The 72089-nt window shown below is 41.2% G+C and overlaps 2 protein-coding genes across 2 annotated transcripts; both read right to left on the bottom strand.

Annotated features, from left to right (window-relative positions):
* Positions 1–26328: 26328 nt before the first annotated feature.
* LOC112666925 (olfactory receptor 24) lies at positions 26329–27270 on the bottom strand. Its single transcript, XM_025458398.1, has one exon. It carries the CDS (start codon positions 27268–27270, stop codon positions 26329–26331), a length of 942 nt encoding a protein of 313 aa, XP_025314183.1.
* A 23644-nt stretch (positions 27271–50914) lies between these two features.
* On the bottom strand, positions 50915–51856 carry LOC112666926 (olfactory receptor 24-like). The gene has a single exon (XM_025458399.3). It carries the CDS (start codon positions 51854–51856, stop codon positions 50915–50917), a length of 942 nt encoding a protein of 313 aa, XP_025314184.3.
* Between the last annotated feature and the right edge of the window lie 20233 nt (positions 51857–72089).

The following is a 72089-nucleotide window of genomic DNA, read 5'->3' as shown; positions in this document are numbered from 1 at the left end:
CCACTCTCCCTGCTCATGCTCTCTCTCTTCTTCTCTCTCTTTGTGTGTCAAATAAATAAAATCCTTAAGAAAAAAAAAAAGTTTTATGTCACAGCCTCTTCATTACCTAAAGAACCAAAATGAGGGTAGGTCTTGTTAACCTCTGCCAGATATAGTAACACCTTTGATCCTCAAAGAACCCCCTGAGGGCTTCTCCTGGTAATGTCCAGGAAGAGAATGAGGAAGAGGAGGAGGAGGGAGGCAGGGGAGGAACAGGAGGGGCCCTCCCTCTGGGGGAGGGACCAGTGCACATAGGGCCAAGGTCTGACTCTGGGGATGCCACATACCTCTGGAAGCTCTTAGAGGCCAAAGGCACCTCAACATCCATGTTGTGCAAATGCTTCTAGAGGAAACTGTACCGCTGGCACCAGAATTTGCCACCCACTGTAAGTTCTGCCCCACGCCTGTCTTCCTGAGCTGACAGATTGAGCAGCTCCCTGGCACAGCCTTGCCACAGTGAGGCCAGGAAGAAGGCATTGAGCTGCAATCTGCTTCCACCACTGGCCAGTCGTGTGGGCTTCTCTGAGCCTGTTTCCTCATCTCTAAAGTGGGAATGACAGTAACAAAACCTTCCTCCAAAGGTTCCTGTAAGGAGTCCAAGAGAAGGACCATGGGCAATGGTCCCCCCATATAGTCTGTGCTCAGTAGATGTGGGCTGCTGTCCTCACTGCCATAAGCTAAAGGGCAGGATATCTCAGATCAGATACTTTTTAGTGTGCTCCCTTGTTCCCTAAAGACCCCACCCACCCTTCTAACTTTATTCCCCTCTGCACCTCTCCCTTCCATATACTCTGTGTCCCATCAAAATTGGCCTACACATCATACACCTGGTGATATCTACCCCAGGACCTTTGTGCTTCCACCTGAAGCGAGCTTATGATAGAGTGGACAGGCATGAGCATCAGAATCTAATAACTTTAAACTGGATCCCAGTTTCACCTCCTGAATGCTACTGATCTTTAGCAAATGGCAAAACCCCTCTGAGTTTCAGTTTCTCCATATATAGCAGAGTGGAAAATGTGTACCTTTTAAATAATGACTGAGGATTAAGAGGGGATGAGAGGCTCATCTGGATCAGGGAGGTATACTAATAAGTATTATTAATAGAGTAAAATAAATAACAATATTAATGTTAATAGTAGCTGTTAATTAATGTTATTATATTATATATTATATATAATTATATAATAGATTATTACACATATAATTATATACTTATAAGAAATAGTATTATAGATAATAATATGTAATATAATTATTACAGTAAAAGATTAATAATGTTAACAATAGATGTTCATTTATATTATACTATATTATAGGTTATTATATGTAATATATATATATAAAAGATTTTATATATTTATTCATGAGAGACACAGAGAAAGAGGCAGAGACACAAGCAGACGGAGAAGCAGGCTCCCCACGGGGAGCCCAATACGGGACTCAAACCCAGGACCCCAGTATTACAACCTGAGCCAATGGCAAATGCTCAGCCGTGCCCCAATATATATTTTAAATGATATATAATAATTATATAACTATAAAATAACATTAACATTAATAGTAGATGTCAATTAATGTTATTACTTTATATTACATATTACAGTTATACATAATACTTATATATTAACTAATATATTACATTTCCTATATATTTATTATGACTATATAATCTAATTTTTAAACATACAATAAATTTTGTTATATAAACATATGCTAATATTGATAATATAAATATGAAATGCTGTTACCATGTTTATAAGCATTTACCATGTACCCAGCACTCTTCCAAAATTTCTAAGATATTAAGTCACAGAATTCTCACACCAACCCTTGCATGTCAGTGTCGTTGTTAAATAAACCCATTTTACAGATGAGCAAACCGAGGTGAGGAGAGGCAGAGTGACTTGCCAAGGTCACGCAATCTGGAAGCGTCAGACCTAGGTTTTGAAGCCTGGTGGTCTCCCCCTAAAGCATTGCTGCCTGATGGACCCCTGCATGTTTCTGTAGCAATGGACAAGTTTTGTACCATCCAACATGGTAGCCAGCCATCCTGCACCACTACCCGGGGCTAGAAACATGTCTACTGTGGCTGAGGGACTTAACTTTTTAAAATTTAATTTAATTCTTAAAAAAAATTATTTATTTATTCATGAGAGACACACAGAGAGAGGGGGAGACACAGGCAGAGGGAGAAGCAGGCTCCCCACAGAGTGCCCGATGTGGGACTCAATCCCAGGACCCTGGGATCACGACCTGAGCTAAAGGCAGATGCTCAACCACTGAGCCACCCAGGCGTCCCTTAACTTTAATTTTTATCTAATTTTTATTCATTTAAATTTAAATAGCCACATGTGACTAGAGGCTGTTCTATTGGGAAGCAGGGCTCTAGGGCCCTTCCTTTAAACCCCACTCTCCACCCTCTGGGTATATAATGTCCATGATTGAGCTGACCTAGCCATAAGCAAAGCATGTTTTTTTAAGATTTTATTTATTTATTTGAGAGAGAGAGAGAGAGAGAGAGAGCACAAGCAGAGAGGAGAGGGAGAGGCAGGCCCCCCTCGAACAGGGAGCCTCATATTGAACTCCATCCCCAGACCCTGAGATGACCTGAACCAAAGGCAGACACTTCACCAACTGAGCCACCCAAGGTGCCCCAGCAAAGTGCTTTTTGTATTACAAATGCAGAAGAATAATCTTGATTTCCACAAAGTCAAGCCCTAGGTCATTATTCAAAAACCTGATTTGCATCAATGGTTTTCAATCCTGGCTGCACATTAAAATCTTTCTCTCTCCACCCCCTTCCCTTTCTCTCTCTCTCTTTCTCTCTCTCTCTATCCCCTTGTGCCTCTGTCTCTCTTTCTCCCCTTTTACATTCCTCACGTCTCACATCTGTCACCCTAAAGGGGAAGACTACAAGCCCCTCTGGATGGCCATCCTTTGTCTCTTCATTTTCACTGACTTTTCAGCCCTGAAGCGCCCGGAGGCCTGAAGTATATAAATGACTTGGCAGATCCTGCAAAGGCTCAAACTGAGCAGTCCTAATCCTAACCAAACAGGATTGGTCACGAGGTTTACAGGGTTTATAAGCCGGAGGAAACCTCCACATAATTTCCTGCAAGACCGCAAAAGCGGCTGTGGGAGAAAAACAATAAAAGTATGTTGACAGGAATGAAGGCTCCCATCCATCACCCCCCATCCATCACCCCCCCCCCCAACCATTTGCACTGCAGGGAGCCTTTTCTTCCTTCTAAGATTAAAGAGAATTAAAAGGGCTGGAGCAAACAGAAGCTTTGGAGGGTTATATTCTGGTTTGGAGCCAAGGGCTGTGCTCTCCCCTGGAGCTGAGCACTGAGTCAGAAGAGGCTCCTTCTAACTGAAACTTGGTTTTCAAGATTCCAACTCTTCAAAGAGAGACCAGACCTTGCTCCGTATGACCATGTATCTGTCCATTTTTGTTTGATCTGACCTGTGAGCTCTGAAGTGGAATGATCAGAGGCTGGGGGGGTAGGGGGTCCTGAGAAGCCCTGACCACAACAGTCCCCCTGTCCCCTCTCCCAGCCGGGCTCTCTGATAGAAGCCATGGTGCAGAGCAACCAGGGCACAGAAAGGGCTTGGTGCTGCCCTTCTCAGCTCAGAAACCTGCCACCCATCTGTCCACCCATCCAATAAAAATGTACTGAGCATTTAACATATGCTAAATTCTATGCGAGAAGCTAAAGATGACAGTGGTCCTTTGTTATCTGCTAGTTGGGGGGGGGGATCCATCGGGTTCTAAAACCCCTAGTGAAAAAAATAAAAATAAAAAAATAAAAAATAAAATAAAACCCCTAGTGGATGCCTGACACCCAAACCACAGGTGGTACTGAACCCTTTATGTGCTGTGTGTTTTCCTGTACCTGCCTACCTATGATAAAGTTTAATCTCTAAATTAGGCACAGTAAGGGATTAACACCAACATTAATAAGGCAGAGAAATTATAATATACTGTAATAAAAGTTACATAGGGACACCTGAGTGGCTCAGTCAGTTAAGCGTCTGCCTTCAGCTCCAGTCATGATCCTGAGGTCCAGGAATGGAGCCCCTCACATTGGGCTCTTTGCTCAATGGGGAGCCTACCTCTCCCTCTGCCACTCCCCGTGCTTGTGTTTGCTCTCTCTCTGACAAATAAATTTTTAAAATCTTTCAAAACAAATTTAAAAAAATAAAAGTTATGTGAATGTGCTCTTTCTCAAAATATCTGCTATACTCAGCCTTCCTGTGCTGATGCGAGATGATGAAACACCTAGGTGCTGAGGCTCAGTGTGGGGAGTGAGGTAGGCTACCACTGACTTTCTGGCCACCGTGGGGTCAGAAGAGGGATCTACTCCCCCCCCGCCCCATGCCATTGCACACAGGGAGCTGCGACCTGGGGACGCAGAGCATGGATAAGGGGAAATTCCTGTAAGTTATTATTACTGTCATAACAACAAAAATTGTAAACACTCGTAGAGTCCCTATTCTGTGTCACCTATAGTTTCTAGGAGTTGTTTATCAATTCCTTATTGAAACTCTTTGTTTTCCCCCCATTTTATGCAGCCTCAGAGAGTCCTTAAGTCACACAGCTGAGCTGGGATTTGAACTTGGGCTACCTGGCCCCAGACCAGTGCTCTTCACTACCCTGCATCTCACCGCCTTTGTGGAACATACAGTCTAAGGCAGGACGCAGAATCATTAACAAGGTAATTTCAGACATTTGAATTCTCTGAAGATTCTAAAATAGGATATTTCCTGTATTATTTTTTTCTGAGAGTTCACACCAGCCTTGGGGAGAGCTATAGAGAGAACACTCAGGCCAAATGAATAGCAAGTGCAAAGGCCCTGTGGCCCAAATCTCTCCAGAAACAGCAGAGGCCAATGTAGTTGGAGGAAGGAGCTGAGAGGTAGGAGAGCAGAATGTGCCAGCTGTAGGGCACATGAGGGGTTAGCATTTTATCCAGAGAACAGGAACCTGGGAGCTTCACATGAGAGTAGGAGGTCATTTTATAGTCATCCTGGGTCCCCTTTCATGCTCCAATTGCCTTCATCCTTGGCCCTTATCACTCTTGCTCCTCTAAGACCTAATTCCTGTGAAATCTTTGGAGTCCCCTGAATGACAACAGCAAGGCAAAGCACCCCTAACCCTCATCTCTCTGTTTCCTTATTTATGTTCTTTTGACTTTATTTCCTGGACTTATCTGTGTAAGGAGAAATAAAAATTAAAACTAAGAGGTTTTAATCTCCCTCTCAGTTTCTGTGGGAGGGTAGGAGACTAATGTCAGTGGGTACCTTGCTCCAAATTGCACAACCACCTCCTATCATAAAGATGGGAGACGTCTGGTTTTCCTGTGGATAGAGCCAATTAGCTAATATGGATGGTCACCCCAGTGAGCAGGGTGAATCTCAGGTGACCTATGTGTGACAAATGGTGCTGTCAAGTCCTCTATCTTGAGGATTAATCATTGTTTATCTTGAAAACAGGTGTTTAATGGGTTACATCCCATTGCCTATGTAAAAAGATGGCATTCCTATGGCGACTGGGTGGCTCAGTTGGTTTTTGACTATTGATCTCGGCTCAGGTCTTGATCTCAGGGTGATAAATTCAAACCCCACATTGGGTTCCACACCCATCACATTCTGGTTTAATGCTTATGATTTAATGTTTTTTTTTATTATAGTTCCCCAACATCTTCATGTCACTTCCTCTTTTTTTCTAATCTACAAGGGATGGCCCAGTTTGTTATTATACTTTCATAGCAGCACAGTAGGCTCTGTCAACAATTCTGCATTCAAATGCTGTGTGGCCCTGGACAAGGCATTCAATTTCTCCGTGTCTGTGTTTCCCCTTTGGTAAATTAGGGTTATGTGTGACAGTGCCTATTTCAGAGAGTGTTTGGCAAGACTAATGGCCAAGAGCTTAGTGCAAATCCCACCACAAAGCAAATAATTTTAGTTAATAATAACACCACCATTGTTTTAGGATTGCTCATCTTACTGGATCAGCACTATTTTAAACCCTGATATTAATAACAGTGGAATGATGTCCACATTCTCAACAAAAGCTAACATTTAGTTCTGATCAATATGGCAGACACTGGACTAATTCCTGTTTGTTTTTTTAAATTCCAGTAAAATACACATAACATAAAATTTGCTTCTCTAACCATTTTTAAGCGTCCAGTATAATGGCATTAAACACATTCATATTGTTGTGAACCATAACAACATCCCCATCTCTAGAATTTTTTGGTCAACCCAAACTGAGACTCTGTCTCCATTAAACACTGACTCCCCATACCCTTGCCCCAGCCCCTGGCTCCTACCATCTATTTCCTATCTCTATGAATGTCACCCCTGTAGGGTCCTCATAGAATTGCATTCCTGCAGTATCTGTCCTGTTGTGTCTGTCTTTTCTCACTGAGCACAGTGTCCTTGAGGTCAATCCATGTTGCAGCACATGTATTTCCTTCCTTTTTTTAAAAATTCAAGTGTAATTAATGTACAGCATTATAGGGATGCCTGGGTGGCTTTGGTTGAGCATCTGCCTTCAGCTCAGGGCGTGATACCCACCATTGGGATCCCTGCGAGGAGCCTACTTCTCTGTCTGTGTCTCTGCCTCTCTCTCTGTGCCTCTCATAAATAAATAAATAAAATCTTTAAAAATAAATAAATTAAATAAATAAAAAACATACAGCATTACATTAGTTTCATTGAACAATATAGTGATTCAACAATTGTGTTCATTCCTCAGAGATCATCACTATGTGTACTCTTAATCTCTTCACCTATTCCACCCATCCCCCCACCCACCTTCCCTCTGGTAACCACCACTTTGTTCTTTGTAGTTAAGAGTCTGCTTTTTTGTTTTTCTCTTTGTTCGTTTGTTTCTTAAATTCCACACACGAGTGAAATCATATGGTATTTGTCTTTCTCTGACTTATTTCACTTAGCGTAATACTCTCTAGATCCATCCATGTTGTTGCAAACAGCAAGGTTTCATTTTTTGTATGTAGCTGTCCAGTTTTCCCAGCACTATTTGTTAAAGAGATTTTTCCCATTGCACATTCTTGCCTCCTTTGTCATAGATTAGTTAACCATAATAGTATAGGTTTATTTCTGGATTCTCTGTTCTGTTCCATTGATCTATTTTTGTGCCAGGACCAGACTGTTTTGATTACTACAACTTTGTAGTATTATAGTTTTGTAGCATTGTAGTATCCAGCTCCTTCAGGAGCTGGAAAAAGAACAAACAGAACCCAAAGCCAGTAAAAGGAAGGGAATAATAAATATTAGAGCAGAAATAAATGAAATGGAACCCTAAAAAAAAAACCCAATAGAATAGATCCATGAAACCAGGAGCTGGTTCTTTGAAAAGATCAACAAAATTGATAAATCTTTAGCCAGACTCATAAAAAAAATTTTTTTGTATGCCACTGGCAATATTTTTTTTTATTGGAGTTAAATTTGCCAACATTTAGCATAACACCCAGTGCAAAAATTTTTTAAGTTAAAAAAAAAACACACAGAGAGAGGACTCAAATAAATAAAATCAGAAATGAACAGGGAGAAATAACAAGTGACACCACAGAAATACAAACGGTTGTAAGAGAATACTATGAAAAAATTATATGCCAGTAAATTGGACCACCTGGAGGAAATGGATAAATTCCTAGAAACATATAACCCTCCAAAACTGAATCAAGAAGAAATAGAAAATGTGAACAGACCAATTACTTGCAATGAAATTGAATCAGTAATCGGATGTCTGGGTGGCTCAGTGGTTGAGCATCTGCCTTCGGCTCAGGGCACAATCCCACATTGGGCTCCCCACAGGGAACTTGCTTCTCCCTCTGCCTATTTCTCTGCCTCTCTCTGTGTCTCTCTCATGAATAAATAAGTAAAATTTTAAAAAAAGGAAAAAAAGGGATGCCTGGGTGGCTCAGGGGTTGAGAGTCTGCCTTTCACTCAGGGTGTGATCCTGGGATCTGGGATTGAGTCCCACATCAGGCTCCTAGCAGGAAGCCTACTTCTCCCACTGTCTGTGTCTCTGCCCCTTTCTTTCTCTGTGTCTCTCATGTATAAGCAAATAAAATCTTAGAAAAAAAAAAAAAGAAATTGAATCAGTAATCAAAAAACTCCCAAAAGTCCAGGGCCCAATGCTTCACAGGTGAATTATACTAAACATTTAAAGAAGAGTTAATATTTATTTTTTCAAACTATTCCCAAAAAATAGAGGAGGAAAGGAAGCTTCCAAATTTCTTTTACAAGACCAGCATTACCCTGACACCAAAACCAGATAAAGACACTACAAAAAAAGACAACTATAGACCAACGTCTCTGATCAACATAGATGCAAAAATACTCAACAAAATAGCAAATTGAATCCAACATGAAAAAAATTATTCACCATGATCAAATGAGATTTATTCCAGGGATGCAAGGGTGGTTTGAGATGTGCAAATCAATCAATATGATACATCACAGTAACAAGAGAAAAGATTAAAAAAAAACCACACGATCATCTTAATAGATGCAGAAAAAGCATTTGACAAAGTACAATATCCATTCATGATAAAAATCTTCAACAAAGTAGGTGTAGAGGAAACATACCTCAATGTCATGGAGGCCATAAATGAAAAGCCCACTGCTAACTTCATATTCAATGGTGAAAGTCTGAGAGCTTTTCCTCTAAGATCAGGAGCAAGACAAGAATGTCCATTTTCACCGCTTTTAGTCAACATACTACTGGAAGTCCTAGCCACAGCAATCAGATAAGAAAAAGAAATAAAAGGCATCCAAATCGGTAAGGAAGAAGTAAAACTCTCACTATTTGCAGATGATGTGACACTATACATAGAAATCTCTAAAGATTCCACCAAAAAAAAAACACTAGAACTGGTAAATGATTTCAACAAAGTTGCAGGATGCAAAACCAACATACAGAAATCTGTTGCATTTCTATACACTAATAATGAAGTAACAGCAGAGCAATTAAGAAAATAATTTCATTTATTTTTGTCTCAAAAGAATAAAATACCTTGGAATAAACTCAACCAAGAAGGTGAAATACCTGTACTCCAAAAACTATAAAAACATTGATGAAAGAAACTGAAGATGACACAGATGGAAAGATTGGGATTGGGAGAAAAAATATTGCTAAAATTTCCATACTACCCAACACAATGTAGACTTAATGCAATCCCTATAAAAATATCAACAGCATTTGTGCACTAGGACAATTTTAAAATTTGTATAGAACCACAAAAGACCCCGAATAGCCAAGCAATCTTGATAAAGAACAAAGCTAGAGGTATCACAATCCCCAAATTTCAGGATGTATTGCAAAATATTCCCCACCTTTTATTTTTTTATTTTATTTTTTTTTATTCCCCACCTTTTAAAGGCTGAATAATATTCCATTCTATACGTGTACATCTTATATACCTCCATTCATCTCATCTTTCCATCATGGCCACGTTATTTTACGTTCTCACCAGCAGTGCACAGTTTCTCCTCATGAACACTTGTCATCTGGGTTTGTTTTTTTAATTTATGTATTTATTTTTATAGTAGTCATCTGAATGGATATGATTAGAGGACTAATTCTTTGTGAGCCATGTCATCTCACTCAGACCTACTATCCCAGAAACTGTTTTCATAAGCACAGTAGGGGCTTCTATACCTTCAACTGTGAGAACCGTGGGAGTGAAGGGTCTTTCTCTCTCTCACTTCTCTCTCTCTGCAAATGTGGGTCCTGGAGGTGGGGGTCTGGACAGAGTCCACTCTTGCTCAGATATCCTTTGACTGAAACCTCACCCTCTGGGGCTGGTTTCAGCCTCTGCCTCAGGCCAAGACAGTGAAAGAGCCTCTCTGTCAGCCAAGCCTTCTTCTAGAACTCACCAGAAACCCCACCTTCTTGGGGAAGATTCCCACCCACCCATACCCTAGCATACTTCAGTGGCCTTTACTCACCCAAACTCTTGGTCATGACTTGAATTGTCTCCCCTCCAAATTCATATGTTGAAGTCCTAACTCCTAGTTCCTTTCAGAATATGACCTTATTTGAAATTTTTCTTTTTTGGGGGGTGTGGGGTAGGGGCAGAAGGAGAGAGAGAATCTTAAGGAAACTCTACACCCAGCATGGAGCCTGATGAAGGGCCTGACCCTGGGATCATGACCTGAGCCAAAATCACGAGTCAGATGCTCAACCAGCTGAGCCACCCACCTGCCCTGAATGTGATCTTATTTGAGAATAGGGTTGCTATGTTCAGATGGAGATGCAACTAATTAAATTATGATGACATCACCATGGAGCAGGGTGGGCCTCTAATCCAATATGACTGCGTCCTTATGAAAAAGGAGAAATCTGGATACAGGTACACACAGAACACTGTGTGTTAAAGCGGAAGGCAGAGGTGGGACTTCCAGAAGGCAGGGAAAGCTGAGGATTGCCAGCAAACCACCAGAAGCAAGGAGAGGGCCCTCGAACAGGTTCTCTCTCTGAGCCCCTAAGAAGGAACCAGCCCGTCAACACTGTGATCTCAGACTTCTGGCCACCAGGACCGTGAAACAATAAATTTCTATTATTCGAGCCATCAGACTTTGCTACGGCACCTCCAGGAAACTCCTACAACTTCTAAACCTCTTGTCTCTCCCACCGTGCTTCTGCTTTTGCACCTGCCCTCCCTGCAAGCATCACGGGCCTGCCGTGTCCTCAGAGCCTGCAGAGGTGCATGGCAGGGGCTCAGCAGGCAAATGCCTACTGAGCGACTGAGTGACCTGGCCCCACCCCTCCTGCTGTGTGGTCCTGAGCAAATTCTGATCCTTCTAAACCTCAGTTTTCTCCTCAGGGAAATGGGGTCATCAGAGAAGCAGTTATCTCTAAGCCCCCTGTGTGGTCCCAAATCCTACATGTCATTTCCCCTCAAGCCCTCGTGGAAAATGCAGTCTTATCTGGGTCCCACACAGAGAGGGACCCGTTCGTGCCCCCACCCCACCCACATATGCCCTTCCCCCTTCGTGACTGTAATGCCACTGCTCACTGGCCTTTCACCATGCTGGGCATTATCTCCATGACCCCACTGAGGCCTCCCCACATGCCCTATAAACTGCTGTTATCACTGGCACATCATTTTACAGATGGGAAAACTGAAACCCAGAAAGGCTAAGCCAAGCGGCTTCCAGAATCCCAGCCAGTGAATGGGGAAGGTGGGTTCAGCTCCCAAACTTGAGCCTTGGGCCACCGTGCTTCCCATCTCCAGCCAGACTGCCCTCAGTTTACAAGATAAATATTTATGGAGGGCCTACGATGCACCAGGCACCATCCCAGGCACTAGAGACACATCAGTGAACAAAACAGCATCACTGCCCTCATGGGGCTCACAGGCTGGAGAAGGAGATAGACAAACAAGTAAATAAATAATGGTGGAATGTAATGAGAGGTGCAGAGTAGGAGAGTAAGGGGGAGAAAGGGAGGGCGGGTGGTCGTCTGGTGAGGTGTTTGGAAACATCAAAGACGCAGTGGTTGGGTGGAGACCAGGCAGGAAAGGGAGACCAGTGCCATTGACACTGAAGGCCATCTGAGAATGAGCCCAGGGCAGGGCACTCATGCCCCATGTCCCCTCCTTCCCAGAGGACTAGGACCAGGAGAGGCCCTTACCTGTGGGCAGCAGGTATCTGAGCGCCAGCAGCACCAGGAGCCAATGCTGGCCTCCAGGGGGGCCCCGCCATGGGCCAGCCATTCAAGGCATCAGGAAAGTGTGGGGGCCGCTTCTTACCCTTGCTGCAGCCCCGAGCCGAGCCCACGGACATGACCAGGAGCCCCTCCCCGGGGCCCAGCGGGCAGGTGGCTGCGATCTGCTGAGTATCAAATGTGCCCCAGCAGCCTAATCCCTCTGAGGCTGGGTGGGGCTGGGAAGGGCCCCTTCTTCTGTTCCCAGGCCCCGATTGGCTCCTGTGGTTCAGCCTGTCTGGTCCGCAGGAAAACAGGGACCCATGGGCCAGGGGAGCTGACAGGCTCAGCTGTGGGTGTCAGCAGGCAGCGTTCCCTGGCGTATCTCCCACACCCAGCACTTGAGCCCACCTTCCCACCACCGTCCAGGAACAATTTTTAAAACCATATCTTTCAACTGCTTTGGTATAAGGGTAAATATAATCCACAGTGAAGTCTTTCTTTCCCCCTTCTGATCTTAAAAGATGCAACCAGTTTTGTGAGCCACTGAAGGTATCCTGGGGTCCCACGTGCTGTGCCTTCCAGGCCTAAAGAATGAGTGAACTAACCCATTAAAACCCAGCATTTCCCAAACCTGCGTAACCCAAGACCTGTTTTAAGAACAGAGAGGTTGAGTGAACTTGCCAGTCACACAGCTGATTTGAGAGCAGGCTGGTTGGCATTAGAGGACTCGCACTTCATCATGGTCCTTTGCCATCTTTTGCTGCAGGGGACAGAGCAGAAGGGTGTGGGGCCCCACTGTTATCTCAGCCCCCTCACCAATAAAAGGGGATAATAGCAGAAGCCACCTCCTAGGGCTGCCTGTGAAGCTCTAACACCTGTGGAGTAATTCATAACCACTAGAATCAGCAGCAGGGAGAAGGATTTCCTGAACGCTGAGCTTAATTGTTCGGAAATATGTGCTCACAAATGGGATGGGTCCCCCATCATCGGCTAATCATTATTTATTGAGTGTCGGCTGCGCGCCAGGCTCAAAGCAAAGCCTTCCTCGCCAGAACGTGTTGTTTGCACATCTCAAATGTTATGGACATGGGTCACCTGGGGATCTTGATTCCTTGGGTTTCAGAATCTGCATTTCTGACAGGCTCCTGGGTGATGTTGATCTTGCTGGTCCCAGGACCCCACTGGATTAGCCAGTTATTCCCATTTTTCGGAGGAGGCAACCTGAGGCCCAGGGAGCTTGCCCCGGCTCGCGCAGCCAGTGATGGGCAGGGCCAGAATGAGCACTGACTGCAGAGTCCCTTGACAGCTGGGCTCTGCAGAATCCCCACCTGGAGTCTGATAGGGAAGAGCCAGTACGTCACGCAGAAGACTTATACTTTGTTCCAAAGTCTCTGGCCAGGTGCCAAGGAGCTTTAAACAGAGCAGTAACAAGGTACAGTTGGGATTCTAGAAAAAGCCCCTCGTGGTCTTATTAAGGAAGGTTTGCAAAAGGAATTTTGGCGATGGGACACCTGGGTGGCTCAGTGGTTGAGCATCTGCCTTCGGCTCAGGTCATGATCCCAGGGTCCTGGGTTCAAGTCCCGCATCAGGCTCCCTGCAGGGAGCCTCCTTCTCCTTCTGCCTGTGTCTCTGCCTCTCTCTGTCTCTGTGTCTCTCATGAATAAATAAAATACAATCTTCCAAAAAAAAAAAAAAAGAAAGAAAAGAAATATTGGTGGTAAAGGGGCCAGTGAGGGTCTGCTAAGTCAGGAGAGTTGAGTCACAGTGGTGGGGGCAGACGCTAAGTGAGTGAGGCAGAGGGGTCTTGGAAGGAGCTGGACGAGGGGGCAAAGGGTTGTGTTCAATAAACTATCTCCGTTGTTCTGCCTTAGGTGAATTCTTTCACGGCCCATACCTCTGGCCTCCACCTGATTGGGTCGTCCCCCAGGTCTCTCTGTCCCTCCCCATGTACATTATGTTCCTGCACGTCTGAACCTCTTGCCTCCCCCCTAAGCCCAATCTGCTGATCTTTCTATTCCTTATGTCTGGCATGCTGTTCCCTCCACCTATTTAGCCAACAGCAGCTTGTCCTATAAGATCCTTTGATAACCTCTTGACCTACTCAGGAAGCTTCTCATCCTGTCCCTTGTGTCAGTACCCGGCTGTCACTTCCCTCTCTGGCCAGCTGAGCTCACCTTCTGCACTCATGTGTTCTCACAGCTGCTTTGTTTCAAACCTGTGAGCTCTATCCACCCATCCACCCACCCACCCACCCATCCATCCATCCATCCATCCACCCATCCAGGCAACACATTTATTGAGTTACATTTATTGAGTGCCAACTATGTGGTAGGTATTGTTCTAGGTACAAAGGACACAGCAGTCAATCAACATGACAGACATCCCTCCTTCATAGAGAGGCAGATCCCAAGAAAGCAAATAAATATCAGAAAGATCATTTGAGATATCAATGACAATAAAGAAGAGAGTAACATGGGGAAGAGACAGTGATTAAACAAAGTACTCGGGCTACAGAGGGGACACTTAAGACAGGGTGGTCAGGGATGGCAGCTGAGGATGTGATACATACAGATGACAAAGATGCAAAACGCACGCCATGCCTGGGGGAAAGCATTGCAAGTGCAAGTGCAAAGGCCCTGTGGTGGGAATGTGCCTGAGGCCAGTGTGGCTGCAAAACATAGAGTAAGAGTGAGATACACGTAGAAATGGTGGTGTGGGAGCAAAATCTAAGAGATGGAGCTCATCATATTGCTCATCTCAGCACCTAGCAATATAGAATATGCTTGCTTAGTGAATACATGGGTGGATGGATGGATGGATGGATGGATGGATGGATGGATGGATGAAAATATTCAGTAAAAATGGAGTTGAGTAGGGCAATCAAGGAGGGCCACTTAGAGGTGGCACATGATTCCTTTGAGTTACAAATTGCCTACCAGATTCCTCTTTTCAAATGTAGCCCCCAGGGGCAGGGGCGGACAGTGTCCCTTAACATGGGTAAGTTTTTTAGCCAAACCAGACCAGACCCAGAGCCTAGAAGATCTGAGCAGGAGTTTTGGCTGCTGGATCCTCCAGCTCCCTCGAGTCCACCAGGAAGCTGTAGCTCTCTTTCACCCTGCAGAATGCAGGAACCCTGCCCAGAAGTGGCATTAGTAACTGAGCTGCCCCATTGTCTTTAAGCTTTGGCTCCATTGTCTCCTCCCATGTGACCAGGGAAATGCCCTGGAGGAGGGGGAGAGGGCCTGACACTACTCAGCAGGCATCTCATGATGTAAAGGGTCTGCGTCTGAGTCCAACAGAACCAGTACCCCAGCGTCAGGCTAAAAGAGAATGGATTCCCCAGGTTTGGGTCTGTGTCCCCAGATTCTGATATATTTGCCACACACGTAGGCCCCCCCAAGTAAGCCCAGTGGTTAAGAGTATAGGTTCTAGACCTGGTGCCCGAGTTCAAATCTTGACTTGGCTCCTTGCTACCTGTATGACCTTGGGTGAGTCATTCAACCTCTCTGAGCCTCTGTCTCATCACCGGCCTATAAGGATAAGAAAGATACTACCTCATAGGGAAGCCACAGAAGACAGTTAGGACTTCCTGGGACATAGCAGGCCTATTCTGTGCGTGTGTTTTAATAAATACAAGCAGGAGTAAATGAGAAATCCTAAACCCTGCCCTTCCTGCCCTTATTCCTAAGAATACAATTTGATTCTCATCACACCAAGGAAAGGCCGGGCTTACTGCAAGCTCATTTTTCACATAAGGAAACTGATGCTCAGGGATCCTAGGCATGTGGCCCCCTGCCTTGGGCCAGTCCACCAGACAACTTGGTGTCTGACACTTACTCGGGAGAACTGCTCTAGTGAAAGCATAGTGGGATGCAGTGCCAAGGGCTGTGGACTAGGGCAGGAAGGCCTGGATTTCAAACCTGCTGTGTGACCTTGGGCAAGTCACTTGACCTCTCTGAGCCTCAGTTTCCTATCTGCAAGGTAAAGATCATTCCTACCACAGAAGTCAAGAGCTCAATGAGATGAGGTGCCCTCCTTAGCCGAGGTGTGTGTATGCGTGTACAATTTTTGGTAATACATGGAAACATCTGGCAGTGTCTGGAGACATTTCTGGTTGTCACACTTGGAGCAGTGTAACTGGCATCTCATGGGTATAGATGGCCACATCTTGAAAAGTAAAAAGAAACAGATAAAATTAAGTTTTTTGTTTTGTTTTTTTATTTATGATAGTCACACAGAGAGAGAGAGACAGAGAGAGGCAGAGACACAGGCAGAGGGAGAAGCAGGCTCCATGCACCGGGAGCCCGACGTGGGATTCGATCCTAGGTCTCCAGGATCGCGCCCTGGGTCAAAGGCAGGCGCTAAACCACTGCGCCACCCAGGGATCCCTAAAATTAAGTTTAGTAGTGTATTTTATTGAACTCAACATGGTGAAAAATATTGTTTCAGCATATAATCATCAAATTACTGAGCTATTTTACATTCTTTTTTCATGCTAACTTCTTCAAAATTCAGCGTGTGTTTTACATGTACATCTCAATTCATATGCCAAATGTTCATCAGAATTACTCAATCTGTAGAGTAATACTTCATGAAGTTCACAGTTTAAAAAAGTAGATTCTTATACCCAAGTTGTTTCCAAACGTATTTAGAGGTTTTCCAATCATTGAATTGAGTCTCAGTTCTCAAATTTAAGTTAAAACTGAACATAATTATAAATTCCATTCTGCAGCCTAGTGGCCATAGGCAGCTAGACAACAGAGCTCTGATCCATCCAGTGGAAGTCTCTGGAAGCAGCCAATTTGAAGAGAGGTAGATCGTAGTGGGCCAACAGGAATAATTCCCAGCATGCACAGTTGAATAAAAAAATAAAAATTTAAACATAAAAATAATAAAAGTAGAATTTAGAAGAGGGAGAGGAGGGGCACCTGGGTGGCTCAGTCAGTTAAATATAGGACTCTTGGTTTCAGCTCAGGTCATGATCTCACGGTCATGGGATCAAGCCCTGCATTAGGCTCTGCACTCAGCACAGAGTCTGCTTCAGATTCTCTCTTTTCCTTTCCTATTTATTTCCTCAAATAAATAAATAAAATCTTTAAAAAAAAAAACAAAGGAGGGAGAAGAGAAGCACATGTTTGAAAAGACCGATTGAAACAAAACAAAGCAGGGATGCCTGGGTGGCTCAGTGGTTGAGCCTCTGCCTTTGGCTCAGGGCATGGTCCCGGAGTCCCAGGATCGAGTCCCACATCAGGCATCCTACATGGAGCTTGCCTTTCCCTCTGCCTCTCTATGTCTGGCATGAATAAATAAAATCTTAAAAAAAAAAAAAAAAGTAAACATCTTCCCTGACCTGTATGTGTATGTATAGCAAATGTCCAGAAAGACCCACAACCGGGTGGCATGGTCACCCCGGTACAAAGTATAAAGGGAAGGCTTTCACTTCTTCCCAAACACGCCTCACTATTGTCTGGATGCCCTGCAGCAAGCATGTGCTGCTTTGGTAAATCAATTCGCGCGCTCAACAAATATTTACCAAACACCTTGTATAAGCTAGGTCACTGGTGTTCTGGAGACAGCTTGTCCCAGCTCACAAGAGTGATCCGCAAGTTGTGGGCAGTTTCGGGAGTGACTTTTTAAACACGAGCATCATTAAAAAATAAACTATATAAGCTTATGATTAAATATATTAAAAACAAAAGTAATACTCAAAACTCATCACTTCCTACTCTTTGCCAATATATGACCCTGACGTTGTCTACTGTTCCTTTACGGTGAGGAATCTGTGATGCTGCATGTTCCCAAGCCCATGTTCAGGGCTATCACAGTGGTCACTGGAAATCAGCCAGGGATGGAAATGTTTAAACCACCCAAACTGGCAAACACTACTAATCAGGATCCCTGACTCCGACCCCAACCCCCCAAAAACGAGTTGCTAAACTTACCAGCACGCCCAGCCTAGGTCTGGCCGAACATGTTGATGTTTAGTAGGAAACAAGACAGACCACATCCCTGTCCTCGTGAAGTTCACGCTTTGGAGAGAGGAAAACCAACAAACAGCCATGTTCCTCACATGCTTTAAGCAAATCAATGTATTTAGAAATGTCTAAGTCACCTGCCTTGTCGACCCTGTTGTCATTTTTACCAACTTCCGAGACACGCAGTTGCCATTTCTGGCCACCCCGCATGCACCTTTGCCTGGAATGCTCTTTCTGCACACCCACCCCTCCCCATTTTCACCTGGGTAACTCAGGTCAGGGGACAATCTTCCAGAAAGCCTTCTCTGTGTCCTCCACCCCCCACATTCAGGCTGGGCTGAGAGCCCCTACTGCACAAGGGTCCCCTGCATGGGCCCGGCTCCAACCAGGGCCTCCTTCATCTCTGGCACGTTCTCTGGGGCCTCATGGGTATTCCATAAAGGAATGAATGAGGCCCACAATGGGGAAGGCAGATGCCCGCCTCCACTCCACACTCTTCATTTGCTCAGGCCCAGACAGACATCACCAATTAATCTTGCTGATTTTATTCCTACAGGAGGGGAAAATTCATTAACCACATGGTGTTTGCTGGAGGCTTTGGGCCTCCCAAGGCTGTCAACGAAGGGGGTCCCAAAACAACTCCCCCTTCTCTCATTACCCCCCACTCTCATCCCCAAAGCCCACAGATCACACCCTCCTTGCTGCCTTTAAGGCTCAGCCACCTGGGGTCCCTAACTTCCTGCTTCCAAGCAGTGAAAGCAGCACCTGTTGGATTTGCCATTGATCTCTGTGGAAATCAGCCTTGAGGCTGAATAAGGGGGGGAGGGAATACAAAACACAGGTTTTCTGAATTGCCTTCCCCAAACTTGTGCATTTTCCTCTCGTCCATAAGGACATAAGCAGCTCCACATACCTCTAGAAAGCCAATAAATGGGGTTCATTAGTAATACTAATGAAAGCTGAGCACTTACCCTTGCTACCTTGAACCCTCCACATGCCTTATTGTATCTAATCACCCAATACGCCAATGAGGCAGGAAGGCTTATCACCACTACTTCTCCCATTTTACAGAGAGAAAACGAGCATAGAGAGATAATGACTTTGCCCAAGGTCACCCAGCAGTTCTGGGACTTTAGTCTAGGCAGTGAACCCTGGAGTCGGCTCTGAGCCACTGAAATGTCATGAGTGTCTACGGATGTGCATTTCTCCAGTGAGGAGGCTCCCCGCCACAGTCTGATTCTCAATGGAGACCCCCCCACCCCCCAGGGTATGGGCCACTGCTTTAAGACTTCTTCCTTCTCAGGAGGACCTCCCACTCCCCTTCCCCCTCAAAGCCCGGGGAGGGGGCTGCACATCTTATGGCTAGTCGGCTCAGCAGGCACCCATCCCCCGCCCCGCACATTGTGTCCTAGGGAACCCCATTCTGTTCTAAAGGAAAAGCTTCTTCCCTTTTCTCCACCTTTTGAGTACTTGCTGGAGGACATTCCTTAGGTTTGCTGAAACCTGACTCTCTCTTGAAAGCTCCAACCTATTCACACTCAGACTTTGAAGAAGCCTCAGCCCCTTCCCTGACCCCAAAGCAAAGAGAGAAAGCCTGTCCACAGTGAAGTGATTGTTTCTTAGGTTTGTGGGGCACTGGGAACAGAAATAAGCAGGACCGGCTGTGGGACCCCTCCCTCAAAGACATCAGCCCCCACCCCCCTACCCCCCCGCCCCAGTCCCTGGGGCAAATTGGATCTCCTTCAACTCCTTCAACAAATCAGGTGCTAATGACACCTGAGACGGCATTCCACATTCTGCTGGAGTGGGGGCTTGGCATCCAGAGGGAAGCAGGCCTTTACAGCTCAGGCTTTGGGGAGGGTGAGGAGCAGGGGCTTATTCCACTCCCCGCAGGGAGCTCCAGGCCACCGCAATACCAGATTCACTTTCTAAAACCCGGGTCCGCCTGCTTTCACTGGTGAAACCGCCCCCACCTAGCTGGCTCTGACCCCAGGGTAACCAACACCTCGCTGACCCAGGTAACACCTCCACTCACACTCCCATTGCCATGACTCATCTCCTCTGCTCTCATTGTTCTGCAGGCCTCCCCCGCCACCCCCCACACCACCAAGCTCTACACGCTTCCTGCAAGCTCTTTGTCATCTCTGGGAACAGCTCCAACAGCCTGACGATAAGAAAGCTGTTCATCATTTAAATTGGTCCAATCTCTATTTGCAGTAATTCCTTGAACACACCAGTCTGCTTTCACTGCAGGGCCCATGAGCTGGCTGTCCCTGCGCCGTCCAAATGGTTCCCTCCTTCGCCTTTTCTTTTTTTTTTTTAATTAATTTATTTTTTATTGGAGTTCAATTTGCCAACATATAGCATAACAGCCAGTGCTCATCCCATCAAGTGCCCCCCTCAGTGCCTGTCACCCAGTCACCCCCACCCCCCGCCCACCTCCCTTTCTACCACCCCTTGTTCAATGACTGATCAAATGCTGCCTTCTCAGTGAGGCCTTCCCTAACTACTTAGTTTAAAACTACAATCCTGTGTGCAGGGTGGTGACTCTTGATGACACAATTGTGTATTGCTAAGAGTTGCTAAGAGAGCATATCTTAAAAGTTCTTATGACAAGAAAAAAGTGCATCAACTATGCATGGTTGATGAAGTTTTGGAATACAGGTGAGGTTTGGTGGGATGAGATCCAGAGCTGACGACCAAGAAAGATGTCTTGAGACATCTTTGGTGCGAAATGGTGGTTTTATTAAAGCATGGGGACAAGACCCATGGGCAGGAAGAGCTGCTGCCCCGGGCCTGTGAGGGGTGGCTGATTACATACCCGGCAGTTGGGAGGGGTTCGGGAAGAGGGTTACTCTCTGAGGAATTTTGGAAGCAAGGTTTCCAGGACCTTGAGGGGGCCAGCTATTGTTGGGAAAAGGTCACTTATTATCGTCTAATAAAACCTGAGTCATGAGACCCTTCAGATCAGTGGGCCATGTGCTTGGGGGATGATTGCTAACATGTATCTCAGGTGGTTTGGAGATAAAGGACACTTCTAAAGGAATCTTTATACGTTAAAGTAGACTTACAGGATCCCGGGGGTCAGGCTAAGATTGGCTTTTGCCCTTAGCAAGTACTAACATTGAGGCAGTTGAGTCCCTAGAGGAATGTCCCTCTGCCTGTTTCAAGGACTTGTCAATGGGCTGTCCTGGACTTGTGCTTTGTCCTCAGCTAGTCCTTTGTCCCCTCATCATAGAGACAGATGTTAACTAGATTTATTGTGGTGATCATTTTGCAATATATGCAAATATTTCATGTACTGCACCTGAAACTAACAGAATGCTGTAAGTCAATTATCCCTAAATAAAAAAAAAAATAATTAAAATCCTACAATCCTGGCCACCTGGGTAGCTCAGTGGTTGAGCTGGGTTTGGCTCAGGTCCTGATCCTGGGGTCATGGGATCCCATTGGGCTCCCCTCAGGGATCCTGCTTCTCCCTCTGCCTGTGTCTCTCATGAATAAATAAGTAAAATCTTGAAAGAAAGAAAGAAAGAAAGAAGAAAGAAAGAAAGAAAGAAAGAAAGAAAGAAAGAGAAAGAAAGAGAAAGAAAGAAGAAAGAAAAAGAAAGAAAGAAGAAAGAAAAAGAAAGAAAGAAAGAAAGAAAGAAAGAAAGAAAGAAAGAAAGAAAGAAAGAAAGAAAGAAGAAAGAAAGAAAAAGAAAATAGCAGTTATTTAGGGCTGGGGACTACAGAGTAGGAGTGAAATGGGTATGAGGACTGCCATCAAGTATGGATTTTCTTTTTGGGGTAATGAAAATGTTTTAAACGTGATCATGGTGATTGTTGCACAGCTCTGTGAACATACCAAAAGCCACTAAGTTGTATATATTTTTAAAACTGGATGGCGGGCACTGAGGGGGGCACTTGACGGGATGAGCACTGGGTGTTATTCTGTATGTTGGCAAATTGAACACCAATAAAAAATAAATTTATTATTTAAAAAAATAAATAAAACTGTATAGTTTAAATGGGTGAATGTATGCTGTATGAAGTATGTCTCAATAAAGCTTTGAAAAAGAAAATTATAACATAGCCCTCTACCCTTATCCATATACTGTTCTTCAAAAAAAAAAAAAGTGACATCACATCTTCCTTGATGTACTCATTAATTATATTCATGGACTCTGACTCTTGAATGTTAGCTCCTAAAGGGCAGAAATTGACAGTCCGTCAATGAATCCATTATCTCCCCAGGCCCGAGACTTGTCAGGAACATCACAGGAACCCAATGAATATCTGCGAAGGGAATGCTGAGTGTCCTAACCATCCAGTTACTGTCAATATTGTCTCTCCACCTTCCCCTTGGATTCTCCAAATCCTGCCTATGTCTCGCCCCTCACACGAAGTGGACACTACATCCCACCTGTCCCAACGCCACCTCTGGACTTGACACTCCATACACAGATGCTGCTGTTTTATTTTTAATCGTGAAGGCACTACCTTCCCTACTCTCTCCCTCCCCCAACCCTGCCACTGTCTCTCTCTCCCCACCTCAGAAAGAATAAGGGCCTTGTGGACCTTCCCCATTTGGACCCCAGACAACCCCAGTCCTGGGGTGGGAAGAGAAAGCACAGATTCAGGGAGTTCCAGGGGTGGGATGGATGGGGAATTTGGAACACTTAGGACCACTGCCCCGACTGGGGATGCCCTCAGGAAGCTACAGGTTTGGAGCTCCCCTGTGGTGATGGGGCTGAGGTGGGAGTGGAGTCAGGAACCAGGAAAAGCAGGTCTGTGCCTGGTACACAGAGGCTCACTGTGAAGTGCTATTCCTGGAGCAGGTGAAAAGACGAGGCAACCGGGCTAGGTGACTCTGCTGCTCCCGTGTGTCATAAGCTGGAACTGCATGAGTTCAGAGTGTCCAGCCCAAGGCAACAGCCAGCACCCCCCCCCTTCTCTCTCGGTCTCTGTCTCTGTCTCTGTCTCTGTCTCTGTCTCTGTCCCTCTCTCTCTTCTGCTCCACTATGGAGAGACCCCTATGTCCAAGAACTGCTGTCTTTGATCAGTGAAGAGATGAGATCTGCTGAGAGTGAGGGCGGAACCAGATCCCCTGCCCCAGTCAAGACAGGCCCTGACCACAGTCCCCGCTGACACTGTGACTGCCGCCCTGTCAGACACTCTGAGCCAAGTCACGGAGCTAAGCCACTCCCAGTTCCCTGACCCACAGAAACCATGCAATAATAACCATCGGTTGTTTTAAGCCAAGTTATGTGCTGGGTTTATAATGCTTGCAGGATTTTGTTCCTGCAAATCTAATTTATTTATATGAATCTAAATATATATATATATTTTTTATTTTATTTTATTTTTATTTTTTATTGGAGTTCAATTTGCCAACATATAGCATAACACCCAGTGCTCACCCCGCCAAGCAGCCCCCTCAGTGCCCATCACCCAGTCACCCCAACCCCCCGCCCACCTCCCCTTCCACTACCCCTTGTTCATCTCCCAGAGTTAGGGGTCTCTTATGGTTTGTCACCCTCACTGATATTTTCACTCATTTTCTCTCCTTTCCCTTTATTCCCTTTCACTAATTTTTATATTCCCCAAATGAATGAGACCATTTAATATTTGTCCTTTATGAACTGGCCACAGCAACTTCTTGCAAGATACATCTATGAAGGCAAGAGAAACAAAAGCAAAAATGAATTATTGGGACTTCATCAAGATAAGAAGCTTCTGCACAGCAAAAGAAACAGTCAACAAAACTCAAAGACAACCTACAGAATGGGAGAAGATATTTGCAAATGACGTATCAGATAAAGGGTTAGTATCCAAGATCTATAAAGAGCTCATTAAACTCAACAGCAAAGAAACAAACAATCCAATCATGAAATGGGCAAAAGACATGAACAGAAATCTCACAGAGGAAGACATAGACATGGCCAACAGGCACATGAGAAAATGCTCCGCATCACTGGCCATCAGGGAAATACAAATAAATATATTTTAAAACAGGGACAGCTCCTTAGCACTTAAATATCGACTTCTTACTCCTGAGTTTGCAAGTCCAGTTCCCTGCTTCTGACGCTCTGTTCCTACCTCCTTCCCTGGAATACTTTCTGCCTGATTCAGGTCTCAACTCAGAAGTCATCTTAACAGAGACCAGTTGCTCCTCAGAAATGTGGGGATTAAAATACCCCCCATCTGTCTCTGTTATATATTCTCCATTATATCTTTGAAGTCCTTCTTGCCATTGGTAATTATCTGACATATTGCTTCTACGTTTATTGTTTTCCCTGCTGAAATGGGAAGGGTTGCTGTCTTATCTAGTGTTCAATTTTATTTCTGAAAAAAATATTATCAGTAAAATTAACTCTTTTTTCTGGCATACAGTCCTTGGATTTTTATCCCATGTATAGATTTGTGGGATCTGGGGAGGTAGAGCACCATTAAAAATTTTTAGTACCTTCAAAGTCTTGCTCTGATATCAGGACACAGAACAGTTGCACTCCCCCAAAAAACTCCTTGGTACTAAACCTTGTTGTCATAGGAAAGGGCTTTCTCTCTCTCTTTCTCTCTTGCTTACTGTTCTATTTCAGTGCTTAAAAATAATAGCTGTCATAAAGGACTCTTGGTAAATATTTGCTGAGTGAATTAATTAAACATATAGTGATGCCAGCAAATGTTGGAAGTTGATATTGTAAGGGCTACTGGGACAAATATCTTCTAGAGGTGAGGCCTTAACTTTCTTTTAAAGATTTTTATTATTATTTATTTATTCGTGAGAGACACAGAGAAATAGGCAGAGACACAGGCAGAGGGAGAAGCAGGCTCCATGCAGGGAGCTCGACGCGGGACTCAATCCCGGGTCTCCAGGATCATGCCCTGGGCCAAAGGCAGGGGCTAAACTGCTGAGCCACCCTGGGATCCCCAGGCCTTAACTTTTTAACACAAAACAAGACAGAAACAGTTTGGCTGACAGAATCTTAAGAGATTTTTATTGGCACCAGGCGTCCCCCATTGCATCCCTTCTCCCAACCATCACTGTGACTACTCGCATGCATATGGCAGGAGACAGAGGGGACCTACTAGGAGAGAGAGCTGTGTTTTAACGATCAGCTGGTTTTTGATTATTCAAAAAAAGCCCTGAGTGGGATGGTGGGTTCCCTACAGCAAACTCCAATATTCTTCAGTCTGGGTTTTATTCGCCTGAATATCTCCAGAAAGCATCATCTTTCCAGCCTACCATTGGGGCCAGGTCTGTTTGTTCAACTAAGAAAGTCTAACTTAATTCTCTTGGAAGGAAAGTAACATAAGCAAAATAGATGCACAATTATTAAAAGCCATTTTGCTTAAGATGATGTCAGCTCCTTAGCACCATTTGAAAAATTCGGCCCCCACTCACTGCCATTCAGCCCGGAAGTAGAGTCCAAACTCACTGCTAGTCTATCTGGGTTGTGAATCTCCATATAAAGATTAGAATTATTTCACAACAAACATAAATGAGATGCGTTCCTTTCATAGGGGCTATAGAATGAGGAAATGAGACACTGCAAAAGAACATGGCAAGGAGATACAAGTAAACCCTGCAACTAATAGGTCTCATTTTTGTTATAAGCAGTACTGCTACTCATGCATTTCACAGGCATATATGGTGATTGAGACATGCCTCAGCTTCCTTCTGCCTTTGACATTCATGATTCAGTTGATTGGTATTTTTCTCTTTGGCTATGAAGACTTATACCACCAAATGGCTCCTCATTTCCTCAGTGCATGGTCTCAGTCTCTTTCTTCCACTTGTTTTGTACAATTTTCATCTAGCACATGGCCATCCTGCTTCCCAAGAAGACAGAATAGGAGTGGGGAGGCCCATGACTCACCTATGTGCTCCCTGACTTCGGTCCCTGGAAGTCAATGAACTGCCTGGTTCTCAAGAAAAAGCTAAACTCTTGAGTTGGTCCCAAAGTCCTTCTTGACCTGGCATTCCCCAGGTCATTCACTTCACAAATGCATCCTTCTCTCTCTTTCTCTTGCCCTCTGAGCTTTTCACATATTATTGTTTGTTTTTTCTTTTTCTGATACTCTTTCTTCTTATTTTTGCCTGAAAAACATCATCTTTCCTTTGAGGTTTAGGATCATCTCTCATAGGAAACCTTCCCTGATTCCCCCTTCCAGATTCTGTCTGGTGTTCCTGTTCTATCTATACTTGCCCTCGTGTGCATATTTCATCCCATTATAATTAGTGTTCAGTATCTTCTCCTATATTCAACTACAAAATCCACACAATAGGGACCTTGTGTCTCCTACTCACCACTCCATGGCCAGCACTTACAGCAAGCCCAGAATATGAACTCCATAAGTATTTGTTGAGAGCTAAATGGATTTTGAACCAGGAAAGATCCAATCTGGTAGGGCTAGACTGATCCTTCTAGGAAGATAGCATTAAACATACCCAAAAGAACTCCTACTGGTCTCAGTAATTGAGAAAATAGTAACAGGACCATCTTGAGATTTCCTTTTAAACTTCTACAATTTAAAATTCCAAGTGGCTACTCTCCCAAACCGTCCAATTCCTTTCTTTTGCCCAAGACCCTGGATGTTGAGATCCTACTTCCTGGAGGTTTCCAGATGTCCTTATGGTCAGGAAGATGAAGTGATTTTTCTGTTGACAAGCTTCCTCAGGGCCCCCTTAAGATCTCTGTTCCTCAGGCTATAGATAAAGGGGTTCAGCATGGGGGTGACCGCAGTGTACATCACAGCAGAGGCTTTCTCCTTCACAGCTGTGCGCACAGAGGAAGGACACAAATAGACCCCAATGGTGGTCCCATAGAAGAGAGCAACCACAGACAGATGGGAGCTGCAGGTGGAAAAGGCTTTCTTCCTGCCGCCTGCAGAAGGGACCTTCATGATGGCCACAATGATGCGAGCATAGGAGGCCAGGATGCAGATGAATGGTGTGGCTATCACCATCCCAGCCACAATGAGCACAAAGATCTTGTTCACAGATGTATCAGTGCAAGAAAGCCTGAGAAGAGGAGTGAGGTCACAGAAGTAGTGGGGCAACTCATTGCTCCCACAGAAAACCAGACGGGCCATCAAGAGGATATGAGTGAGGGAAATGAAGCAGGAAAATACCCATGGACCACCAGCCAGCAGGCCACAGAGGCGTGGGCTCATGATGGTAGTATAGTGTAAGGGATGACATATAGCCACAAACCGGTCATAAGCCATCACAGCAATTAAGACACTGTCCATAATGCCAAAGAAATGGAAAAAGTACATCTGGGTCAGGCAACAGGCGTAGGAGATTGACTTGCTCCTGATTTGGATGTTCACTAGCATCTTGGGGACTGTATCGGTGGCCAGACAGAAATCAACCAAGGAGAGATTGGCCAGGAAGAAGTACATGGGAGTGTGGAGGTAGGAGTCTGAGCTGATGGCCAGGATGATGAGCAGATTCCCCACTACTGTGACCACATACATGCAGAGAAACAGAGCAAAGAGGAGGGTCTCCTGCTCTGGATTTTCTGAAAGCCCCAGGAGGATGAATTCGGATGCACTAGTTTGGTTCCTTGGTTCCATGGGTAATATTCCTCTGGAAGTATTGAAAGGGTGACATTACATGAATGTTGCAGAGATGATTCTGGAAGATCAGATGAGATTACAACCAATTTCCCAACCAGACTAAGTGTAACACCTGTTTATATATGGATTACATCTTGAACTATTCATGACATGTTTACAGCAACTCATATGTCAAGGTTTGGTAGTAGGACTCTCCATGAATATTCCCATTTCAGAAAAATATTGAGTTTACCATGTATGAAAACTTACTGAAAAAACTAAGGGATTTACTTCAGGATAAAACAAATCGAGTTAAAAATAAGTAATATCCAGGAAGCAATGAACTGTCAAGTAACTTGTTTCTATGTAGAAAAAAATAAAATGTTGAGATTTAAAATAATAATAATAGAAGGAAGAAGGAGCAGGAGAAGGAGAAGAAGGTGCATATAAACAAGATGGATTAAGATACTAGGGAACAGGGATCCCTGGGTGGCGCAGCGGTTTGGCGCCTGCCTTTGGCCCAGGGCGCGATCCTGGGGACCCGGGATCGAATCCCACGTTGGGCTCCCGGTGCACGGAGCCTGCTTCTCCCTCTGCCTGTGTCTCTGAGCCTCTCTCTCTCTCTCTGTGACTATCATGAATAAATAAATAAAATCTTTAAAAAAAAAAGATACTAGGGAACAGTTATCATACTATAAGAAGAGGAATTAGAATAAGGGTTGAAAGGTCCTTGGATTGAGTTGCAGGAGAATAGAAATATTGAGTATTTTGGACATGACTTAAGTTTAGGTATAGCCACTAAAATAATGAATATAGAATTTATAGCTTGTAAATTATAGTAGAGATGTAACAAAACTAAAGAGATTTTGGTCACACCACTTTAAGTCAAGAAAAGAAATATAAAGAAACGAAATAAAATCACAAAATATATGGCTAATTACACCAAATGTTTAAATGACTTTAATCTTTAAAAACAGATATTCTCAGATTGGCAAAGGAACAAAATTCTATTATCTCATGTGTGCAAGAGATACACCTAAATGGTAATGATATAGAGAAGTTTCACCATAAGGAAATAATAAAGGTATATCAAGAAATACTAACCACAAGGGCAGCCCAGGTGGCTCAGCGGTTTAGCGCCGCCTTCAGCCCAGGGCATGATCCTGGAGACCCAGGATTGAGTCCCACTTCGGGCTCCCTGCATGGAGCCTGCTTCTCCCTCTGCCTGTGTCTAGACCTCTCTTTCTCTTTCTTTCTCTCTCTCTCTCTCTCTCTCTCTCTCTCTGTGTCTCATGAACAAATAAATAAAATCTTAAAAAAAAAATACTAACCACGAAAAAAAAAAAAAAAAGAAATACTAACCAAAATGAAGATGAACAGCTTATTTTAGTATATGTGCTAAAGTATTTAGTATATGTGCCTGCTGAAGCAAGCAGGAAGCCAGAGAGCTTGTTGAGGCATTAAAAGGCATAAGAAAAGTCATTATCATAATTAAAGGAAAACTCACCAGAAAAAGAAAAAAAAAAAAAAAACAGGTACTAATATGCATTTAATGGCACAGGCTTATAAAAATGTATAAAGAAAAAAGCTAACAGAATTGTAAGAAAAAAATCATAAACCACATCATATTAGGAGATTTTATCATATCTTTTTTCAGTAGCTGAGAGACCAGGAGCAAACAGGGCAAAATTTCAGCAAGGGTATAGAAAATCTAAGTAACACAATGAACCAGCTTGATTTGAGCATTATGTGAAATTATCAGAGAATCCACGTTTCTTTTCAAGAACACATATCTGCAAAAATTAGGCCATAAAACAAATGTTAATACTAAGGAATACATATCAAACAGAGCATATTTTCTGATCATAATGTAATCGAATTAGAATTCAATAATAAAAGATAATCAGCCTCTTCCTACATGTTTGGAACTATTAAAAGCACTTTTAAAAATAATGCATGGGGGCATCTGGTGGTTCAGTCAGTTAAGCATCTGCCTTTGGCCCAGGACCCTGGGATCAAGCCCCATGCACCTCCCCACTCTGCAGGAAGCCTACTTCTCCCTCTCCCTCTGTCTGCTGATCCCCCTTGCTTGTACTCTCTCTCTCTCTCTCTTTTTCTCTCTCTCTCTTTCTCTGTCAAATAGGTAAATAAATAAAATCTTTTAAAAACAAATGACCCCCCCCAAAAAAACACAAATGAATAAAAATAAAATAAATAAAAATGATGTATGCATCAAAGCAGACATGATCATCGAAATCAGGAATATTTATAGTTTTTTTTAAAAAACCTATCAGTGTGTGTATGTGTGTGTGTGTGTGTGTGTATATCTCCATGTATAGATATAGATATACACAATGTAATATTACACAGCCTTTTAAAAGGATGAGATCTTGCCATTTGCAACAACATCGGTGGACCTAGAGGGTAAAATGCTAAGTGAAATTAGACAGGGAAAGACAAAGGCCATACAATTTCACTCATGTGTGGAATCTAAAAAAAAAAAAAAAAAAAACCAAAGGAACAAACAAAAAGCAGAATCAAACTTATAAATACAGAAGACAAACTGATGGTTGCCAGAGGGAGTGGGTAGGGGAAATGGGCAAAATGGGTGAAGGGGAGTGGGAGATACAGGCTGCCAATTAAGGAATGAACGAGCCATGGGAATAAAAGGCAAATCCTAGAGAACATTGTCAATGATGTAATAGCAATGCATGGTGGCCACGCTTGTGGTGAACATAACATAATGTCTAAAGAAGTTGAATCCCTGTATTGTACACCTGAAACCAATGTGACATTGTGTCAACTATACTAAAAAAAAAAAAAGTACCCCCAAAACAAAAAATATATCTAATCCAAAGGAGATGAGGGTAAACCAGCACATAGAAGTAAATTCATATTCTTAAATGCATAATTTAGAAAAAGAAAGTGTAAAATTTTAAAACTGTAGAAGGTCCTAGGAGAAGACTTACACAATTAGATTACATGATCACACTTGCTCAGCTCACAATCCTGTTTCCCTTTAATGATCACTTACTGGGCAATGTCAAGGAGATACCAGAGCACTTTTCCATCTTCCCTGCAAAGAACATCTAGTTTGCCAATTACCCATTGACCAGAGTATGTGTGTCGGAGCCCGGGGTCCAATAGAGAAGATCCAGCACACAGCTAGAGCAAGAACAATCTGAGATTTGACACTTTGAAGAGGATAAGAGGAAGAGCTTCACTGTAGCCATGGTCATGCCTGCCCAAGACAGCAGAGTGCAGTGCCAAGGAGACACCCTCAGTCCTTGATTTTCTCCACAGGGCAAACTGAGTGTGTGAGTGTTTGACTGCCCCAGCTGTGCAAGATGCTGCCAAAGAGACCCACTTCTTTCTCACCCCATGCAGAACACTGAGGTGAGCTAGGTGACTGTGGGCGAATGGCAGGCAAGGCTCACAATGCAACAACGGGATGCAGATCCTGCTATTTCACAGATTCCATCAGAATCTGTGTAAGCCTGCTTACACTCTGCTGGCACTACTTTTCACCAGTAGACCCCCCTAGCTCTCCTGTAGGCACTCCCAGAGCTCTGTGTGCCTCACCCACGAACACCACCAAGCCATGGCTAGCTGGTTCCCTGTGCATGCCCCGAAGGGTGGCAAGTGTGGGCATTTGCAGAGTGCTGGTGAGCAAATGTAGAAAACCAGTCTAACACTGAGGAATTGAGAAAAAACACATAAACTTGAGCATTTCAGAGCACCACACTAGGGAAAGCAGACTGGAGGCTGTCAGTCTCTAGCCTGGTTTTGCAGGATCAAGAGAAAGTATATAATCCTACAAACGCCCCTTCCCCATAAGGAACAAGAAGTGTAGAATAAGTGTATTCATTGAAGTGGTCTAAGAATCCATTGAAAAGCCTAAGAATCCCCAGAAGGGCTAACAGAGATTTTTCTCCCAAAGCAAGTCAGTAAAGACTAGAGGAGGTAACTGCTTCTTCAATGTGAAAACATCAATGCACAATTTCAGGGAACATTAAAAATCCACAGAACAGGGTGCCTGGGTGGCTCAGTCAGTTAAGCATCTGCCTTTGGCTCAGGTCATGATCTTGGGGTCCTGGGATTGAGCCTCATGTGGGGCTCCCTGCTCAGTGGGGTCTGCTTCTCCCTCTCTCTCTGCCCCCCACTTGTGCTCTCTCTTTCTCAAATAGATAAATACAATATTTTTTTTAAAAAATCAACAAAATATGACACAACCAGACGGCAATAATAATAATTTTCTAGTAACAATAACACAATAATGTGTTATTCTAGTAACACAATAATTTTCTAGTAACTGACCCTTAAGAAATATAGGTCTATGATATGTCTGATAAAGAATTTAAGATAGATGTTTTAAGGAAGCGCAACAAGCTATAAGAAAATACAGAAAGAGGACACCTGAGTGGCTTAGTTGGTTAAGTGTCTGACTCTATATCTCAGCTCAGATCTTGATCTTAGGGTCATGAATTCAAGCCCCACATTGGGCTCCACACTGGGTGTGGAGCCTACTTAAATACAAATAAACAAACAAATCACAGAAAGATGATGCAATGAAATCAGAAAAAAAATATACACACTTAATCTTATATATAGCAATTCATAAAAACTACACACACACACACACCTGTTGAAACAAATAAATGACTCAGTAAAATTACAGAATATGAAATCAATACACAAAAATCAGTTGCGTTTCTATACACTAACAATGAACTATCTGAAGAAGAAACAAACAAAACAATTCCATGTATAATAGCATCCAAAACAATAAAACACTTAGGAATAAATTAAACCAAAAAGGTAAAGTGTCTATATACAAAAAACTAAAACATTGATGAAGGAAATTGAAGAAGACACAAATAAGTGGAAAGATATCCTGTGTTATACCAATTAGAATAATTAATATGATGAAAAATGTGTGTTCTATTCAAAGTGATCTACAGATTCAATGCAATCACTGTCAAAATTCCAGTGACATTTTTTGCAGAAATAGAGGGCACAATCTTAAAATTTGCATGGAACCATAAAAGATCCCCAAAAGCCAAAGCAATCTTGAGAAAGAACAAAGCTGAAGGCATCACATTTCCTGATTTTAACTATGTTACAGAGCTCTAGAAATCAAACAGTGTGGTACCAGCATAAAAACACATAGATCCGTGGAACAGAATAGAAAGCCAAGAAATAAAACCATGCATAAACAGTAAACTAATCTTTTACAAGGGTGCCTAGAACACACAATGGAGAAAGGCTAGTCTCTTTAATAAATGTGTTGGGGGAACTGAATATTTACATTGAAAAGGATGAAAGTGGACTTCTTATACCACTCACAAAAAATAGCTCAAAATGCATTAAAGACTTTAAGATATGAATTCATAAAACGAGGAAAGAACATAGGGAAAGCCTCTTGACATCAGTTTTGGCAATGATTTTTTATTTTTATATGACACCAAAAGCAGAGGGAAGAAAAACAAAAAGAAACTCCACTGGGACTACAGGAAACTGAAAGATTTCTGCACAGCAAAAGAAACAATTGACAAAGACAAAAGGCAACCTACAGAATGGGAGAAAATATTTGCAAGCCATTGATGATGGGGGATATCTGATGGGGGTTATATCCAAAATATATAAGGAACTTATACCACCCAATAACAAAAATGCAAATAATTTGATTAAAAATGGGCAAAGTACCTGAATAGACATTTCTCTAAAGAAGAGATATGAAAGGCCACAAGGTACATGAAAAGGTGTTCATCATCAAGGAAACACAAATAAAAATCACAATAAGATATCATCTCACAACTTTTAGATGTCTTTTACCATAAAGACAATATATAACAACTGTTGGTGATGATATGGAGAAAAGGGAATCCTTGTGCAGTCTTTGTAGAAGTATAAACTGGTACAGCCACTGTGGAAAGTGTGGGGGTTCCTCAAAATGTAAGACTAGAACTACCATATGATCCAGCAATCCCTCTTCTGGGTATGTATTTGAAGGAAACCAAGTCAGCATCTCAAATGGATATCTGCTCTCCCACGTTCATTACAGCATTATTCACAATAGCCAAGGTATGGAAACAAGCTAAGTGTTCATCAATGGGGAAATGGATAGAGAAGCTGTGGGATATATGTAAAATTCAGTCATGAGACAGAAGGAAATCTTGTCATTTGTGACAACATGGATGAACCCAGAGGAAGTTATGCTAAGTGAAATATTCCAGGCAGAGGAAGACAAATATTATTTGACCTCACTTATATATGGAATTTTTAAAAAAGTCAAACTCAGAAATATACAGTAGAATGGTGGTTCCGGGGGCTTAAGGAAATGAGATGCTGGTGAAAGGGTATAGCTTGCAGTTCTAAGATGGGTAAGATTTGGGGATCTAATGAGCAAAGAGTTACTAATACTCTATTGTATACTTGAAAAGTGCTGAGAGAATAGATCTTAAATATTCTCACTTTGGCTCTCTTTTACTTAACAATTTTGGTCCTACGATCTTTTGGAAATTCTGCTAAACTATAGGCCTGCCCTCTTCACCCCAACCCCCAGAAAATATACGCCTTGACATTACTTTGCACACCATTTCAAGGTGTTCATGAAATATCCTAAACTCCACATTAAAATCCACCTTTAAAAGCTTTCTCTGTAGAGGTCTGCTAGTTTTCAGAGGGGATTCTCAGACTTAAAATTCCAGACTTCCAACACCTAGACCTGAATTACTGCCTGCAAACCCAATATTTCCACCTGGAAAATTTTTATGAATACAATGTGGAATGATAATTGGATCCAGATAGACCAGAATTAAAACCCGAGCTTACTAATCTAGTGACTATTGACCCCTCTAAACTTCATTTTCTGCATTTTTATACTGGGAGAAATAATACCCACCATTGAGTTTTCTTAGAAGCTGAAGCAAGGCAGCATGTGGAAAGTGACCTATATAGTGCTCAGCATCACAGCATGGCCTCAGCCAACATGAGGCAGCATCACCTCAGATGTTAGAGAAGGACTTTGAAAAAAGAAACATTTGGATATGATTCATGAGCTCACCACATACTAGCTAAGTTACCTTGAGTAGATTGCCTAACCACTAAAACCTCACTTTCTTCAAAAGGGAATGATGATAATAGTATACAATGGATAGGGTTTTCTTGAGGATCAAATGATACATATATATAATTATCTACAGTGTCTGACACGTAATAAAATGGTTATAATAAGCAGTGATATCCTTCTCTTTTTTTTGTCTTGCATGGCAACTTCATTGTATACAAAATAAAGTCTAATTTCTTCTAGAGCCTCTATTTCTGTGAATGAAATCACTATCCCTCTAGATAACTACAACTGAAACATTTCTTCCACTGCCAAAGCCAATCCATTAGTGAGTTGCTACATCTTCCAGAAGTTGAACATTCTATTCTTCTACTCCTTTTCCATCTACCTCCTCCTGCCATTACTTGAGAGAAAATCAAGGCTCCCATTACTTCTGGCTTGCCACATCCTAGTTCTTATTAGTCTTTTTTTTTTTTTCAGGTGAATCTGGAGTAAGTATATCGATTTTTATTTATAAAAAATGAATATGAAATATTTAGTTTTTATGCATCCATTCTCCTTCCTCCAAACCATCCTGAAATCACTGCCAGATTAATCCTTATGAAGCATACCTGTAACTGTGTCACTTTCATTCACTTTCCCAATCATCCACCCATTTATTCCATAAACAATTAACGACGGTTGCCATATACCAGGATTTGAGCCGAGTGGTGGGGACATAGACATGAAGTGACACAGACCCTGTCCTCCAGACACTTGAGAGCAGGGATTCTATATCTTTGCTCATTTTTATGGCCAGCACCTTATTCAGGTATAGAAGGCATAAACACAATCTTTAAATATGTGCATGAATAAATAACGATTCTCTTTTATATTGAGTGCCTCCTATAACACAAGATACTGCTCTAAGTTCTTTGCCAATTTGCTACCCACAACAACCCACTGAGCTTGGTTCTGTTTCACATACAAGGAAATGGAGACACAAGGAGATTAATAAAATCAAATGGTGCTTCACAGACAGCAGGTGGCAGAACTAAATCAAGTCATCTGAATCTAGAGCCTATACTCTTAACTCTATAATTTCAAGAATCTGGAGCGAACTGATAAATTCACAGTTTAATAAAGGAAACAGACTCAAGAGGCATTTATCAAATTATGGGGAAATGGACGTAATAGAAAATTATCCTGAGAATTATAAGAGTTCTCAGAAAGAACAGCTGAATCAGGCAGTGATTCTTAGAAAGTCTGCCATCTATGCCAGAGACCATGAATCACTATTGTCCACTGAATAAAATCCAAATGTTTACCTTCACATGAAAAAAATCTTCTGATTCTATTGCAAATCCATATGCCTTACTTTTTTTTCCCATTGCCCTACTAAAATTATGTCTTACATCTGATTTGGTGGGGTGCAATATGCCAATCCCCCTCACTACCCATCCTTCCCTGTCATTTCCTGCCTCCATGCTCCCTCACATTTCATATTAATGAATTCCTGGTATGTGCCAAGCACTATAATAGACTTATTACATATATGGCATGTCATCCTAACAACAAACTGCAAGGAAGGGATTATGATCCCCCTTTTACAAATGAGATGAGCAAGGCCCAAAATGGAGAAAGGACGTGTAGTTCCCATAGTTATTACATGGTGAGCTTCCACCGTATGTCTGCCTGAATCCAAAACTCACAGCCCTTCCACTGAGCCATACCACCCTTCTGCATTCTCTCTTCCTGGAGTTCCTTGGCCCCCTGATCATTCTCCACTAAATTCCTACTCACTTCCTCTGTCACTTCCTGTTTTTCCACAACTCTTGGGAGAAGTTTATGTCTCTGGAACTGGGAGACTCACATACTTCCAATCATCTTGATGAGGCTCTACTCAAAGAAGCACAATCCCTATCTCACATGGAACCCTAGAGCTTGGTGTCCACGGTTTCTTAGCAAGGAAAGATCAGGAATTTCCAATGACGTCAGAGACTCAGTGATGGAAATAACTCAGACTTACGCTAATAAAGTCTGGCGGAAACACTTTCTTCTTTAAGATACTCAAGTGTGCTTGGAAAAGCAGGTCCAAATACAAAGATTGTGTTACATGCTTCTTGCAAAAAGAAGACTCTTTATATTTAATGTCTCCAGTTCAAAGTATTGTTTGTCTAAAGAAACATAGTTATCATCTAGCTATGAATAAAACTTCAAGAGTTTCAATGACTAATTTTTTTTAATTAGCCCAAACAACATGAAAAATGTTCATACAAAAGTTAAGTTTTGATTTAGTTTTTAATAGCAGTTTAATACCTTTCTTGAATTACTGGTTTAACCTAAATTTTGAAAAAAATGTAATATGTTAATACACATACCATAATCTCCAATAACAGGAAGAACATTAATCACATTTAGAAAACATTTTTATAATTAAACCTGGATATTAAAATAAGTGAAATGATTATTTTGAATCACTGTCTGTGAAGACTCATGATTCACATTTTGGGATGGAATCTTTTCTTAATCCAATACCTAATTTGATAATTTTCAAAAATTAATATTTGATCAGATAATGTAAGTCAAAATGAAGACAAACAATCCTTTAAAAGGACACATTATTTGTCCATGTAACAACAGCTCCAAAGTATTTTTTGGGCAATTTGATACCTTTTATATATGAAGTATACTTAACCAGAAAGCCAGAAATTTAAATTGACAAACTGATATTTTTAAGACTTCAAAATGATAAATAATTTTCAATAAAATTGACCTCAAACTAATAAACTTAAATCTGTAAACAAATCAAAATTAAGTATTAGTTTAACAACAAACACCAAATATTTGTTAGAAGCTATCTCTCTTCACTGGTGACTTATTTTTAATCATAAAATTTCTAGCAGATCTTAGCTTTAAAGGCCTTTAATATTTGAAATAATTAGATGCTTAATGAGGAAATTACACTTACCTTTAGAATTACAAAAACCTCAGCTTTATAAAGTGTATCTATTCATGAAGATAATTTCTCTGGTGATCAAAACGTAAAATTTAATATAGTACTCATATATCACTGGAATATATATATGTTTCTGAGTTATTTTTTAAACAAAATTTATAGATTCATTAAAAAAATTATGCTACAAATCATGGGCTTTAGAAAGGGCTTGCTAGAATCACAGCTGAATAACATTGAGTGGTTGCATGAGTGGCCACAGGATTCAGGCGTGAGACCTAGATGCTAACTTGAGCCCAGCAGAATCACCCAGTTCTCTGAGAACACAGGATCTATCCTCTTTTTCTCTTGCCTGCATTCTCTCCAATTGCTCTCAAATTCTCATTCTTGCTCCCACTCACTCTTGCTCTCCTGCTCGCTCTCACTCTCTTCTCTTATTCTCTGAGTCCAGTTACTGGACTATCTTTCCTCTTCTTGACATCACTGAGGCATGAGTCAAACTTGGCTCAGTTTCCTCCCTGGTGATGGCCAATAAAGATGCTGGCTCTGCTTCTAGGACAGGACAAGATGATGAAGTTACATCTTGGAGATTGAGGCTGCCTCATAGAGGCACAGGTAGGTATCCACCTGGCCCAAAGAAGAAAAGCTAGGGTAGGGATAAATTGTAAGAACAGAGGGAATATTTACAATTTCTGAGCCAATAAGAAGTCAATTCCCAAGGCTCCTTGTTAGACAAATTGTCCAATTTCACTTCTATTCCCCGAATAGTTGTTTCCTACAGGGGCTGAGACATAGCAGTAGGAAGACTCTATTGACTATTTGAGGTCTTTAGAAGGCAACTTGGTGTGTGGTGAGGAACATTCAACCACTGTGGGGGGATCTGAATATTTTTCATTGAAAAAGATGAAAATGGACTTCTTATACCACTCACAAAAAATAACAAAATGCATTAAAGACTTAAATGTAAGATATGAATTCATAAAACCAGGAAAGAACATAAGGAAAGCCTAAAGAGAGAGAGAGTCAGAGCACAAGTGCGGGGGGCAGAGAGAGAGGGAGAAGTAGACTCCCCACTGAGCAGGGAGCCCCACATGAGGCTCAATCCCAGGACCCCAAGATCATGACCTGAACCAAAGGCAGATCCTCTTAGCATAACTGCCTCTGGATAACATGCAACCACTCAATGTTATCCAGCTGTGATTCTAGCAAGCCCTTTCTAAAGCCCATGATTTATAGCATAATCTTTTTTTAATGAATCTATAAACTTGGTGTAAGTTGTTGGTTTCCCAACAGGCTCTGCGCCCTCTCCTCAGAAAAAAACAAACTCTCCTAGCCTCCTAACTCTGCCTCCCCCAAGGTCAAGGGCTTCTCCAAGAGGAAGTGCTCACTCTTCTTTGAAGCTAGTGCTCCTCATCAGCTCAAGAACCAAGAAACATCTCCCTACATTCACCCAGTGAGGTCACACCAAGAAACAAAGGCTGCTTCCAGCCCCACTTACCCTCAAGAGGGCAACTCTCTGGAAAGACACCATAGCTTCCTTCCACTTCTGCTAATAGAGCAAATAGGATCTCACCTGATGGGCACACACAGAGAGGTGGGCTGAATGGGTCTGCAGCCAGATCCTTGCTCCGGGTATTGGTCCTAGGGTAGCATTAGAGGGAGGCTCTACTTTTGTATTTTTTAGGAATTCAGTTTTATGAGGTCACTGCCAGATTATCGGGTCAGGGTCCACTCAATAAACATCCATGGAACCAACTGCTACATTAAGTGCCAGTTTTTAAAACCCTTTAATTATGGAAATCACCCAACCATAGACAAAAGTAGAGAACATAGTACTAGACGGAGTCATATGATATGGTTTCCATACCTTGGCTATTGTGAATAATGCTGCCATGAACATGGGAGCACACATATTTCCTCAAAGTTGATCTCATTTCCTTTGGATATATACCCAAAAGAAATGAAATTGCTGGATTACACAGTAGGTTTATTTTGTATTTCTTGAAGCTTTGTGCTGTTTTTCATAATGGCTGTACGAGTTTACATTTCCCACAAACAGTGTAATATTGGAGAAAGCACATATTTTTTCATTGTTTCTCTTTTTGTGAAATCTGCAGTCATTTAGATTCATTGCCTGGATACATCATTTCACGAAAGATTGCAAATGAAAGTATTCTTTCAGACTGTCTTTTAGGAGGTAGAATACTCCTACAAAAATAAACTTCCCCTCTTTAAGTCTCTGGTAAGTTTGAGGTACTATTTCTAGAAGAAAGTCAGCAAAAATGTTTGAATCTTTATATTATTTCCATTTATTTATTGGTTTTCAAAATAATTTCTTGTCTCCCTAACATTTCCCATAGGTGACAATGAATGTGTTTTTTTTTTCAATCATTATTCGAATCCCTGTATTTAAAAAAAATTTTTTTAAACAACAAAAATTTATTCTCTTATACTTTTAGAGGCCAGAATTCCAAAATCAAGGTTTGGGCAGGCTTAGTACCCTCTGGAGACTGAGAAATAATTGATTTTCTGCTTCTCTCCTAGCTTTTCTTGGCAGCAGAAGACCTTTGGCATTCTTTGGCATGGGACTGTAGAAATTCAAAATCTGCTCTCATGTTCACACGACCTTCTTCTCTGCATCTGTGTACCTCAAAACCATCTCTTTCTCCTTATATAAGGATGCCAGTCATTGGATTTAGTGCCCATCTTAAGATCATTTCATTTTAAAATCCTTACCTTCATTTCACCTGCAAAAACTCTAAATCTTCAGAGGGTCACAGTCTGAGGTTCTGGACAGACATGAGTTGGAAAGGAGGACAGTATTCAACCCATTAAAGTTCATTTAGAAATTGCTTCTAGGGGCACCTGGGTGGCTCAGTCGATTAAGCATCTTAATGTTCCTATTTTTCAAGAGTAATTTGGCTATTTAGAATCTTTGAAATCCATATGAACTTTATGGTAGATTTTTCTATTTATGCATAAAATGTTGTTGAAATTTGCATGGGGATTTCATGGCATGAAATCTAATCAAGATTCATGAAACCTGACTCTTGGTTTCAGCTTACGTCATGATCTCAGGGTCATGAGATAGAGCTCCCAGCTGGACTCCCTGGTCAGAGAGGAGGCATCTTGAGATTCTTTCTCCCTCTATCTCCCCCCCACCCCAACTCACTCTTGCTTGCTCTCTAAAATAAATGTAAAAATACATATTTTTAAAAGAAACTGCCTCTAAAATATGGTTTAGCCTCACCTGTTCTTTTTTGTCTGATGCTATTCCTGTTAGACATGGCTACTAAAAGTCAATTTTCAAAATAGCCTTTGTGATTTTCCTTTAACATCTTTTAAAATGTAATTTTTAAAAGCATTCATGCTTCTTCTTTTTACCAAAGCAATAAATATTAATTGAAGGAAAACTGGAAAATACAGAAAACCTAAAAGAGAAAGTAAAACCACCTGTTCGGGTTTTTTTAGTTTTTTTTTAAATAATTTTTTTTGTACCACTTGTATTCTCACTGCTCAAAAGGAAAGATTTTCTCTCCTTCCCCTTCCCCCCACCATTTTCACCATTTTTAACTGTACAACTCAGTGGCATTAAGTACATTCACACTTGTGCAACCATCCCCATGATACTTTCATCTTCCCAAACTGAAATCCTGTCTCTATTAAATGCTAATTCCCTATCCTCTCCCCCTCCAGCCATTGGTAACTACCCACTTTATGTCTCTATGAATCTGACTCATCTTTGCACTTCATATACGTGGAATCACACAGTATTTGTATTTTTGTGTATGACTTATTTCACTTAGCATAATGTCTTCAAGGTTTATCTATGTTGTAGCAGCAATGGGCACTTGGAGTTCTTCCCCACATGTAGCTATGGCGAATAACGCAGCTATGAACATGGATATACAAGCATCTGTCTGGGTCCTTGCTTTCAATTTGGGGGGGCATATACCCAAAAGTGGAATGCTGGATCAGATGATAATTCTATGTTTAAGTTTTTGAGGAACTGCCATACTATTTCCATAGCATCTACACCATTTTATATTTCTACCAGCAAAGGTTCCAATTTATCCATATGCTTGTCAAAGCTTGTTTTTTCTATTTGCTTGTTTTGTTTGTTTTTATGGTAGTCATCCTAGTAAGTGTGAAGTGATATCTCATTGAGGTTGATTTGCATTTCCCTAATAATTAGTGATGTTGAATCCTTTTTATGTGCTTATTAGCCATTTGTATGTCCTCTTTAGAGAAATGTCTATTTAAATCCTTTCCCCATTTTTAATCGGGTTGTTTTAGTCCTGTTGTTGTTGGCATGTAGGAGTTCTTTATATATTCTAGATATTAATCCCTTATTAGATATATGGTTTGCAAATATTTCTTTCCCATTCCATGAGTTGCCTTTTCTGCTGATTGTGTCCTGTTATGTGCAAAAGCTTTTAATTTTGGTGAAGTATGTTTTATCTACATTTTCTCTTGTTGCCTGTGCTTTTGGTGTCATTTTAAGAAATCATTACAAAATCCAATGTCATAAAGTTTCCTCTCTTTGTTTTCTTCCAAACTATTCTATAGTTATAGGTTTAAGTCTTTGATCCATTTTAACTTAATTTTTGTATATGATAGAAGGTAGGTGCTCAACATTTGGGACCATTCTTTTGCATGTGAATATCCAGTTTCCCGACAGCATTTGTTAAAAAGACAGTCTTTCCCCCCACTGAATTGTCTACCACCCTTGTCAAAAATCATTTGACCATATATGCCACGGTTTTTTTTCTGGGCCCACTATTATAACATTAGTTTCTATGTCTGTATTTATGCTAGCACCATACTATTTTAATTACTGTAGCTTCGTAGTAAGTTTTGGGATCAAGAAGAGTGAGACCTCTGGGATTCCTGGGTGGCGCAGCGGTTTGGCGCCTGCCTTTGGCCCAGGGCAGGATCCTGGAGACCCGGGATCGAGTCCCACGTCAGGCTCCCGGTGCATGGAGCCTGCTTCTCCCTCTGCCTGTGTCTCTGCCTCTCTCTCTCTCTCTCTCTCTGTGACTATCATAAATAAATAAAGAAAAAAATTAAAAAAAAAAAAGAAAGAAGAGTGAGACCTCTAAGTCTGTTCCTATTTTTAAGAGTAATTTGACTATTTAGAGTCTTTGAAATCCATATGAACTTTATGGTAGATTTTTATATTTCTGCATAAAATGTTGTTGAAATTTGCATGGGGATTTCATGGCATAATGAATTTGCCACTTGCTTTAGGTAGTACTGACATCTTAACAATATTAAGTCTCCCAAACCATGAACACAGAAGCCTTTCTTGTTAATCTGTGTCTTCTTTAACTTCTTTCAGCAATATTTTGTAGTTTTCAGTATACAAACCTTTTTTTTCCTTCAGTTTATCCCTAAGAATTATATTTTATCTTTTTTAAATCCTTTTTTGATGCTATTGTAAATGGAATTATTTTCTTGATTTCCTTTGCAGATGGCTCATTGTTAGTGTATAGAAACACAACTGATTTTTGTGTACTGATTTTATTTTTTAAAAGATTTTATTTCATTCATGAGAGACACACGCACAGAGAGAGAGAGAGAGAGAGAGAGGAGCAGAGACACAAGCAGAGGGAGAAGCAGGCTCCATGCAGGGAGCCCGACGCTGGACTCGATCCTGGGTCTCCAGGATCAGGTCCTGGGCTGAAGGTGGCACTAAACCGCTGAACCACCCAGAGATCCCCATGTGTGCTGATTTTATATTCTTTGGACAACTTTGTATAGCTTTGCTAAATTTATTAGTTCTAAATTTTTGTGCAACTTTGGGGCTTTCTACATATAAGATCATGCCGTCTGTGAACAGAGATCATTTTACTTTTTTGCTTTCCGTTTTGGATGTCTTTTATTTATTTTTTCCTGCCTAATTGCCCTGGCTAGGACTTCCAGTATCATGTTGAAAAGAAGTAGTAAGATCAGACATTCTTGTTTTATTCCCGATCTTAGAGGAAAAGTTTTAGTCTTTCACCATCGAGTGTGGTGTTACCTATGTGTTTTTCGTGTATGGCCTTTATTGTGTTTTTTGTTTTGTTTTGTTATGATTTTTTATTTTTTATAATAAATTTATTTTTTATTGGTGTTCAATTTGCCAACATACAGAATAACACCCAGTGCTCATCCCATCAAGTGTCCCCCTCAGTGCCCGTCACCCAGTCACTCCCACCCCCCACCCTCCTCCCCTTCCACCACCCCTAGTTCGTTTCCCAAGTTAGGAGTCTTTATATTCTGTCTCCCTTTCTGATATTTCCCATACATTTCTTCTCCCTTCCCTTATATTCCCTTTCACTATTATTTATATTCCCCAAATGAATGAGAACATACACTGTTTGTCCTTCTCCGATTGACTTACTTCACTCAGCATAATACCCTCCAGTTCCATCCACGTTGAAGCAAATGGTGGGTATTTGTCGTTTCTAATGGTTGAGGAATATTCCATTGTATACATAAACCACATCTTCTTTATCCATTCATCTTTCGATGGACACCGAGGCTACTTCCACAGTTTGGCTATTGCGGACATTGCTGCTAGAAACATCGGGGTGCAGGTGTCCCGGCGTTTCATTGCATCTGTATCTTTGGGGTAAATGCCCAACAGTGCAGTTGCTGGGTCAGGGCAGGTCTATTTTTAACTCTTACAGGAACCTCCACACAGTTTTCCAGAGTGGCTGCACCAGGTCACATTCCCACCAACAGTGTAGGAGGGTTCCCTTTTCTCCGCATCCTCTCCAACATTTGTGGTTTCCTGCCTTGTTAATTTTCCCCATTCTCACTGGTGTGAGGTGGTATCTCATTGTGGTTTTGATTTGTATTTCCCTAATGGCAAGTGATGCGGAGCATTTTCTCATGTGCTTGTTTGCCATGTGTATGTCTTCCTCTGTGAGATTTCTCATGTCTTTTGCCCATTTCATGATTGGATTGTTTGTTTCTTTGCTCTTGAGTTTAAGAAGTTCTTTATAGATCTTGGAAACTAGCCCTTTATCTGATACGTCATTTGCAAATATCTTCTCCCATTCTGTAGGTTGTCTTTTAGTTTTGTTGACTGTTTCTTTTGCTGTGCAAAAGCTTCTTATCTTGGTGAAGTCCCAGTAGTTCATTTTTGCTTTTGTTTCTTTTGCCTTCATGGATGTATCTTGCAAGAAGTTACTGTGGCCGAATTCAAAAAGGGTGTTGCCTGTGTTCTCCTCTAGGATTTTGATGGAATCTTGTCTCACATTTAGATCTTTCACCCATTTTGAGTTTATCTTTGTGCATGGTGAAAGAGAGTGGTCTAGTTTCATTCTTCTGCATGTGGATGTCCAATTTTCCCAGCACCATTTATTGAAGAGACTGTCTTTCTTCCAGTGGATAGTCTTTCCTCCTTTATCGAATATTAGTTGACCATAAAGTTCAGGGTCCACTTCTGGGTTCTCCATTCTGTTACATTGATCTATGTGTCTGTTTTTGTGCCAGTACCACAATGTCTTGATGACCACAGCTTTGTAGTACAACCTGAAATCTGGCATTGTGATGCCCCCAGATATGGTTTTCTTTTTTAAAATTCCCCTGGCTATTCGGGGTCTTTTCTGATTCCACACAAATCTTAAAATAATTTGTTCTAACTCTCTGAAGAAAGTCCATGGTATTTTGATAGGGATTGCATTAAACGTGTAAATTGCCCTGGGTAACATCGACATTTTCACAATATTAATTCTTCGAATCCATGAGCATGGAATATTTTTCCATCTCTTTGTGTCTTCCTCAATTTCTTTCAGAAGTGTTCTATAGTTTTTAGGGTATAGATCCTTTACCTCTTTGGTTAGGTTTATTCCTAGGTATCTTATGCTTTTGGGTGCAATTGTAAATGGGATTGACTCCTTAATTTCTCTTTCTTCAGTCTCATTGTTAGTGTATAGAAATGCCACTGACTTCTGGGCATTGATTTTGTATCCTGCCACACTGCCAAATTGCTGTATGAGTTCTAGCAATCTTGGGGTGGAGGCTTTTGGGTTTTCTATGTAGAGTATCATGTCATCGGTGAAGAGGGAGAGTTTGACTTCTTCTTTGTGGCCTTTATTGTGTTGAGGTAGTTTCCTTCCATTCTTAGTTTCTTGGATTTTTTAATCATAAAATGGTATTAAATTTTTTCACATGATTTCTCTTCAACAGTTGAAATAATTATGTGTTTTCCCCCTTCATTATGTTGATGTGCTATATACATTAATTTTTCCTGTGTTGGAACATCCTTGCATTCCAAGAATAAATCTCATTTGGTCATGTTGTACAATCCTATTACTATGTTGGGGTGTGCTAGTATTTTGTTGAGGATTTTTACATTAATATTCATAAGGGATATTGGTCTGTAATTTTCTTTTCTTATAGTGTCTTTGTCTGATTTCAATACCAGGGCAATGCTGGAAGTGCTCTCTCTTCTTTCTGGAAAAGTTTAAGTAGGATTGGCACTAATTCTTCTTTAAAGGTTTGGACCGCTGAAGCCATCTGGTCCCAAGCTTTTCGTTCTTGGATGATTATGCATTACTAATTCAATCTCCTTACTAGTTATAAATCTATTCAGATTTTTCTGTTCATGATTAGCCTTTGTAGGTTGTGTTTTTCTAGGAAATTGCCCGTTTTGCCTAGGTTACTTTTATTTGCTGACATGTAATTCCTCATAGCACTCTGTACAATCCTTTTTATTTCTGTAAAATAAAACTAATGTTCCCTTTTACATTTATGATTATTAACATTATGATTCTAGTTGAGTTTTCTCTCTTTTTTCTTAGTCTAGCTAATGATTTGTTCATTTTGTCGATGTTTTCAAAGACCCAACTTTTGGTTTTATTAATTCTATTGATTTTCTATTCTTTATTTTATTTATCTCTCCTCTAATATTCTTATTTTCCTTCCTTCCACTAGTTTTGGGTTTATTTTGACCCTCTTTGTCTAATTACTTAAATTGTAAAGTTAGATTGTTAGTTAGATTTCAGATCTTTTTTATTGTAAGTATTTATAGCTATAAATTTCCCTCTTTAGCAATTGTCTTAGTCTGTTCAGGCTGCTATAACAAAGACTGGGTGACTTATAAATGACATAAACTTATTTTTACAGATCAGATGACTAGAATATCCAAAATCAAGGTGTCAGAAGATTTGGTGTAGGGTGAGGGTCTATTTCCTCATTTATAGATGGCAAACTTTTATTTTTATGTTTTTATTACATTTTTTCTTTTTTACTTAAATTTTACCTAGTTAATATACAGTGTAATTTTGGTTTTTGAGGTAGAGCTCAGTGATTCATCACTTACATACAAAACCCAGTGCTCATCACAAGTGCCCTCTTTAATATCCATCAACCCTCTAGCTCATCCCCCACCCAACTCCCTCCATCAACACTCAGTTTGTTCTCCACTGTCAAGAGTCTCCTAGATAAGATTTGTTTCCCCTCTCCTTTTTTTCCCATTCCCATATGTTCATCTGTTTTGTTTCTTAAATTCCACATATGAGTGAAATCATATTGTATTTGTCTATCTTCGATTGACTTATGTCACTTAGCATAATACACGTTAGTTCCATCCATGTCACTGCAAATGGAGAGATTTCATTCATTTTGATGGCTGAGTAATATTCCATTGTGTATATATACACTACATCTTCTTTCTCCATTCATCAGTCGATGGACATTTGGAGTCTCTCTATAGTTTGGCTATTGTTTTTTTTTTTTTTTTTTTTTTTTTTTTTTTATTGGTGTTCAATTTACTAACATACAGAATAACACCCAGTGCCCGTCACCCATTCACTCCCACCCCCCGCCCTCCTCCCCTTCTACCACCCCTAGTTCGTTTCCCAGAGTTAGCAGTCTTTACGTTCTGTCTCCCTTTCTGATATTTCCCACCCATTTCTTCTCCCTTCCCTTATTTTCCCTTTCACTATTATTTATATTCCCCAAATGAATGAGAACATATAATGTTTGTCTTTCTCCGACTGACTTACTTCACTCAGCATAATACCCTCCAGTTCCATCCACGTTGAAGCAAATGGTGGGTATTTGTCATTTCTAATAGCTGAGTAATATTCCATTGTATACATAAACCACATCTTCTTTATCCATTCATCTTTCGTTGGACACCGAGGCTCCTTCCACAGTTTGGCTATCGTGGCCATTGCTGCTAGAAACATCGGGGTGCAGGTGTCCCGCTATTGTTGAGAGTGCTGCTATAAACATTAGGGTGGATGTAACCCTTTAAATCTGTATTTTTGTATCCTTTGGGTAAATACCAAGTAGTGCAATTGCTGGATCATAGGGTAGTTCTATTTTTAGCTTTTTAAGGAACCTGCATACTGTTCTCCAGAGTAGCTGCACCAGTTTGCATTCCCACCAAGAGTGCAAGAGTGTTCCCATTTCTCTGTATGGATGGCAAACTTTTCACTGAGTCCTCACATAACAGAAGGGACAAGGGAGCTCTCTGGGGTCTCTTTTATAAGAATGCTATTCTGCTCATGACGTTCTGATTGCAGTCTATGAGAGAACTTTAATGCAGAGGCACTCAGCTAAGTCATACTCAAACACTTGATCCATAGAAACTGTGAGATAAATCTTTTAAGCATTGTTTTAAGTTGAACTATATGTTGGGTTCATAAAGCTTGCATAATTTATTCCAAGATTGAGAAGGGAAATAATCTTTATGAAAAAGACATGGACAACTCCTTAAAATTTATTCAAATGCAAACTTGTTCTTAATTATGCATCTGGCATTATACCTTTGGTGTTCTTACCATTAGTATTTGATTAATTAACTAATTAAGTAACTTTTTAATTTTTTATTTTTTTAAAGATTTTTATTTAATTATTCATGAGAGACACACACAGAGAGAGGCAGAGACACAGGGAGAGGGAGAAGCAGGCTCCATGCAGGGAGCCCGACATGGGACTCGTGGGACTCGGTCCCAGGTCTCCAGAATCAAGCCCTGAGCTGAAGGCGGCGCTAAACTGCTGAGCCACCCAGCTGCCCAAGTAACTTTTTTAAATTGTTATTTTCCATACTGGACTAGTAATGGTTGTTTTGTTTTGTATTATTCAATTTTATTTTTAAAATTAATATGAATCAATAATGTGTTTGTTTTGGTTTTGATGCATAGTGCTTAGAATTTTATCCCATGTATAGATTCATGGTTATTTTTTTTTAAGATTTTATTTATTTATTCATGAGAGACATAGAGAGAGAGACAGAGGCAGAAACACAGGCAGAGAGAGAAGCAGGATCCATGCAGGGAGCCTGACATTGGGACTCGATCCCAGGTCTCCAGGATCACCCCCAGGCTGAAGGTGGCACTAAACCGCTGGGCCACCAGGGCTGCCTTAGATTCGTGGTTATTAAAGGAAATAGCACCATTTGAGAATTTATGATCCCTAAAAATAATTGTGCTATGATTAGAAACAGGACATCCCCAAAATTTCCTCTCACTGCCTCTTTGTGGACACAGGGAAGGTTTTATGCCTGCTTGTTAAATGCTCTATCCCCAGTGCTGAGCAAAATAATTATCATGGAGTAGGCACTTGGTAAATATTTGTTGAATGAATAGATAAGGTATGGAGATGGAATAAATGGATATGCCAAAGCCAACAAGTGATGGAATTTGATATTACAAGGACTAACAGAACAAGTCTCTCCTGGGTTTGTGGTTTTCATTTCTTAAAACAAGATGAAGATAGTTTAGCTGACAAAAATTGTGAGCAATTTTTATTAGCCACTGGAATCTCTCATTCCACAGAGGAGGAGGTGGTCAGATCAGTGCTTTAGCTCAAGCCATATCTTTCTATATCAGAGAGAGAAGTAGTCACAAATATTCTGAGTGCCAGGTTGTAATGATCCTCTGAGTCTGCAAATTCCAGCTCCCTTCCAGCCAACACTGTAACTACTTCCATGCACGTGTCAAGAGAATGGAGGGAACTTAGGAAGGGAGGGGGCTGTGAATCAGTCTTCACCTGTCTTTTTGGTTATGTGAAAAAGGTCATGACCAGATGCATGGGTACTCCACGGCAAGGCTTTCTCTTTCACAGCTGCTGGACAGAAAAGGACACAAATAGAACCCAGTAGTGGTCCCTTTAAGGAGAACAACCACAGACAGCTGGGAGCTGCAAGTGGAAAAGGCTTTCTTCCTGCCACCTGCAGAGGGCAGAGTCCAAAATTATTAAATTTTATATTTTATCTATTAGGATATTCCCCCACGAACTGGATTTTTTCATATTTTTCTACCTGTAGTTTCACTAATAGTTGTTATACTAGGACCAGGCCTGGATATCTGTTTGTTCAACTGAGAAATTCTATTTTAATTATCACGGAAGGAATTACCAAAGGCAAATTAGATGTGTCATTATTCAAAGTCATCCTGCTTAAGATGATGTCAGCTCCTTAGCACCATTTGAAAATTTCTGGCCCTGCTAAGTCACCACTCATTTTACTTCAGTTGTAAATCTCCATATGAGTATTAGAACTACTATGCAATTAAATAAATGAAATTCATTGCTATCATAGGGGCTTTAGAATAACTAACAAAGAATGGTGTGTGGCACAAAATAAGCTCATAATGAAGAGCTCTCATTTCTGTTGTAAACAGTATTACTACTCATACGCATTCCACAGGCATATATGGTGATTGAGATATGCCTCAGCTTCCTTCTGCCTTTGACATTCATGATTCAATTGATTGGTATTTTCCCCTTTGGCTATCAAGACTTATACCATCAGGTGGTTCTTCATTTCCTTAATACACAATCTGAATTTTTTTCCCTTGTGTTTATACAATTTTTATCTAGCACATGCCGCCCTCTCCCCCAGAAGATAGAATAGGAGTGAAGATGAGGGGGGTGGTCATGACTTACCTCGTGCTCCCTGACTTTGTTCTTGGAAGTCAATGAACTACCTGGTTCTCATTTAAAAAGCCAAACTCTTGAATTGGTCTCAAAGTCCTTGACCTGGCATTCCCCAAGTCATTCACCATAGCTGGATTTTTTACTTCACAAACGCATCCTTCTTTTTCTCTTGCTCTCTGAACTTTTCACATATTGTTGTTTTTTATTTTTCTGATACTATATCTCCTCATTTTTGCCTGAAAAATATCATCTTATCCTTTGAAGTTTAGGATCATCTCTCCTAGGAAACCTTCCCTGATTCCCCCTTCCAGATTCTGTCTGGTGTTCTTGTTCTATCTATCCTTGCCCTCATGTGCATATTTCATCCCATTATAATTAGTGTTCAGTATCTTCTCCTATATTCAACTACAAAATCCACACAATAGGGACCTTGTGTCTCCTACTCACCACTCCATGGCCAGCACTTATAGCAAGCCCAGAATATGAACTCCATAAGTATTTGTTGAGAGCTAAATGGATTTTGAACCAGGAGAGATCCAATCTGGTAGGGCTAGACTGATCCTTCTGGGAAGATAGCAATAGACATACCCAAAAGGACTCCTACTGGTCTCAGTAATTGAGAAAATAGTAACAGGACCATCTTGAGATTTCCTTTTAAACTTCTACAATTTAAAATTCCGAGTGGCTACTCTCCCAAACCTTCCAATTCCTTTCTTTTGTCTGAGACCCTAGATGTTGAGATCCTACTTCCTGGAAGTTTCCAGATATCCTTGTGGTCAGGAAGATGAAATTATCTTTTTACTAAAAAGCTTCCTCAGGGCCCCCTTAAGATCTCTGTTCCTCAGGCTATAGATAAAGGGGTTCAGCATGGGGGTGACCGCAGTGTACATCACAGCAGAGGCTTTCTCCTTCACAGCTGTGCGCACAGAGGAAGGACACAAATAGACCCCAATGGTGGTCCCATAAAGGAGAGCAACCACAGACAGATGGGAGCTGCAGGTGGAAAAGGCTTTCTTCCTGCCCCCTGAAGAAGGGACCTTCATGATGGCCACAATGATGCGAGCATAGGAGGCCAGGATGCAGATGAATGGTGTGGCTATCACCATCCCAGCCACAATGAGCACAAAGATCTTGTTCACAGATGTATCAGTGCAAGAAAGCCTGAGAAGAGGAGTGAGGTCACAGAAGTAGTGAGGAATCTTGTTGTTCCCACAGAAAACCAAGCGCACCATCAAGAGGATATGAGTGAGGGAAATAAAATAGGAAAACACCCATGGGCTACCGGCCAGCAGGCCACAGAGGTGTGGGCTCATGATGGTGGTGTAGTGTAAGGGGTGACATATAGCCACAAACCGGTCATAAGCCATCACAGCAATTAAGACACTATCAACAATGCCAAAGAAATGGAAAAAGTACATCTGGGTCAGGCAGCAGGGATAGGAGATTGACTTGCTTTTCATTTGGATGTTCACCAGCATCTTGGGGACTGTGTTGGTAGCCAGACCAAAATCAACCAAGGAGAGATTGGCCAGGAAGAAGTACATGGGAGTATGAAGGTGGGAGTCTGAGCTGATGGCCAGGATGATTGAAAGGTTTCCCATAGCCATGACCACATACATGCAGAGGAACAAAGCAAAAAGAAGAGTCTCCTGCTCTGGATTTTCTGAAAGTCCTAGGAGGATAAATTCGGATGCGCTGGATTGATTCCTTGATTCCATGGGTATGATTCCTCCGGAAGTATTGAAAGGGGGAAGTTAGCTGAACACTATGAAGATGATTCTGTAAGTTTAGATGAGCTTATAACCAATTTCTTATCTGTGCTATTTACAACACTAGCTTCCATATTTTTGTACCTTGAACAATTGGTACATTGCAGCAACACAGGTTTGAAGACTCAATTCAAAGAAACTTGACCTGAATATTCCCATTTCAGATAAAGATTGGGAGAGTACATCATGCATGGATCTTTGCTGAAAGAATTACAGAAGAATATGCTCCAGGTTAAAATAAATTGAATCAAGACAGAGGAAGTGATGTCTGAGAAGCAATGGTTTACTAAGAAATTGGTATATATGTAGGAAACATTTAAATAAAACACTGAGTCTGTGAAGAAATAATTCTAAAAAGTGTGTAATGAAGGTGAGTTAAAATAATAGGCAACAATAACAGAATATATTAAGGTAATTAGAATGAAATTATTATAAGATTCTTGCATTGATTTTCAGGAGAATAGGAATATTGAGTATTTTGTACCTTCTATGTCAAACACATATGATAAAAGACTTTGTGAAATCACTCAAATAATGAACATAGAGTATGTAGCTTCTAATTTGGTACAATGGGCACACCAGGAATAAAGAGATTTTCATTATACTACCTGGAACAGGAAAGGTGTTTTGAAGTTGACTCATATTGTTTCACAAGAGTAGAAACTTAAACTTTAATAAATTCTGTTAAAATGTTGGTAGCTTAAAATTGATCATTATGATCATACTCACACTATGGAAATCACCAAATGCTATGAATCAGAGTGTGACAGTTTGCCCACTACAAAGTCAGAAGGAACACAGTCCACAAGACCATCCCCACTTTGACACTAATTCCATGGTTAAGGGTTCCCCTAAAATTCATAATTTCAGAATTCACTAAAAAGACATACAACTGCTATACCTATGGTTAGAGCTATTATGCTCATGGTTAAAGTTTATTACAGTGATCAATCATATTCTAATAACTTTGTATGGTGACAGATAGTAGCTACACTTATTGTGGTAAGCACTGCATAATGTATAGAATTGTTGAATCACTATACGTTGCATCTGAAACTAACATAACATTGTATGTCAACTATATTTCAATTAAAAATGGTTTGTTACAGCTAAAGGGTACAGATTAAAATCAACCAATAGAAGAAGCACATAGGGCGGAACCCAGTAAAATCCCAAATATAGAACCTCTATTGTCCGCTATCCTCAGAGTCGAGACAGCATCACTTTCATTATACACAAAATACTGCCAATTAAGGAAGCTCTCCTTAACCTCGGTGTTCAGAATTTTCACTGAGACTCAATCATGTAAGTACAAATGACTGTCCACATCGCTCATATCAGTCTCCAAGCTCTAGTCCTCCTGGAGAAGGACCCAAATCCCCTCTGGAAACCACATTATTACTACCTTTTGTGGCCATTTCCTCCCTAAGACTATCTGGTACAGTCAATCACCACCCCAAATTACATCTAGTGTGACTTAAGACCTCCAGACAAACCAAGACACTCTTATCAGGTATGAAATTCCAGGAGCTTAGAAATTACCTCCCAGAAGTGTTTTGAGCAGGGATAAATTCTTTATCACACAGGCAAACTTCCACCATCCTTGGCTAAGGCTCTCTTATAGCAACATGATTTTATGCCTAACACTTGTCACTGTCAGTATAGATAGGGATAAATTTAAAGAAACAACCGATTTACCCTATAAAGTCATTACAACCCTTTTCATATTTTTGTCACTTGATCTACCTGTATTTATACATTATGATAGACTTGTGAATCATTTAGCACAGAAAATCATTGACAATTAGCTAAAATCAGCTTCCTCAGACCAGTCATTTTCCATTACTATTACATAACAAGGAGGCTTTAACTCAATTTCCCAATACATTAAACTGTCAGTATCAATTTTAGAATCTTACCAACAATGCCAGTGTTATACTATATTTCAGTATGGTAATAGATGCAAACTGAAATATACAAGTCAGAGACACAAGGAATATTACCAGGGTTCCAGTCAGTCATTAACAGTGAATCCAGTCCATTATCCTATCATATGATCAAAATGTCATCTAAAGCAATGCCACTCAGAGTTACAGCCTTCCATCTGACTTGGTCAAGTTCCAAAAGCAGAGGTGACCTCAGCATCCGGTATAATTGAGCTAAGAAACAATATCATCTTTTGCTCAGAGCCTGTGTCAAGGCAACAGTATAATGTTGGATTTCCCTAACTGCCTAATCTATGTAGGCCTTTACCCTCAGTTACTATTCTCCCTTTTCCCCATTTATCATTTTTTTTCACCCAACCTTGCACATCTTTGTTGTGTTCCTCTGCAGGCCCAGATGGTGGTCAGAAATATTTAACCAAGTGCTTCCCCTTCAGTCTGTTCCCACCTACATGGAATAAAGTTATATAGGTATAGAACTGGCGGCTATCTGGTCTACTAGGTGATAGAGCTGCATTCACTTCTAGCCCCAATTTTGCTAGATGGGGTGAAGGCAAAATCTAAATTGTCAGTCTCCAATAAAGATGGAGATTTAGGGATTTAGATAAAGACATAAAGATTTAAAGGTATAGTTGCCATTCCTTGATTAGGGATTATCTTTGCACCCAGCATCCACAGAGTAGCACCAGTCCTGGGATTATTGTATCAGGGAGAAAAAATAAACTTGAGATGATGTAAGGAAGAATTGCAGTCATAACACTATCCTCCCCAAAACTTACCTACCCAGATCCCCCAGATAAATAGAAGAATCTATCTATTCCTGGGCCTCCTCATGTTGAGCGTGATAGCATGCTTGTGATGGTGTATAAGCCAACACATCATGCTGCTATATCTCTGCCTGTTTTAGACAACACTGTTTCAAATGTTCACTCCAATTCTCTACCAAACTATTACTCTGAGGATGAAAGTGTGTTCCTTGGTCCATCGCGATATAGTATCTCCTGATTCAGTTCTTCCATAGTGTCTTGAGCATTTTTATCTGCCATTGAGTGTGAAAAGCCTAGTGCAGAGTAAGTGTTCTATCAAGACCCATTTGGAGCTTTGGTCAGCAAATCCATCTGATTTGTCAGCTGTGTTTATGGATTTCCCTCTGTCCCATATCCAAACTTGGACCAGAGTCAGGATCTTTCCCAATATTGTCCTTCAACTACACTTTAGCTGTTACAGATAACAGTAACTAAGTGATTGCATGGAAGCTAAGCTTATTTCCTGTTGGCTTCCATTTCCTAATGCATTCAGTGAGCCAATCCTCAGGATTTTTAGATCCCATCATTTAAAAATTCTATTGATAGGGATGCCTGGGTGGCTCAGCAGCTGAGCATCTGCCTTTGGCTCAGGGCATGATCCTGGTCCAGATGGAGTCCCACATCAGGCTCCCTCTGGGGAGCCTGCTTCTCCCTCTGTCTTTGTCTCTGCCTCTGTGTTTTTCATGAATAAATAATTAAAATCTTTAAAAAAAACCCTATTGATAACTTTTACCTGTAATAACTGAGCATAGCACAACTGCAGTTCCATACACAGACCCTGTGGCCATTCAAGAGTCAAAGTGGAAGGATGAGTGTTTTTCAGTGAATTAGCATCATCCTAGTGAATACTGCTCTGACAGGACCTGCAAGGAGTTGGGACACTATGAAATTAAAGAGAACACAGTCCATAAGGTCATTCCTATGTCTGACATCAATTGCAAGTTTCAAGGAGTCCCCAAGCCCCCTGAGATTCATTAATTTGCTAGAAAGACTCATAGATCTCAGTGAAAGTTTTTATAGTCATGATTATGGCCATTACAGCTAAAAGGTATTTTTACATTGCCCAAGGTTGATTAAATCAGCCAGGAAGTGCAAGAGCCCCAAATGGCAACACAGAAGACCCAGCCTTATCACCCCCCTGCAAAGATCAACAATTATACAGCTATCTGTGAACAAAAACAAGCTCTGGGAGAGCTCTAGAATCCACTCAAAGAGTTTTAGCAACACAGTAGAATACAAAACCAGAGATTAATCACACCAGAAAAGAAGAAAGCTTCTTTTTGCTCATACTATCCTATTCCCCAAGTCACCATCAAGAAGCACCGTACACAAAGATAGACTCAAAATGGATGAAAGATCTAAATGCGAGACAGGAATCCATCAAAATCCAAGAGGAGAACACAGGCAACACCCTTTTTGAAATTGGCCACAGGAATTTCTACGAAGGCAAGGGATACAAAAGCAAAAATGAATTATTGGGACTTCATCAAGATAAAAAGCTTATGAACAGCAAAAGAAACAGTCAACAAAACTAAAAGACAACCTACAGAATGGGAGAAGATATTTGCAAATGACCTGTCAGATAAAGGGCTAGTATCCAAGATCTATAAAGAACTTCTTAAACTCAACAGCAAAGAAACAAACAATCTAATCATGAAATGGGCAAAAAACATGAACAGAAATTTCACCAAAGAAGACTTACACATGACCAACAAGCACATGAGAAAATGCTCCGCATCACTTGCCATCAGGGAAATACAAATCAAAACCACAATGAGATGCCACCTCACACCAGTGAGAATGGGGAAAATGAACAATACAGGAAACAACAAATGTTGGAGAGGATGTGGAGAAAGGGGAAGCCTCTTGTACTGTTGGTGGGAATGTGAGCTGGTGCAACCACTCTGGAAAACTGTGGAGGTTCCTCAAAGAGTTAAAAATAGATCTGCCCTATGACCCAGCAATTGCACTGCTGGGGATTTACCCCAAAGATACAGATGCAGTGAAACGCTGGGACACCTGCACCCGATGTTTATAGCAGCAATGTCCACAATAGCCAAACTGTGGAAGGAGCCTCGGTGTTCATCGGAAGATGAATGGATAAAGAAGATGTGGTCTATGGATACAATGGAATTACTCAGCCATTAGAAACAATGAATACCCACCATTTGCTTCGACATGGATGGAACTGGAGGGTATTATGCTGAGTGATATAAGTCAATCGGAAAAGGACAAACATTATATGGTCTCATTCATTTGGGGAATATAAAAAATAGTGAAAGGGATTATAGGGGAAAGGAGAGAAAATTGGTGGGAAATATCAGTGAAGGTGACAGCACATGAGAGACACCTAACTCTGGGAAACAAACAGAGGGTAATGGAAAGGGAGGTGGGTGGGGGGTTGGGGTGACTGGGTGACGGGCACTGAGGGGGGCACTTGATGGGATGAGCACTGGGTGTTACACTACATGTTGGCAAATAGAACTCCAATTAAAAAATATAAAAAAAAATAAGGACCCTCCCAGCTAGAAAGACACACACACATACACACATCCCGCCTGGAGGACCTGTGTTGCACAGTCAGTTAAGCATCTGCCTTCATTCAGGTCATGATCCTGGAGTACTGGGATGGAGCCCCACATTGGGCTCCCTGCTCATCAGGGAGACTGCTTCTCCCTCTCCCTCCGTCCCTCTCCCCACTCATGCTCTCTTTCTCTTAAGTTCTCTCTCTCTCTCTCAAATAAATAAAATCTTAAGAAGAGAAAGGAAAGGGAAGGGAAGGAAAGGGAAGGGAAGGGAAGGGAAGGGAAGGGAAGGGAAGGGAAGGGAAGGGAAGGGAAGGGAAGGGAGAAAGAAAGAAAGAAAGAAAGAAAGAAAAGAAGAAAGAAAGAAAGAAAGAAAGAAAGAAAGAAAGAAAGAAAGAAAGAAAGAAAGAAAGAAAGAAAGAAAGAAAGAAAGAAAGAAAGAAAGAAAGAAGGAAGGAAGGAAGGAAGGAAGGAAGGAAGGAAGGAAGGAAGGAAAGGAAGGAAGGAAAGAAAGGAAGAAAGCAAGAAAGATCGATCCCCTTACCAGGAATGAAAGTCAGGTAAGCAGCCAGCTTCTCCAGTCTTCTGGGGCACTACGCAAAGGACTTGCTTCAGATTTACCCCACCCAAACCCTACAAAGCTGACATATATCGACACAGCAAAAACAAGGAAGAAAAGCAGCCACACAGCATAAGTGACTACAGTTCCCAGTGATCTGCTTTACAGATAAACTCCCCAGATTTTACCACTGAAGAAGGAATCAGTGGTGAGCACAGCTGTCAGGACCACCTGCAGATCTCATCAGCTTTTGCCCCACAGTGATTCCCATTCATGGAAGCCAGCTGCCTGAGTCCCTCCCTGCCCTGGCAAGAGCCCAGGAACCCCACCTGCAGTCATCTCAGGCCTCTGCAGCTGCACCAGTGCAAGACACCAGACTAGACCCCCACCCCCACCCCGCTCTCACAACCATGTGCATCCTTGGGACTAGCCACCCCCAGCTGTGTACCTGTAAGCCTGACACTCATCATAAGCCTCTATGCAGTGCAAATGCCAGTAGGGAAATTAAGCAGCCATGGGAAAACACACCAACAGCCAGGGCCCCCATAGCCGCCAATGAATCCATAGCTGGCCCCAGCTCTTGCTGCCTTCTCTGACCCCCACCACTACACCACACATTCATGTGTCTGCAACCAGTCCCTACCATTACATAGGTACCTACTGCACTTGTCCCCACAGCCAAATGTGTGCACATCACTGGCTCCAGCCACCACTCCTGTCTGCTGTGGTCCTTAACCGAAGGATCTGGAGGCAGTGCCAAGGACCCCAAGAATCCTTGCAGCCACTGCAGACACCTCACCAAGGACCACCACATAGTTGTCAGTGCTGTGGGTCCCAGCAGTCATCACCCCTCCCTGTCCAAACCACCACAAGCCCCTGCACTTGCACCCCACACCACTAGACCCAGGGTCACAGCATGCTCCAGCCTGCCCCAACACACAAATGAAATTGTTCTCTTACAGAAGTCAGTCCATAAAGTTGGAAGAAGTGTCTACTTCTTCTGCAGACACCCATGCAAATCCATACTTCTCACTTTACTACTGCCCTCCTAAAATGATGTTTTTTCACCAGCTTTGTGGGACGACATGCCAATCTCTAAAATATCATCCTTCCTTCCTATTTCTGTCTCCATGCTCCTTCACATTTCAAGTTATTTAATAAATTCCTAATATGTACCAAGCACCACAATAGATACTTTATATGCATGATATATTGTCACAGCAACAAACCATGAGGAACGGGTCATGATCCCTTTTTACAGACGTGATCATTGAAACCCAAAGAGGAGAAAGGATGTGTAGCTCCCACAGCTCTTAGAGGTGAACTTTGTTCTTCCTGAGTCCAAAGCTCACAGCCTTTCCACTGAGCCATGCTGTCCTTCTGCATTCTCTTTTCCTGGAGTTCCCTGGCCCACTTGCTATCATCCACCAAATTTTACCCCTACAGAGCCCCCTGTCAAAGGTGGTTCCTTACTCTGTGGTTTTGTTTTGTTTTGTTTTGTTGTCAGAGAGAGAGCACAAGCAGGGGGTTGCAGGCAGAGGGAGAAACAGACTCCACACCGAGCAGGGAGCCTGATGCAGGAGTCGATCCCAGGACCTCAGGATCACGAACTGAGCCAAAGGCAGATACCCAATGGACTGAGTCACCCAAACGTCCCTTACTCTGTTTTGACATCAGATCAGAGATTACGCCCCTCTATAGCACTGCCAACATCCTACCATGAGTGGTATCATAATTTGGCTAAAAGACTGATATTTTTAACACCAAAAGGAACTAGCAAATACCTTTTAAGTTAAATTACTAACTGAATCAATGTCCTCATCTCATATTCTTCTGCACACCTAAGCTATCCCTCACTTACTCTGTCATCCTATGTCCTTCAAAGCTCTTGGAAACGCTTTAAGTCTTACAAACTGGGAGACTCATGTTTTCCCTTCTTCTTGGTTAGGCTCTACTCAAGTAAACCCAAATCCTATCCTAGATGAATCCCTGGACTTGTTTGTAGGGCCTCTCAGCCTGAAAAGATCATGAAATCCAAGGGCTTCGGGGACTCAATGGTTGGAATAATACATGTGTCTTGGAGGGAATGCCTTTGTGTTTTGAGGTGCTCAAGGGGGCTTGGAAAAGCAGGTCCAGATACTAAGAACTGCGTCCTAAATCATTGGCTTTAGAAAGTGATTGGTGGCATTCTAGCTGCACTAGTTTGAGCTAGGTGGATAGGTGTGGTCCTTCGATTCTGAGCTGGGAAATGGTGCTGAGCTCAGCCAAGCAAAATCTCCCAGTGTTTTTGGCAATACAAAGGCTGCCACCTACTCACTTTACCAACATTCATCGAGGTTCTCTCTTGCTCGCTCTCCTTGTCCCTCAAGCCCATTTACTGGGCTACCTTTCCTCTTCTTGACATCACTGAAGCAAACTTGGCTCAGTTTCCTCCCTGGTGATGGCCAATAAAGATGCTGGCTCTGCTTCTAGGACATGACAAGAATGATGAAGCTATGTCTTTGAGACCAAGGATCCCTCATAGAGGCACAGGTAGGTATCCACCTTGCCCAAAGAGGAAAAGCTAGGCTGGGGATGAATTGTAAGAACAGAGGGAATATTTACAATTTCTGGGCCAATAAGAAGTCAATTCCCAAGGCTCCTTGTTAGACAAATTGTCCAATTTCACTTCTATTCCCTGAATAGTTGTTTCCTACGGGGGCTGAGACATAGCAGTAGGAAGCCTCTATTGACTATTTGAGGTCTTTAGGAGGCAACTTGGTGCAAATTGTAGGTTTCCCAATGTGCTCTGTGCCCTCTCCTTAGAGAACAAACTCTCCTAGCCTCCTAACTCTGTCTCCCCAAGGTCAAGGGCTTCTCCTTGAGGTAGTCCTCACTCTTCTTTGAAGCTAGTGTTCCTCATCAGCTCAAGAACCAAGAAACATCTCCCTACATTCACCCAGTGAGGTCACACCGAGAAACAAAGGCTGCTTCCAGCCCCACTTACCCTCAAGAGGGCAACTCTCTGGAAAGACACCATAGCTTCCTTCCACTTCTGCTAATGGAGCAAATAGAATCTCACCTGATGGGCATACACACAGAGAGGCGGGCTGAATGGGTCTGCAGCCAGATCCTTGCTCCGAGTATCGGTCCTAGGGTGGCATTAGTGGGAGGCTCTACTTTTGCATTTTTAGGAATTCAGTTTTATGAGGTCACTGCCAGATTATCAGGTCATGGGTCCACTCAATAAACATCCATGGAACCAACTGCTACATTAAGTGCCAGTTTTTAAAACCCTTTAATTATGGAAATCACCCAACCATAGACAAAAGTAGAGAACATAGTACTAGACTGAGTCATATGAAATTGCCAACATTCCACCATTTTTGGCCAATAAAACTGGCTTTTTTTACATGCTTATTGCTGGAGTTCTTGAGCAGGCAGTCTGGTACCTGGGTTGCCAGGTGGGCAGATCTGGTGCTTGTATACACAGGGACCAACCTGGCTTCACTGGGTTGGGCCTAGGGCTTGTGTCTATATGACTGGGCCTGGATCCTGGGTTCATGGGGGTCAAACAGGCACCAGAGACCACTGAAGTGGGTTTGGTGCTTGGGTCTGTGGTAGCTGACCTGGAGGCTGGGGGCCCTGGGGCCAGCCTGGTAGTGGGAAAGACCAGTTTGAATTCATGGGAACTCACTTGGAGCCTAAGGCCACAAGGTTCAGCCAGATGCTGGGGTCAGTTGGGAGCTTGGGGCTAGCCTGGTGCTGGGGCAAGCTTGGAAGCTGAGTCTGTGGGAGCCCACCTGGAGATTCAGGTCAGAGGGGCCAGTACAGTGCTGAAATGGGTTGGGATCCTGCCTCTCTCTCTGTGTGTGTGTCTCTCATGAATAAATAAATAAAATCCTTTTTAAAAAAAAAGTACTTTTATGTGGCTATAAAAGTAATGTTTACTACATAATTTTTTAAAACATTTAGGTATAAGGAAAATCAAATGATCACTTCCAAAAGAAAATTGGCATTGCTGTTTTAGGGCATCTATGTCATGACTTTGGCCTACTGCTTAAGAATAGTTAAAAATATAAGCATATGTGTACATGTGAAGTTATGGTTCAATTCTTTTTTTTTTAAAGATTTTATTTTTTTATTCATGAGTGATACAGAGAGAGAGAGAGAGAGAGAGGCAGAGACATAGGCAGAGGGAGAAGCAGGCTCCCTGTAGGGAGCCTGATGCAGGGATCAGTCCCAGGACCCTGGGATCCCAACCTGAGCCAAAGGCAGATGCTCACCACTGAGCAACCCAGGTGTTCAATTATTAAGAACCTGTGCTCTGATACCAGATTACCTGTGTTAGCATCCTGGCCTCACCATCACTTTCTATGGGGATTTACCGCTACTTTTTAAATCCCGGTATCTTTATCTGTAAATTGCGGCAAATAATTGTATCACCTCATAAAGTTATTATGTCCATTAAATGATACAATACATACAATGTGCTTATAAGTATTTCTGACACAACTATGAAGCACTAAATACAGGTTAGCTGGGATAACAATAACACTTATGATGGTGATGATGATAATTTATTCATATGTCTATTTCTCTAGAGAAAATAAATGCACAAAGGAAACAAAACTCAACATAGCAGCCCTTCATTTCGAACAAGGGCTTTGATTTCATTTTCAAGTGTACAATCTAAGCCTATAGAAAATCACTTGATTCTTTCAGGTACAATTTTGAAGTATATTCTAGGTTTTCTATTTAACTCATTTGGTCTACATATTCCTGAGATCAGTACCACGTCATTTTTTAAAAATTCTTTTTACTTTATTTTGACAGTTGCTTAAGCATATCTATTATTCAGCTTCCCTAAAATATTCTTGGAATTCCTATCTTTTTACTCTTGCAAGTAAATTTTAGGCTTTTTAGTTATCTTCTAACCTGAGTTGGTATAATTTCACAATTACATCAACTTTTAGAATTATTTGGAAAGAACTGAAACTTTATGATATTGAGTCTTTCCATGTAGAAACTGGTGTGTGTTTCCATTTAGAGAATTTTTTTGTGTGTGTGCCATTTGTTTTCTTTAAAATGAGGTGAACATGGAATTTTTTTCCTGACATTAGCTCACAAGTGCCCCCTGGTTGTCATCTTTCTCTAGCCTCTTTTTTTTTTTTTTTTTTTAATTTTTTTTATTGGAGTTCAATTTGCCAACATATAGCATAACACCCAGTGCTCATCCCATCAAGTGCCCCCCTCAGTGCCCAACACCCGGTCACCCCAACCCCCCGCCCACTTCCCCTTCCATTACCCCTTGTTCATTTCCCAGAGTTAGGTATCTCTCATGTTTTGTCACCTTCACTGATATTTCCCACTCATTTTCTTGCCTTTCCCTTTATTCCCTTTCACTAATTTTTATATTCCCCAAATGAATGAGACCATATAATGTTTGTCCTTTTCGAATTGACTTATTTCACTCAGCATAATACCCTCCAGGTCCCTCCACGTTGAAGCAAATAGTGGGTATTTGTCGTTTCTATTGGCTGAGTAATATTCCATTTTGTACATAAACCACATCTTCTTTATCCATCCATCTTTCGATGGACACCGAGGCTCCTTCCACAGTTTGGCTATTGTGGACATTGCTGCTAGAAACATTGGGGTGCAGGTGTCCAGGCGTTTCACTGTATCTGTATCTTTGGGGTAAATCTCCAGCAGTGCAATTGCTAGGTCGTAGGGCAGATCTATTTTTAACTCTTAGAGGAACCTCCACACTGTTTTCCAGAGTGGCTGCACCGGTTCACATTCCCACCAACAGTACAAGAGGCTTCCCCTTTCTCCACATCCTCTCCAACATTTGTGGTTTCCTGCCTTGTTAATTTTCCCCATTCTCAGTGGTGTGAGGTGGGATTTCATTGTGGTTTTGATTTGTATTTCCCTGATGGCAAGTGATGTGGAGCATTTTCTCATGTGCTTGTTGGTCATGTGTAAGTCTTCTTTGGTGAAATTTCTGTTCATGTCTTTTGCCCATTTCATGATTGGATTGTTTGTTTCTTTGCTGTTGAGTTTAAGAAGTTCTTTATAGATCTTGGAAACTAGCCCTTTATCTGATAGGTCATTTGCAAATATCTTCTCCCATTCTGTAGTTTGTTTTTTGGTTTTGTGGACTGTTTCTTTTGCTGTGCAGAAGCTTCTTATCTTGATGAAGTCCCAATAATTCATTTTTGCTTTTGTTTCTCTTGCCTTTATGGATGTATCTTGCAAGAAGTTGCTGTGGCCAAGCTCAAAAAGAGTGTTGCCTGTGTTCTCCTCTAGGATTTTGATGGAATCTTGTCTCACATTTAGATCTTTCATCCATTTTGAGTTTATCTTTGTGTATGGTGTAAGAGAGTGGTCTAGTTTCATTCTTCTCCAAGTGGCTGTCCAATTTTCCCAGCACCATTTATTGAAGAGACTGTCTTTTTTCCTGTGGATAGTCTTTCCTGCTTTGTTGAATATTAGTTGACCATAAAGTTGAGGGTCCACTTCTGGGTTATCTATTCTGTTCCATTGATCTATGTCTGTTTTTGTGCCAGTACCACACTGTCTTGATGACCGCAGCTTTGCAGTACAACCTGAAATCTGGCATTGTGATGCCCCCAGCTCTGGTTTTCTTTTTTTATTATTCCCCTGGCTATTCGGGGTCTTTTCTCATTCCACACAAATTTTAAGATGATTTGTTCCAACTCTCTGAAGGAAGTCCATGGTATTTTGTTTTGTTTTGTTTTTTGTTTTTTTTTTTAATTTTTTTGTCCATGGTATTTTGATAGGGACTGCATTAAGTTTATAAATTGCCCTGGGTAACATTGACATTTTCACAATATTAATTCTTCGAATCCATGAGCATGGAATATTTTTCCATCTCTTTGTGTCTTCCTCAATTTCTTTCAGAAGTGTTCTGTAGTTTTTAGGGTATAGATCCTTTACCTCTTTATTTGACAGCTGTTCAAGACAGCCTGGAGGGCAGGAGAGAAGAGGCCCCTTCAGCCTGAACAGCACAAATTAAAATTAGCCTTGATGTGAAATTCAGTGGGGAGTCTGTCTCCCACTGCAGCGTATTGTTAGCTTGGGATCCTGTCAATTTGAGTCTTTTTTTTATTGCAGAATCTCTGAAAGCCGTGATTCTTAACTTTGGCTGCAGTTTGGGATCATTGAAGAATTTTGAAAACCTGGCCTCCAGAGATTTTCATTTAATTGGTCTAGTATGAGTCTTATACATTGGAATTTCAAAAGCACCACAAGAGGTTCAAAAGCACAGCAAGTCTGAGAGCTGCAGTATTTGGGAACTGAGAAAGAAAAGACATGCATGCATGCATGTGGATTAATGTACAAAGGGGTGTCCTGGAGTGTTTTTCTTTAATGAATACAAGCTGGCACACGTTGAGACTGGAAATAGATAAATTATTCATAATTTCAAGAATGGCTATGTCCTCTTTTACTGAACTGAGACTTTGATCAGACAAAGGCTTCCATCTGATTTCAGTGTGAATGCATGAAGTCTGTCTTTTCTGTGTTCCCAAAAAGGAACTCTGGTTAAATCCCAGTAAGGCATATAGTTTTAGTTAATAGTATTGCTCTCGGGTCTGTTTCCTAGTTTGGGAAATTAACTAAAATTATGAAAGATTACACCACCATCAAAGGGAGCTCTAGGAAGTGTACACCAAGATCTTGGTGCTATTTTTGCAACATTTATGTGAGTCTAAAAATATTTCAAAATAAAAAGTGAAAAAAGCATGAGCAGGATGGGAACCCTGCCTCTTATGAGATTCAAAAAAACAAAGTTTTTGTTTTGTGGAAATTTGCTGTGGTTGACCGCCTTAGTGTTTCTTATTGGCATTCAGAAAGGGAAAGTCGATTTGATACTTCTTGCCTAAGGCCTCAATCTGTCTAATCTGACCTCATTATTTATATATATATATATATATATATATATATATATACACACACACACATATGTAGTCAGTTAAGAAAAAATATATTTATTATATAAATTTATATATTTTATATAATATATTATATTTTATATAGCATACATAATATAATATATAATATTATAAATTTATATAATAAATATATACTTTATTAACTGACTATATATTATATAAAAATATATAAATTTATATAATAAATGTATTTTTTTATTAAATGACTACATATTTTTTTTTCTTTTCCTTAAAAGAAAATGATATTCCATTAGACACACAATTTAATCAGACTATACTGTGGAGAATTGTGTACACACACACAGAAGGAGTTTATCTGCTCTCTGCTGGGACAAAACCTGCTCCGCTGCAGTATGTGACTACAGGTACATCTAAGGCATGTGGAATGAGATAAGTAAGGGTGGATACCTTCTGACATTGAACTCTAGGATATGATCAGTAAGTGAGTGACTATTGCCCATTTACAAGAAGGAAGAACATCTGTCCCTGAAAGCCCCATTTGGTAAGAATTCTATACCTGGAATAGGAGTTTACCTGAGTATCAGCCTTGGGTAGACATCATGACCTCAGTGGAGTACCATCTTGAAATTGTCAGCTAGGCCTTAATAATGGTTTTTCCATTGTTTAAATATAAATGTCATTCCTTTTTTAAAGATTTTATTTATTTATTCATGAGAGACAGAGACAGAGAGAGAGAGGCAGAGACATAGGCAAAGGAAGAAGCAGGGATCCCTGGGTGGCGCAGCGGTTTGGCGCCTGCCTTTGGCCCAGGGCGCGATCCTGGAGACCCGGGATCGAAACCCATGTCGGGCTCCCGGTGCATGGAGCCTGCTTCTCCCTCTGCCTGTGTCTCTGCCTCTCTCTCTCTCTCTGTCTCTCTCTCTGTGACTATCATAAATAAATAAAAATTAAAAAAAAAAAAAAGGAAGAAGCAGATTCTCTGTGGGGAGCCTGATGTGGGATTCGATCCAAGGACCCTGGGATCAGGACCTGAGACAAAGGCAGACACTCAACCATTGAGCCACCCAGGCATCCCTGAATGTCATTCCTGAATGTATATTTCCCTAGTTGATTGAGGCAGAAAGAGGCTAAGATAGTGGTTTTCAACCAGGATAATTTTGTCCCCCAGAAGATATTTGGCAGTGTTTTGGAGCAGTTTTAGTTGTCACATTTGAGGGGAGTGCTCCTGGCATCTGCCAAGTAGAAGGCAGGATGCTACTAGGCACCCTTTAATCCACAAGACAGTCCAGTGGTGTATATACCTATAATGAAATACTAGTCATAAAAGGAATTGAGTTCTGATATCTGCTATAACATGGATGGACCTTGAAAACATTATGCTAAGTGAAATAAGCCATGTGTGGAGGTTCCTCAAAGAGTTAAAAATAGATCTGCCCTATGACCCAGCAATTGCACTGCTGGGGATTTACCTCAATGATACAGATGCAGTGAAATGCCAGGACACCTGCACCCCAATGTTTATAGCAGCAAAGTCCACAATAGCCAAACTGTGGAAGGAGCCTCGGTGTCCATCAAAAGATGAATGGATAAAGAAGATGTGGTTTATGTATGCAATGGAATATTCCTCAGCCATTAGAAACGACAAATACCCATTTGCTTCAACATGGATGGAATTGGAGGGTATTATGCTGAGTGAAATAAGTCAATCGGAAAAGGACAAACATATGGTCTCATTCATTTGGGGAATATAAAAATTAGTGAAAGGGAATAAAGGGGAAAGGAGAAAAAATAAGTGGGAAATATCAGAAAGGGTGACAGAACATGAAAGACTCCTAACTCTGGGAAATGAACAAGGGGTGGTGGAAAGGGAGGTGGGCGGGGAGTGGGAGTGACTGGGTGACGGGCACTGAGAGGGGCACTTGATGGGATGAGCACTGGGTGTTATGCTATATGTTGGCAAATTGAACTCCAATAAAAAGAAAGTTAAAAATAGAACTACCTAGTAATTACACTACTGGATATGTACCCCAAAAATACAAAACCACTAATTCAAAGGGATACATGCACCTCTATGTTTATATTTATAGTAGCATTGTTTACAATAGCCAAATTATTGAAGTAGCCCAAGTGTCCATGGATAGATGAATGGACAAGGAAGAAGTGGTATATATATATATACACAATGTTGGTATATATATTATATATATAATATATGCGTGTATATATATATATACATAATGGAATATTATTCAATCATAAAAAAGAACAAAATCTTGCCATTTGCAACAACATGGATAGAGCTAGAGGGTATAATGCTAAGCAAAATAAGTCAGAGAAATATAAATATCCTATGGTTTCACTCATATGTGAAATTTAAGAAACAAAGTTTTTTTTTTAAAGGAGAGAGAGTGGGATCCCTGGGTGGCGCAGGGTATCCCTGGGTGGTGCTGCGGTTTGGCGCCTGCCTTTGGCCCAGGGCGCGATCCTGGAGACCCGGGATCGAATCCCACGTCGGGCTCCCGGTGCATGGAGCCTGCTTCTCCCTCTGCCTGTGTCTCTGCGCCTCTCTCTCTCTGTGACTATCATAAATAAATAAAAATTTTAAAATTTTAAAAAAATAATAAAAATAAATAAATAAAGGAGAGAGAGTGATAAACCAAGAAATAGACTCTTAACTGTTGAGAACAAACTGAAGCACACCAGAGGGGGTGGCAATGAATGAAATAGGTGATAAGGATTAAAAGTACACTTACCATGATGAGCACTGAATAATGCATAAAATTGTTGAATCACCAGGTGCCTGGGTGGCACAGCCAGATAAATGTCTGCCTCTTGGTTTTGGCTCAAGTTGCGATCTCAAGGTTGTAAGACAGCCCCACATCATGTTCCAAGCTCAGCATGGAGTCTGCTTCATATCTCCCTTGTGCTCGTGCGCTCTCTCTCTCTCTCTCTAAAGTAAATAAGACTTTAAAAAATGTTGAATCACTATGTTGTACACCTAAATCTAAAATAACACTGTATGTTAACTATACTGAAATTAAAAAGAAAAAACTACATGTTCTAGGAAAAATTAAATAAGACCTAAATAAAGGTAAAGATTATACCATGTTCATGGATTGAAAGAATCGAGATTATTAAAAGATCAATTCTAGTCTCCTTAATTAAATAAATCCAATGCAAAGAGAGAGAGAGAGAGAGAGAGAGAGAGAGAGAGAGAAAGAAGCCAGACACTAAAAGACATACATTGTATGATTCACAGAGACAGAAAGTAGGTTAGAGATTACCAGGAGCTAGAAGGAGTCCTCACTTGATGGTTACAGAGTTTCTATTTGGGATGATGGAAAACATTTGAAAACAAGTCATAGTCATAGTTGCAAAACACCATGAATGTAATAAATTCCACTGAATTTAACACTTAAAAATGGTTAATGTTTTGTGATTTCACTTACATGTGGAATCTAAAAAAACAAATGAATAAATAAACCAAAAAGCAGAAACAGACCCATAAATACAGAGAACTGATGGTTGTCAGAAGGGAGAGAATGAGGAGATAGACAAAATGGGTGAAGGGGAGTGGGTGGTATAGTTTCCAGTAATGGGATGAATAAGTTATGGGGATGAAAGGCACAGCCTTGAGAATGATACTAAATTAGCATTGCATGGTGACAGATGATAGTTACACTTGAGGTGAGCACAGTACAATGTACAGATTTGTCAAATCCCTATGCTGTACACCCAAAACCAAGGTAACATTGTATGTCAACTATACTTTAATTTAAAAAAATAGTTAATATTTAATTTTACATTAGGTAAATTCTAGCTCAATTTAGTTTTTATTTTTTTAAGATTTTATTTATTTGAGAGGGCAAGAGAGCACAAGTGGGGAGAGGGAGAGATGCAGAGGGAGTGGGATAAGCAGCCTCCCCACTGAGTGCGAATCTAACGTGGAGCTCAATCCCAGACCCTGAGATCATGACCTGAGCAAAAGTCAGATGCTTAACTGACTAAGCCACCCAGGCCCTCCCTCATCTCAGTTTTAGAAAAACAATACATTAGCCATAAGCACTTCTGACACTTGAAATGGCATGACTCATAATTTAAACATCTGCTCTGGGGATCTACATGATGCTCTGGGAAGAACTCTCATCATTTCTGACCAATGTTACTGAGATAAGAGGTGATTGCCTGAAGGCCATGAAGCTCTGTAGGTTGTGATATTAGCAACATTCACAACAGATTCTGTACAGATTTGGGGAAGGATTTGAATGGCAGAAGTACATTGGTAAAAGAGAAGATACATCAGTGAATTTGTCAAATCCTTCCTGTCAAATAGCATTAATTCAACAAAATTTGATCAGGCAATGTTTCAATGTTTGAAATATTAATTTTGCATAAAGGCTATAGAATTCTATACTTCCTTCAGTTTCTTTTAGATATGTTGCATTCACTACTGATGAAGTTTATAATTATTAACATTGAGCACCATCTTCAGCTATTAAATTAGGGCTGAAATTTCATTCATTTTACTGAGAATATGGATGAACCAGCATACTATTGCTTTGCCAGTGACACTGAAATTTATTATAACTCTATTAAATAAGAAAAAAGCATGAAATCTTGCAACGACAGAGATGGAGCTAGAGAGTATCACGCTAACTGAAATAAGTCAGTCAGAGAAAGACAAATACCATATGATTGCACTCATACACAGAATTTAACAAAAACAAATGAGCAAAGGGGAAAAAAAGAGAGAGAGGCAAACCAAGAAATAGACTCTTAACCATAGAAAATAAACTAATGATTAAAATAAACTAGTGATTAAGGAGAGCATTTGTGATGAGCCCTGGGTTTTGTATGAAAGTGTTGAATCACTATATTGTACATCTGAAACTAACATTATACTGTACGTTAACTAACTGGAATTTAAATTAAAGCTTTTAAAAAAGAGCAGCAGAATGCTTTTTTTTTTAAAAAAAGAAGTGTCAAAAAAAATAAAAAATAAAAAATAAAAAAGAAGTGTCATTAATTTCAACCCATGACCCACTAATGTAAAGAAAAATGTACACTGAACCCATCGTGATGAAATTGGAAATGGTGTTTATGAAATTCTAAAGTCTTATCTATATTGATCACAGATTTATTACAGATTATAGATTAAAATCTGCAGTATGAACTCTACAGAATGAAAATTGATGTTCAGGAAGCACTTCAATGCCTCTCAGAAAAAAAAATCATCACTGATTGTTTGCATCTTTACACAGCTTAGCTGTATTTATAAACATATATTTCACACCAACATATATAAACTGTGTTTTCAACTTAAGTTAAAATCTGGTTTCCTGGGGGTCCCTGGGTGGCTCAGCAGTTTGGCGCCTGCCTTTGGCCCAGGGCGCGATCCTGGAGTCCCAGGATCGAGTCCCACGTCAGGCTCCCGGCATGGAGCCTGCTTCTCCCTCCTCCTGTGTCTCTGCCTCTCTCTCTCTCTCTCTCTCTCTCTCTCTCATAAATAAATAAATAAATCTTTAATAAAAATAAAATCTGGTTTCCTGATATCACTAATTAGATTGAGATGCCTTTGCCCATATCTAAAAACTGAAGACTGGAGTCCAATTCCAGAAGGATGTGTGTCTACATGTGTAAGGTATGTGAAAGGGGGAGTGAGGACGAGCAGGTGGAGAGGACTGCCTGGTGTACACCTGGCCACACATGGTGAGGGATTAGACCTCATGAATTCCTCTCTTCTATTATGTTGGTCTTTGAGGACTTGCACAGTCTGGGATAAGAATGATACTAAACACATGTGTCTAATGAGGAGCTTTGGATATTGATTCCCCAGGGATAGAGAGAGAGAGACTGTAGAGTCAGCCTATGACAACCCCATTCAACAAACAGCCCTTACAATCAAGAAGAAGCACACCTAGGGCTCCATCCAGGAATGACCTTTCTTGACCACAAGCCCAATGTCTCACTTGGTGTTCCCTGCCCTTTCTGAGACAAACCTTCTGTCTTCAATATCCAGGGGATATCTTTCTACACTGATGCCACCCAGGTAATTTAAAGTCCCGTAGTTAATGCTTCTGTAAGAGAGGCAGGTATTTTGCTGCAGATTCACCCAGGGAAAGCAGTGAGGAGTGTGCAGGCATAAAATGATGAGAACTGAGTGTCCCGTGCAGTCCAGCTTGTCCTCCTGTTGACAAGTTCCCAAGTAGGTTTGTACTGATACTGACCCTGGTTTCAATCAGCTGGTCTCCTAATATCTCTTAAAAAATGGCAGAACCCAGTTATTCTCTTGAGCAGAAATCTGCCCCTTCTCAAACAAGATCACTGTTATAAAATGTTCTGGAATTTACTTGAATTTTTGTGGTGGTCATGGGGAGGGGTTTGGGTGAGCTTTTCTATTATTTGCATTCCTGGTTCTCAATACGCCACT

Source organism: Canis lupus, chromosome 20, assembly GCF_003254725.2.
Source record: "Canis lupus dingo isolate Sandy chromosome 20, ASM325472v2, whole genome shotgun sequence".
Classification (NCBI taxonomy): domain Eukaryota; kingdom Metazoa; phylum Chordata; class Mammalia; order Carnivora; family Canidae; genus Canis; species Canis lupus.
The sequence above is the reverse complement of the archived record's forward strand: the minus strand, read 5'-3'. Positions and strand labels throughout refer to the sequence as shown.

Bases quoted from the DNA above. Each gene is read 5' to 3' on its own strand.
- LOC112666926 (XM_025458399.3), bottom strand. From the start codon at position 51,856: ATGGAATCAAGGAATCAATCCAGCGCATCCGAATTTATCCTCCTAGGA.
- LOC112666925 (XM_025458398.1), bottom strand. From the start codon at position 27,270: ATGGAACCAAGGAACCAAACTAGTGCATCCGAATTCATCCTCCTGGGG.